This window comes from Populus nigra, chromosome 9, assembly GCF_951802175.1.
Source record: "Populus nigra chromosome 9, ddPopNigr1.1, whole genome shotgun sequence".
Taxonomy (NCBI): Eukaryota; Viridiplantae; Streptophyta; class Magnoliopsida; order Malpighiales; family Salicaceae; genus Populus; species Populus nigra.
This window is the reverse complement of record NC_084860.1, coordinates 10,913,217-10,975,962: the sequence shown is the minus strand read 5'-3', so window position 1 is coordinate 10,975,962 and position 62,746 is coordinate 10,913,217. Positions and strand designations below refer to the sequence as shown.

General features: G+C 33.2%; 7 protein-coding genes, 1 non-coding gene and 1 pseudogene across 14 annotated transcripts in view; 3 read left to right on the top strand and 6 right to left on the bottom strand.

Annotated features, from left to right (window-relative positions):
* The window catches only part of LOC133702748 (transcription factor TCP4-like), a 1,068-nt gene extending 584 nt beyond the window's left edge, over positions 1-484 (top strand). Inside the window, exon 2 of the mRNA XM_062127073.1 lies at positions 402-484. Within this exon, the coding sequence (XP_061983057.1) occupies positions 402-484 (83 nt within the window). The remainder of the gene's footprint in view (positions 1-401) is intronic.
* A 1,786-nt stretch (positions 485-2,270) lies between these two features.
* Positions 2,271-5,807, bottom strand: LOC133703085 (protein IQ-DOMAIN 10-like). 2 transcript variants are annotated; one of them, XM_062127501.1, is made up of 6 exons: positions 5,693-5,807; positions 4,968-5,059; positions 4,707-4,874; positions 3,994-4,221; positions 2,917-3,030; positions 2,271-2,821 (listed from the first exon to the last, which is right to left on the bottom strand). In XM_062127501.1, exons 2-6 carry the CDS (start codon positions 5,040-5,042, stop codon positions 2,495-2,497), a joined length of 912 nt encoding a protein of 303 aa, XP_061983485.1. In that variant the 5' UTR covers positions 5,043-5,059; positions 5,693-5,807; the 3' UTR covers positions 2,271-2,494. The 2 variants fall into 2 exon arrangements, with proteins under 2 accessions (XP_061983485.1, XP_061983486.1); XM_062127502.1 differs by having other exon boundaries at positions 4,968-5,062; positions 5,693-5,796.
* A 215-nt stretch (positions 5,808-6,022) lies between these two features.
* Positions 6,023-6,096, bottom strand: TRNAI-UAU (transfer RNA isoleucine (anticodon UAU)). Its single transcript has one exon. It is a non-coding gene; the product is annotated as a tRNA-Ile (tRNA).
* A 2,268-nt stretch (positions 6,097-8,364) lies between these two features.
* LOC133703141 (transcription factor GTE4) lies at positions 8,365-15,020 on the top strand. Of its 5 annotated transcripts, XR_009843832.1 has the most exons (6): positions 8,365-9,973; positions 10,068-10,113; positions 10,237-10,350; positions 10,466-10,559; positions 11,599-12,486; positions 12,770-12,983. XR_009843832.1 is itself a non-coding variant. In XM_062127579.1 (5 exons), exons 1-4 carry the CDS (start codon positions 8,711-8,713, stop codon positions 10,513-10,515), a joined length of 1,473 nt encoding a protein of 490 aa, XP_061983563.1. In that variant the 5' UTR covers positions 8,365-8,710; the 3' UTR covers positions 10,516-10,559; positions 13,238-15,020. The 5 variants fall into 5 exon arrangements, 4 of the variants coding, with proteins under 4 accessions (XP_061983563.1, XP_061983562.1, XP_061983561.1 ...); XM_062127579.1 differs by lacking the exons at positions 11,599-12,486; positions 12,770-12,983 and adding an exon at positions 13,238-15,020; XM_062127578.1 differs by lacking the exon at positions 11,599-12,486.
* Positions 15,021-22,750: 7,730 nt separating this feature from the next.
* Positions 22,751-27,079, bottom strand: LOC133703142 (malate dehydrogenase, mitochondrial). The gene is made up of 7 exons (XM_062127581.1): positions 26,741-27,079; positions 26,280-26,453; positions 25,788-25,956; positions 25,447-25,508; positions 25,182-25,303; positions 24,342-24,459; positions 22,751-23,187 (listed from the first exon to the last, which is right to left on the bottom strand). Exons 1-7 carry the CDS (start codon positions 26,981-26,983, stop codon positions 23,050-23,052), a joined length of 1,026 nt encoding a protein of 341 aa, XP_061983565.1. The 5' UTR covers positions 26,984-27,079; the 3' UTR covers positions 22,751-23,049.
* Positions 27,080-30,758: 3,679 nt separating this feature from the next.
* Positions 30,759-31,292, bottom strand: LOC133702747 (uncharacterized). Its single transcript, XM_062127072.1, has 2 exons — positions 31,054-31,292; positions 30,759-30,873 (listed from the first exon to the last, which is right to left on the bottom strand). Exons 1-2 carry the CDS (start codon positions 31,290-31,292, stop codon positions 30,759-30,761), a joined length of 354 nt encoding a protein of 117 aa, XP_061983056.1.
* Positions 31,293-38,242: 6,950 nt separating this feature from the next.
* Positions 38,243-40,948, bottom strand: LOC133702746 (uncharacterized). The gene is made up of 3 exons (XM_062127071.1): positions 40,084-40,948; positions 39,043-39,981; positions 38,243-38,367 (listed from the first exon to the last, which is right to left on the bottom strand). The coding sequence occupies exons 1-3, from the start codon at positions 40,946-40,948 to the stop codon at positions 38,243-38,245; spliced, it is 1,929 nt and encodes a 642-aa protein (XP_061983055.1).
* A 5,476-nt stretch (positions 40,949-46,424) lies between these two features.
* Positions 46,425-50,025, bottom strand: LOC133703342 (uncharacterized). Of its 2 annotated transcripts, none has more exons than XM_062127813.1 (4): positions 49,807-50,025; positions 48,627-49,618; positions 47,473-47,630; positions 46,425-46,862 (listed from the first exon to the last, which is right to left on the bottom strand). In XM_062127813.1, exons 2-4 carry the CDS (start codon positions 49,585-49,587, stop codon positions 46,674-46,676), a joined length of 1,308 nt encoding a protein of 435 aa, XP_061983797.1. In that variant the 5' UTR covers positions 49,588-49,618; positions 49,807-50,025; the 3' UTR covers positions 46,425-46,673. The 2 variants fall into 2 exon arrangements, with proteins under 2 accessions (XP_061983797.1, XP_061983798.1); XM_062127814.1 differs by having other exon boundaries at positions 48,627-49,499.
* Positions 50,026-57,683: 7,658 nt separating this feature from the next.
* On the top strand, positions 57,684-62,615 carry LOC133702745 (uncharacterized; annotated as a pseudogene).
* Positions 62,616-62,746: the final 131 nt, after the last annotated feature.

The window sequence follows — 62,746 nt, the reverse complement described above, 5'->3', positions numbered from 1 at the left end:
CCTCAGATTTTCGGGGAGTCAATTTTCCATCAATAATTGAAGCTCTTTTGCAATGGAATAGAATAGGAAACTGGAAAAGAAATGGAGACTTTATGACCTTTTGAGTGGAGAATTGTGTTTTATAGTCTCATTTACTCCGTAGTGTCGTCTTTCTGTTTTGCTAGCTTCTTTAGTGTGATGTGACTAAGCTTGTGTGTAAAAGTAACTAGAGAGCTCCATATATAAGGGAAAGCAAAACGAGGATGGATACCTACTTTCTCCATAGCAGAAAATATTTACCAACAAAACCACAGTTACCAAAATTGGTAGAATCTGAATTCTTTCATCTAGCTAGTGTGAAAGCGATCAAAGTGTTGTTTTGGGGCCTATGTGCACCTGGATTGTGGATGTGGGATTTGAAGTACAAGCTCTCCTGGATTTTACATTTGCATTTAGATCAGGTTGTGAGGAATCCGAAGGTCATGGTCTGTCATTCTTGGCGTAATCGATGAGTGCTAAGCTTAATAAATTCAAAGGGTAGAACAAGCGGGGCTAAGTGGAGTACACTGCTGGAGGAACCATGTCCATGAAAGTAGAATGGGATGAACACATTAAAACTCAATTATGGAAGAATACACAGATGGATACCACTAAAATTTTGATACTTTGCCATGTCTTTGCTCCCCAACCCTGTAAATTCTCAGTCCCCTCAGCCTAGCTGGAATTTTTTGCCCTGGGAAAAAGCTAAAAACATACAAAAATGAAACACTTGGATTCATTGGAGATGGTGACATTTTGCTATAGTCTTGTTTATTCCGGGATTGATAATTACTACTGCAAATACAACTCTTAAGTTTAACTGCACATCAAATTCCTTTTGCCACCCTCATTGAAAGCTAATAAAACAGGGTGGCTGGCGGGGATAACTGTACGCATGAGATGAATGTGCTGAATGGTGCATTAGTAAATTAAGATTTACCAGAGAAAAAAAAAAAACAGATTTTATTGGGGCTAGGTATGGAAGATCTTGTTGGGATGTAGTTGTTCTTGCCTAGCAATACAACTAACAATGAATTAGATTTTCACCCTGTCTTTTAATTGTAATTTTTTGTTTTAGATCTTTTTGTATAGTTGATTTTTTTTTTCACTTCAACCATTCAATGTTTGATTTGTTGAGGATAAAAATTAACGTTTGGTATTCTTAGGATTGAGCTTCATGTTTTTTTCATTTATAGTGTTTCAAGTCTAATGACTCGAGTCATGCGCTTAAAAAGTTAATGTAGATCGATAATCTTTTTTTCTACTCCTTTTCTTTTTGATTTCATTAATTGATAATGATTTTTTTAAAAAAAAATAAGATTTTTTTTTAAAAAATAAGGTATAACCTGAGTTGTTTATTTTTCTTATTTCTTTGAAACACGTTTGCAATATCTAGATTATTATTGTTTTTTTTTGTTTTTTTATTGATGCTTTTTATTGATATTTTTTTATTTTATGTTTCGATTAATTTTCATTCTTTATGATTTTTTTTATTTTGCTTATTTAACTTTTTTTATAGTGGTTTTTTCTTAGTTATTTTATACATGTTTATTTTTTAAAGATATTATTTTGATTCATCTATAAATATTTTTTTATGTTTTATTTAGATTAAATTTATTGTTAGATGATATTTCTAATTTACGCAGCTTTGCTTAATGGTTTTTTTCCTCTTGTTTTATTCATTCAATTTCATGGGTATATGTTTCTATTATTGTTTGATTTAATAAAAAAAAATTATAAACACAACCGAGTAAATATTTTTTATTGCAATATCAAATATCTTGATCTATACCTATTTTTTAATTTTTCTAGTTTTTTTTAATTATCATTAATTTTTTATTATTATTTATTTACACATGGTTATTTAGTGTATTTAATACAATGATAATTTTTTTATGTTAAAAAACACATTGGTAAAGCATATATATCCAAATAAATTTATTGAAAAAAAAAAAACAATACAGCATGTGGCATAGCACAAGTTAAGTAACTAGTTGGATATATTTGAAGTGAGTTTTTGTGTTTTGTATTTTATTTTTTTTTATAAAATTATCTTGATTTCTTAATTTAGATAGCAAGTTTAATAGGTTAACCTGAATTTTTTGAATAGTTTTTTTTTATTTTTTTTAATTTAATATTATTTTTTTAATTTTGTCTTTCATTATTAAATTAAAAAATAATTTTAAAAAACAAATGCATCATATTTTAAGTTCATTATTAATTTTTTATTATTATTATTATTACAGAATACATTTGCAACATTTAAATACTTTTTTATATTAAAAAAAATGATTTGACCCGGACACTAAACCAAATCTCACAATAAACATGAAAACATTTTTCTCTGTCTGTTACAATCTTTTCACACACTGCACGCAAATCTCACACCAACCCCACAATAAACAAAACAAAAACACAGGATCAAGGAGTGTACAAGTTTGCAAGTAAATGATTTGCTAAATTGTACTTAATTAACTCAACTTTGAATCAACAAATGAGATGAGCCGGCAGTAGAACTGGCATCCTGGGTTGCTTGATAATCCACGGCTGGGCTGGACAACTTTGTAGCTTTAGCATTCACCTTCCCGTTTGACAGAGCAGGTTTGGTTGACAGTACTGGTATTTTAATCTCCGTTTTGCTCCCTTGTCTGGAATGAACTTTCTTGAGGTTATTAGGCTCAGCATGAACTCGAACCTCCCATGGCCGCGCAGCAACCCAGCGCTCCTTCCAGCTCCAACCCCAGTTTTCTTTGCCAAGAATGTAATAGGCCTGGCCTAGATATCGTGTAGGATTGGCCCTCCACTGAAAATCATATTAACTCACACCATTTATTTACCGTCAACTGAACCAGAAACTATAATAAATTGATGTGTTCATAGTTTTCACAGTTGACGGACCTGATGAGAGAAGGCATATGCCATGGCTCGTTCACGCTTTACTGCTGCTTCTTCTCTTTGTTGGATCCTGGAAAGAATCTCCTCCATGGTATCGGAGCCACCGCACCACTCCACCTGTCAAAACCGAGTTAGAAAACGTGGATGGTAGATCTTGAAATCTTGGCTGTTGCTTCATGCAATAATTACTGGGCAACTGCCTTTCTCTTGGGAGCTAACTACTTTGGATGCATTCAATTTCTCTCGGAGCATGTATATTTCTGTACAAACCTTTAAGCAATATGTTTTGGTAATGGTATCGAACAACACTTGCACTACAAGAAAACTTACGCAAAATTCCAACCATGCTATGACAGTCACGTCATTACATCGAATATTTAGGTTTAAAATAGCTGAGCTTGTATTCATACAAAAAAGGAGGAGAAGAAGAAGCTGTGCTTGTAGCTACTCTCAAGCATGATAAGGTCAGACTAATGCATGATTGAGTTCTGGCACTCAACTAAACTACAAGACATTTCCCCGTTGGCCGAGTTTCATTTATAGCCAAACAGCTCCATCTCAAAGGAAAAGATAAAGGCCAACAACCACCAGTCCACACAGTACGTAGGGCCAAGCTCATTGATTACTCATCAACTCCTCCTTTCTATGGCAGATTCATTGGTTTTTCATAGACCCCATAATTCTTTTGTAGCACAAATAGAAAGAGTCATAAGAATCCCACATAAACAAGAAGACGACAGCTTGCATTTTTTTTGTACAAAACACTAATTTTTCTGTATTTTCACATTAAACTTTTTAAACAGCAAACAATTGCATATTCTCTGGCACATAAGACTCAAACCACGAAAAATGAGGTCATATTTCGGAATTTTGCAGTAAGTTAATTTGGAACATGCAGGAAAGAAAAGAAATTTGTAAAATACATTTTAGAGGTTTTTAATAGTTTTTCATTACAAGATTTTCACTGTTTTTCAAATAAATAAAAAAGATGGTCCAAGTCTTAATTTTTTGGCAACATGATACTGTTTCATTAATTAAGTTACGAAAGCTATAATCCAAATAGGTAATAGTCAGTAGTACCTCTAACTCTTGAAGTTTGGCCTCAAGTTTCAACTGGTTTTCCAATTTCTTTTGCTTAATACGGCCTTCTGTAACCATATGGTGTCGGCGAGCTCTTATCTGGGTCTGTATATTGCTCCATGAATGTATATGGCTCAACGTGCTTGATGCTTGCTTTTGAGTATCTTGACCATGGATTTGTACATTAAATCTCACAGCTCCCTTAAGACGATGCACTGCCTTTCTTGCCTGAAAATGGGAAAAGAAAACCATTGTTTCTTTACTGATCGTACAAATTCTACAACAGTTGGAATGGCTATAAGCCCACGAGAGCAAGCAAATGTCAGAAGTAACTTTCTTAAAAATTCCAACAATGCTAACAAAAGATTTCTTCTTGTTGTGATCGTACAAATGCTAACGATCTGGAAACTCAGTGAAATAAGAAGGCTATTTAGTTGATTCCAATAAATATTCACTCGTTTGATTTCAAAAACATGTTGTGGGTCACTGGACATGGCAAGAAAATCAATGCCGGCTGCCCTAGGAGCTTAAATCATGGCACACATGCATATACCAAATATATGCATGTGTGCCATGATAGCAGAAACGAAATCGGTGGTCTCTGCCAAGCTCTTAATCACACCTATCTAGATTTTCTTCTTTTCCTGACAGAAGGTTTGGTTCATCGGGGAAGAAATGAATGGTCCTTCTATAATCACACTGTTGAAATGTACCTTGTATGCCCGAAAAGCCTTTTGAATCCTGACGGCAGCTATATATTCAGCAGACAATCCAGGAACCGCATGATTGCTCTGCAAATCACCATGGGCAAAACTACTCGATTCTCCATTTGTGGGTGGACTCTCCTTTGACTCATTTGCTTTTTCAATAGCTGAATGTACCTGCCTCACAGAGGTGAAGGAACAAATTAGGAAAAAGAAACAATAACCCTGGTTGTGCCAAAAGGAATCAGCAGAATCCTGAGTATTATTTACCTTTACTTTCTTCGATCTATCTCTCTTCGCTTTTCTCAGGCCTATTATCGACTTTAACCAGTATCCTGAACCCATTGGTGTAGATCAGGTTGCTGCTATATAGTGTAGAAACCAATATAAACATGCCAAAAAAATTCCACACAGATTAGATTATATTGCATTTATAACAGGAAAATCAAAGAAGCAACTTCCTTGAGCAAGAAACCTAAAGGCTTAGCCATGTTCAGTCTCTGTTAAGTTCATAGCTGCTTTCAAATCCAGCTGAGACCACTTGTGACATTAATTATGAGCTTATAGGGTAAAGATTCTTCCATTCTGAAGTAGGTGCATGGTGATAAAGACCAAAGCCAAAACATGTTTAGCTCCATGCTTGATCAAAACGAGAACAGACTTGTCATGATGCAAGGATTTCTTTCATTGCTCAAGCAAAATTGCTGAATCGATCACTATTAAACTTAGAATATAATACTTTACTAAGCTTCAATATTGATTAAAAATTCAAGCCACTATATTAGAGCAAATCAAACATATGGAACAGAATAATAAATATATAATTTAAAAATACATGACAGCAAAATTTGCTTCATGCAACTAGATAGGACAATGCACATCAGCATAATCAGCAACACTCCTCCATATTCTAACCATTATATACAGCAACACCAAGCACAATCAATAGCGTACAGAGCAAAAGATTAAGGATAATAGGAACAGACTAAACATACCAGAGAAGAAACAGCCCACGTTTTTGTTTCTGGTTCAGAAAGAGGAGCAACGCAGGCTTGTTGTGTTGGCTTGTGGTTTGAGAAGATGGAGTGGTGGGAATAAGAAGAAGTTTAAGTGCAGTCCAAGAAATGGGTGAGAGAGAATGTTTTAACTGACCACTCAACAAAACTGAAACTGCTGTTTCATCCTTTGGAAGGCCAACAGTCAAATACATAAAATACATTAAAAACAAAAGACCGACTGCGGCCCACGGAGCACCTAACCTATCTGGACCTCGGCATTCATCACCAGACTAAAGATTTAAAAGAAGGGATAAAATAAGAGAGAGATGGTCCCGGCGGGGCTCGAACCCGCGACCTTCGGCTCATAAGACCAACGCTCTAACCAACTGAGCTACGGGACCTTGTTGTTGCACCTAGATAGTGCACATGAATACCTAACAATTACTCTTTTCATAAATAGTGAATATCACGTTGGAAGATGGAAGAGAAAAGGTAGAGCAGCTGTACTTCAAAACCCTTTTCATTTCCCCACTGGGGATAAGTCAAATTGTCTCTTCCTAACTCAAGCTTCTGCTCTTCCCTCCCTCCTCCCCCCTCTCTCGTTGTTGTCCATGAAAACAAATGTGGCAGAGAAGGGCACATGCCCATGAAGAAAAGGAGATGAAAGATGTTTTCTATCCATTTTGAATACAACCTCTCATGGGATCAAAGAGAGATTCTCACAGAAAACACTGCTTGAAAGCACCCTGGATCTGTAGTGTTCTTCCTGAGCTCCTTCAGTATTTTTGGCAATGCATATAAATATAATTGATGAATAGGTTTCTCGAATAGAAATGGAATTGAGACTGCAACTGGTAAAATTAATAGAAAATCTAGTCAGGCTGGGTGTTTGTCTGGTGGAGAAAGTCCTTCGTTCGACTTGATTCAACTGGGTTGAAAGAAGAGAGAGGAGCAAATGATAGATTTATATGTATTCCAAATCAAGAGCATGTGTAGTAAAATTTGACTCCAATCCAAGTCATTATCATCCTTACCAGCAAACAAACAAAGAACCATTATTGAAACAACTATTAAAATAATATTAAAATAATAAAGATCAATATTGAAATAAAATAAAAATTATATTTCATTGAATTGTGAAAATAAAAGGAAAAATCAATTTAGTAATAGGAACAAAAAAGTTCAAGAAAATAAGAATCAAAATTAACATGAAAAAAATAAAAACAATGTTTTGATTTAAGGATAAAATTGAAAAGAATAATAACTATTACAAAAGAACTAAGAAAAAAAATAGAAATCAACATAGTGAGGACCAAATTGAAAAACATAATAACATCAATTTGAGTTAAAGAATGAAATTGAAAACCAATAAAATTTTTATAAAAAGACGAAGAAAAAAAAATTAAAGATCCAAAAAATAAAGATCAAATTAAAGAATATAATACTTGGTAAATTGGATTTAAATATTGAAATTGAAAACAAATAAAACTTTTACAAAATAACCAAGATTTTAAATTAGAAATGAAAAGAATAAGGATTAAAGTTGGTATTAAAGTTGAAATACCAACAACTAAGAGGATTATGCTATAATTTTCAGTGGAGGAGAGAAAACAAAAGGAGAAAAAAGAAAAGCTTACTCACAACAAACCAACCCACAACACAAAACACGCATCACACCTATAGAAGGAAAACACGAAAGGGTAGAGGGGTATTTCTAAACGTCAAGTGAGGTCGTACACCCCGCTCAAAGGGCATGAGCACCTTCCACGCGTCTCTTGGTGTATGACACACTCATATCTTTTTTTTTATTTGGTCAAATACCAAATTGTTCCTCATCTATTAAGTTAATATCGAAAAAACTTTTAGGAAAAGACATAAAAGCCCCTTGAGGCTAATTTTAATTTTTTAACTTCTAATAGCATTTTGATTGTTTCGCTATGCTTTTTATTTTTTAAAATTTTTTTATATTTATCCAAATACAAAATTGCCTCTTATCTTACATGATAATAACAAAAAAAAACCATTTTGAAAGTACCAAATTGCCCATTAAAGCCAGTATTGAAATCTTTGCATATTGATTGAGACTATAGAAAATAGAAAAAAAAATTATTTGAGGATTTAATTTCTTACGTAGAAAAGTTTTGAAACAATACATATAAATTTAGGTTATAAAAAAAATGTGAATGTAATATAATATAGTTATCTTAATAAATAATTCATATTGATATAAACTATAAAAATATATATATAGTTATTTCACATTAAAATTTTTAAAAATAATTCATGTAAATGTAAGTTATATATAATTATCTCACATTAAAAAATTAAAAAAAAATAACTCATGTTGATGTAGTGTATAAAAAAAATAAAGTGTAATATAATTATTATACATTAAAAAATTTTAAAAAAATACACTTGAATGTATACATATTAGTTATCCCACATTTAAGAAATAATTCATCATATAGAAAAGTTAAAGAAACAATTTAATTTAAGTAATGCAGATTATAAAAAGAAATTATAAAATTAAGTATTTATATATTAATTTTAATTATTTTAAATTTATAAAAAAAATTAAATTTCACTCGGATTTTAAATTAATCTAGCAAGTCATTTTAATTTGACCGGCCAATTATAAGTCTAGGTTTTATGATTTCAAACCTGGTAAAAAAAAAGGAAAAAAAAAAAAGGAAATGCAATAATTAGGGTTTTGATTCAAGAAATTAGGGTTTCGAACCTTCCATGACCGGTTAGAGTGTGAAGAAGAGGACTGTGGAGACAAGAAATAACAAAGGAGACCCACTATCAACAGAAACTTGTATACCCAAAAACACCACAACAAACCGAAGATTACAACAATATCCCTCACCGACAATTGTTTTTTTCAAAATCCTAAAAAACCCGACCACCACCACCACCTCCTCTTCTTTAAAGCAGAACCACCGCGACGGCACCGTGGCGTCAGACGACTCTTCAAGTCTTAATCACGTTCAGCCGGTCCCACAGAATGGGAACATGTCAGTACTACCCGGGTACGTGAGATTTGATGATGGTAGTAGAGTTAAAATCAACTTGAATTCAAGGCCAAAATCTGAAATTAAACATCTAAAGAGGAAATTAGTGAATGAACTTCATCAAGTTAGAAGCTTGCGAAAGAAACTTGATTCCATAGAAAAGTCTCAATCTTCCTTTAATGATAATCTTAATAATAGAATAACAGGTAATAGTGGTGGTCATAGAATTGGAACTCTTGATAGGGTTAATTCTGAAGTTAGTTATGTGGGACACACCAATTCGCGGCCGTTGGATGGTAATGAGAAGAAGAAAACCCCGGTGAATTCGAACAAGAAGTTGAAACAGTGTGGCGGTGGTGGGGGACAAGGGGTGGCGGTGGAGTTCAGTAAGTATTTGGTTAAAGAGTGTGGGGAGTTGTTAGGGAAGTTGATGAAACATCAATATGGATGGGTGTTTAATGTGCCAGTGGATGTGAAAATGTTGAAGTTGCATGATTATTTTAAGATTATTAAGCATCCAATGGATTTAGGGACAGTGAAGAGTAGGCTGAGTAAGAATTGGTATAAGTCGCCAAAGGAGTTTGCTGAGGATGTTAGGTTGACTTTTAATAATGCTATGAAGTATAATGAGAAAGGGCAGGATGTGCATACAATGGCAGATACATTGTTGAAGATTTTCGAGGAGAATTGGGCTAATGTTAAGGCTAAAACTAATTTTGATAAGAGGGGGGAGATGGGGTACGATTCTAGCTTGCAAGCACCTGCGTCAAAGAGAGCTCCAGGTCCTCATGCTTCATCCCCTGCTTGTGGTTCTGCTTCTGCCTGTGCTCCCAGTCCTGCTCCTTTTCAACAGACGATGCCTTTAGAGACGAGAACTTTGGGTGGAACAGATTCTTTGACAGAGCTTGTGCATCCAAATATGAAAGCTGCTGATCAGGTTAGGGTGTCAGTGTCGAAGAAGCCTAAGAAGGACACTGACAAAAGCAAAATGACTTACGAGGAGAAGCAGAAACTGAGTATAAGCCTGCAGAGTTTGCCTTCAGAGAAACTAGAATCAGTTGTCCAGATTATTAGGAAGAGGAATCCTGGGCTTTTTCAACAAGAAGATGAGATTGAAGTGGATATTGATAGTTTTGATAATGAAACACTTTGGGAACTTCATAGTTATGTAACCAATTACCGGAAGAGTATAAGCAAGAATGACAGAGAAGCTAAAGTTGCTCTTCAAGATAGAGAAGAAGCTGGCCACAATATGCTCGGGACTGTAAGACCATAATTTTTATTAGTTCGAATCTTTAGCTGAATTCCCTTCATGAATCTCATGCTAACTGATATGTCATTCTTCTCTCTCTATGTAGAAATTGACATCTGCTACTGCAGAGGCACCAAAGGAACTTGGATCAGGTAATAACCATCTTGAATTCCCTAGGATTTTGTGTTGCCTTCATTCAGGCTGTTCATTTGTTGGATCTTTATGGCATTCTATTCATTATGCATTGAATTCTAAAACCTTTTGGTTTGAAGCAGTACAAATGACTGTTCCCGCCTCTTCACCTATTAAAGAGCATAAGCAAGGCCATTGTATGAGCAGATCACGTTGTTCAAGCAGTTTTGGCAGTGGCTCCAGATCTTCTTCAAGTGGTAATTGAAACACTACAGCTATAGTGTTGTTGAACATATATAATTTTCTGGCGATGATAGTGTCAATTAGAACATAAAATGGATTCATTAATTCATTTTGATACTTCATGTGCAGGCTCTGATATTGATAGTTCATCAGGATCTGGGTCAGATGCAGGTCGGTGACATAGGAGTTAGTAGATTCATTTCAGGCAGGGGCATCATCTTTGGTTAGAATCCTAATCGTCTCTTCTTTATCTATCATTCATGGTAATTGTAAATTTTCCATCAACCTTGACGATATTGGACATTTGCCTGTCAAAATAATCATTACGGAAGCATTAGCCGCTTGTTAATTTTCTCTCTTTCTTTCTCCTTGACCCACATATATGGTTTTAAGTTTCTGGCAACATGCTATGGAGTTGTGTGATATCTGTGATGTCAGTAGTTTGAATGATACTGTGAGTCTTGTGATGGTTCAGTAGAAGCTAATTTTGGTTTAAATGCAGCTGGTGGGGTGACTTAGCACATGCCAATTGTTCTGGCAAAGTACTTAATCAGATATTGTAGGGATGCAATCGCTTTGCTTTTGGCAACCAGAGGTTAATATGGCTAACTTTAGAGTTAGAATTAAGAAACTCATTTTAAAACAATTACTCTTTCTCTTTAAGCCTCTACTTACAAAGTCAATTGGAAGACTTAGTTCACTGTGTTCAAACATTTGCCTTAAACCGTCATTCAATGTCTTTAAAAATGCTGAAAGATAATCTTAGAAGCGTAGCTTGTTACCAGATTAGGCAACATTTTATATATAGCAATAATTTATATTTACAGGATCTTTGTGGTTGGTAGAGCAATGTTAGGGATTTATATGATTGGTGGAGCAATGTTAGAGATTTCAAGTGATTTGATAGAGAAAATCATGCATGTAATTAATAATTAGGCTGTAAATAGGGGGAATTCTAACTATTTAAAGAGAGGCATTCAAATCGAAAACCAATTTCAATCTTTCTAACATGGTATTAGAGCTCCTAGCTTAAATTTCTAGAGTTGTGAGAAATTCTCATCTTGGTTTGTGGGCTGATTCAGTCATTTGTTTTTAGGTTCTTTGGCTTGGGTTGAATTGTATCAGCATCTTGTTTTGTGACATTAGTGTTTTCATTAATCTTGTCTATTTTTTGAGACTGTTGTGGTTTCTTAGTTATATCAGAAGAGAGAACTTCCATTGTTCGCATGAATGATAAGAATTACTCTTTTTGGGAATTTAAGTTTCAGATGTTTGTTAAAGGAAAAGAATTATGGAATCATTTGGATGGATCCTCTATGGTTCCAGCTGATCCCATAGAACTGGGATCTTGGGAAAGCAAGGATGCTAAGGTTGTTTCATGGTTGTTGAGTTCTATTGAACCTCATATGGTCAACAATCTTCGTTCCTTCAATATAGCTAAGAAAATATAGGATTTACTTTGGTGGATGTATCATCAAGATAACTCTCTCGGAAGTTCCAATTAGAGTTGGACATTGGAAATTATCGCCAAAGGAATCAGACAATTTAGCAGTATTATTCGGGTTTCCTAAATTTATGAAGTGATTATTCTAGGTTGGTGCAATCTAAGGTTCCAAAGGAAGCATTGGGAGTAGTACAAGCAGTCCATAACGAGAGCAAACGAGACTAATTTTTAATGAAGCTTCGTCTAGAATTTGAGAGTGTACGCGCTAGGTTGATTAACCGCAAACCTGTTCCAACCTTGGATGAGTGCCTGAGAGAGCTTCTGCGTGAGGAACAACGTCTTGCCTCATAACATGGCATTGCCCAAGACACTGTCAGTACTAAGATATTCAATATGGCATATGCAACTCAAGGAAAAGGTAGATTCAAATCCTTGCCACAAGGCTACAGTTGCAAGGAGTTTGGGCATATAGCAAAGAATTGCAGTAAGAAGTTCTGCAATTATTGTAAAAAGGAAGGTCACATTATTAAGGACTGTCACATACGACCTCAGAATCGATCTGCCCATGCCTTGTATACTGTTGACCAGTCTAACCTTGCGACCACGCCTCTAAATCAACCAGCTGTTCCGGGGTCTTTTTCAGCTCTTACATCAGAGCATGTCCAACAGATGATAGTTTCCGCTCTTTCTGCTCTTGGACTTAAAGGTAAGACACAACTACTCCCCTCTCCTTGGTTAATTGATTCTGCAGCTTTCAATCACATGACTAGCAATTTTGAAGCACTACAGGATGTTTGTAAGTATGATGGTGAGCAGAATATTCAAATAGCTGATGGTCGTACTATTCCTATTACTGCTATTGGCAATCTAGGTTCTGCCTTTACCAATGTTTTTGTGTCTCTTGACTTATCTGCCAATTTAATCTCTCTTGGCCATAGGTAGAAAATGATTATTCCTTTCATTTTGACCATCGTGGTTGTCGTGTGCAGGATTAGGTATCGGGACAAGTAGTAGCAACGGGGCCTAAAGTAGGACGTCTCTTTCCTCTTCAGTCTTTTTTATACCTCGTTCAATATCTTTCAGTTGTTCTTCTATTACCAGTATTAGTCATCTTTGGCATAAGAAATTAGGACATCCTAATTCTGTTAATTTGAAACATGTTAAAAGTGGCTATTTGAATAATATACATGAGTTTTCCTCTTATTTGGCTTTTGATTGTGCTTCTTATAAACTTGATAAAAGCAAATCCTTATCATTTCTTATGAAAGGAAGTTTGGCTTCTGCCTGTTTTGAAATTATTTATACATATGTTTGAGGTGTGAGTCCTATTCTTTCTCATGCGTAGTATGGATATTTTGTAACATTCATTGATGATTATAGTCTATTCACCTGGGTCTATTTCCTTCATTCTAAAGTTGATGTGTTTTCTATTTTCCAAACCTTTGTTGCTCTTGTAGAGACACAATTTTCTACCAAAATTAAGATCTTACGTTCCGATTCTAGAGGAGAATACATGTCTCGTGACTTTCAATCCTTCCTACAGCAAAAGAGTATTATCTCTCTACATTTGTGTCCTTACACTCCTCAACAGAATGGAGTCGCCGAGCGTAGGAATCAACATCTTTTAGAAGTTGTTTGTACCTTACTGCTTGAATCTTTTGTACCTCTTCAATTTTGGGTAGAAGCTTTATCTACAGTTGTCTATTTGATTAATTGTCTGCCTTCTCAAACCTTGAATCTTGATTCTTCATATTTTCGTTTGTTTGGAGTCCTTCCTGACTATAATTCTCTTTATGTTTTTTGTTGCATTTGCTTTGTTCACTTACCTCTCATCGAACGCCACAAGCTTGCTGCTCAAGCTGTTCAATGTGCTTTTCTAGGCTATAGTAATTCCTATAAAGGATTTGTATGTTATGATGCGGATAATAACAAGATTCGCATTTCATGAAATGTGGTTTTATTTGAAAATCAATATTTCTTTCTTTCAATTTCGATTGGTGGCACTCAGAAACTGACAACAATATGGCTTAGATTATGAATTTGCTCCTGTGGCTAAAATGACTATTGTCCATATTGTTATGGCCATTGCTGTCTCGAAAGGATGGTCGTTTCGTCAGATGGATGTGAAGAATGTTTTCTACATGGTGATTTGCAGGAAGAGATTTACATGACTCGTTTGTTTTCTTCCCTTTTTACTAAGGTTTATCACTTGAAGCGATCACTATATGGTTTGAAGCAAGTACCACGGGCATGGTTTGAGAAATTTCGTACTACTGTTTTGGATTTCACCTTCATGCAGAGCTAGTTTCACTACTCTCTCTTCTTTTGTAAGACTGATATGGGGATCGTGCTACTTCTTATGTATGTCGATGATAATGTGATTACAAGATCTGATTCCCAGTTGATTGAGCAGCTTCAGCAGCAACTCAAATCTTTCTTTCATATGAAAGATCTTGGTCCGTTGCAGTATTTTCTTGGTCTTGAGGCCCAACATTGTCCAACTGGCATATTTTTGCATCAATATAAGTATACCCAGGAGCTTCTTTTCTTAGTTGGACTTTCAGACGCTAACTCAGTTCTTACACCTATGGAGGTCAACTTGAAGCTACATCATGAGAATGGTGATCTATTGCCTGATCCCTCCATGTATCAGCAGCTGGTAGGAAGTTTGAATTATTTTCTTCAGGGACTTCTTTACAATTGAAGGCTTATAGTGATGCTGATTGGGCTGGTTGTCCAAATACTCGTTGTTCTGTTTTGGGTTGGTGTATGTTTCTTGGCAGTTCTCTTATTTCTTGGAAGAGTAAAAAGCAAGTATGTGTCTCAAAGTCATCTACCAGGTCTGAATATAGAGCCATGTCATCTGCCTATTATGAAATTACATGGCTTCGAGGGCTATTAGGTGAACTTGGTGTTCCACAGCTTATTCCAACTCCTCTTTATGCTGATAACACTAATGCTATTCAAATTGTTGTCAATCCTGTTTTCCATGAGCGAACCAAGCATATTGAGGTGGATTGTCATTCCATTCATGAAGCACTTGTTCGTTAGGAGATTACTCTTCCTCACATTTCCACCGAACATCAAACTGTTGACATCTTTACCAAGGCTCTCTCTCGTCACCACCATAAATTCATGATTGACAAATTGATGCTTCTTGATCCACCAACATCAATTTGAGGGGGAATGTTACTAGATTAGACAATATTTTATATATAACAATAATTTATATTTATAGGATCTTTGTGGTTGGTAGAGCAATGTTAGGGATTTATATGGTTGGTGGAGCAATGTGAGGGATTTCAAATGATTTGATAGAGAAAATCATGCATATAATTAATAACTAGGCTGTAAATAGGAGGGATTTTAACTATTTAAAGAGAGGCAAACCTCTATTGAGAGACATTCAAATCGAAAACCAATTTCAATCTTTCTAACATAGCTAACTTGCATTTCGATATGTGTTTTCCACATATCCTATTAAATCTTGTTGAGTAACCACAAGTCCCACTTTTCAATGGTGATATATTATCAAATGCTTTCTTTTAATAATTTTTCTAGATTTTCCATTTAAGTGTTTTTATAGGTTTTGATCTTGAATCATTCACCATTTTCAGTGATATTTCCAACATTGTTTATGATGTTTGTTGTTCATTGTGACAGATATTTGGCTCTTATATGCTAATGTTGTTTTCAGTCATTTATTTTGTTGCAGCGATTTTTAAAAACTAGAAAAAATAACAAATATCTGGCATCTTGTTCTTAGAGAGGAAATATCTTGTTTAATGAGTCGTCATCTAGTATTATTTCACTAGGAACCCTAACTAATCTTCAGAACTTCTATGGCAAGAGACTAGTTATACTAGAGGAAAGATATTATTGCCTCTAAAATATCTTACCTTAGACACTGTATTGCTAGTTTTATCTTAAATTGCTATAAGTTGTGTTATGTTATTAATGATTTGTTTTTAATATTTCTGACTTAAGCGTGAGTAAATATTGAGATTAATATTTTTGACTCTGGCATCAATAAATACCGGAGTTAATATTTCTGACTTTGACGTCAATAAATACCGGGATTAATAATCGTCTTGAATCCACTTACCTTGAACACTTCTAGATTGAGTTTTAAAGTGATCATTGAACTCGCGAGAATGATAGAAGTGGGCTTTGGATACTTTCAAATAGATGAGTTTTTGGTATTTTGTAGGTAGGTCCAATGAGCCATTTTATTTGGGTCAAGTTTTAATGAGCTTTATAAACTTGTTATAAAGTCCATATGCAAACAAAATATAATTTTTTTTTATCAAAAAGTGATAAAACAACAATTTTATAAAAATACTAAAACTTACAAAAATATTTTTGAGCTTTTTTTTATGCTGTTAAGAAATCACAAGTTAATGCAAAATGCATTTTTCATAATTTTTTTTTAGGACTTGGCCATACTTCAAATTTTAGAAATAGTTAATAAAAATGCTTTATGATATTTTTTTGTTTTGTTTTAAGATAAGTGAGGAAGGAACGATGCTCCAATGACTTTAGCTTGGGCAAAACTCGTGAAATCATCCAACTCTCGTTTGATTGTTTACTTGGAAGTGGTTGATATGTCGATCTAATATTATGTAGGGTCTTCACATGAGAATTTTACAAGAATCTGAGTTGTTACAATTGACAAAAAAAAACTTCCCTGAATTGAAAGCCGAAGGGCTAACAAAAGCTCGAACTTAGGCAAGATTAAACAAGAATCCTCTCGTTGACATGATAATGACATCGAGTTCTTAAAATCCATGAATAACTATTATTAATACTCCATGAAAGGCGAGTCCACATTTAATATACATTTATCTTATTGATAACATCATCACTTTTGCATCTGATATTTACTTTGTATAGTTATATGATTTTTATTTAGCAGATTGACATATAGGTCCTCCATTAAGTTGCACAAGTTAATTCTCTATTGAAAAAAAAGATGATCAGTATATTTTCTAACACCTTTAAAGCCTTATACTTTGAATACTTGATTGAAAATTTTGCACAATATTTCAATGACTTGGTTATTATAGCTGAGAGGATTGAACAAGCCATTTGGTTGAGTAGAATTGCTAACTTGAATGAGGAGAAATGCTTCACTGGAAAAAGGAAGGAAATTGAGGTTCACAATGTCGAAGGTGGCTATAAATATAAGAAAAAAAGCTACCAAGATAAAAATACCTACAACTTCCAAATACCTACCCCTTCTATAGCTAACTTTTCCACAATGGTCATTAGAAATCAATCATCCTGAAGATAAAGCTACAATGTCATTATGATGAGAATGGTCTATATATGACTGCAACAAACTGTCAGGAAAATGCCCATTTAATGAGCTATAGGAGTTGAATGATTGAGAAAAACTCAATCAATGGTTGGTAAGTGTTGTGTGCTTTCCTTTGTTATTATGTTTTACCTTGCTAGCAATAATAGCTCAAGATGTTAGTGTAAAGTTTTTTTTATTGTTGAGCCTCTTTTTCAAAATTCAATGAAATAATGAGTTCTACCTTCAATTGTATCTTTTTCTTTGATTTACAACCAAATATTATTCATTATCAGAAATTCTAAAAAAGAATCGCCGTAATAACCCACCTTTGCAAACTTGCATGATCCATAATTCAAAATTTGTTTTGCAAAAATTTTATTCCTAGTGAAATTTTAAAAAATTGAACTTGCTTCTGATTTAAAAAATAATTCGATGTTTGTTTAAAACAACATTTTAAGATTCTATTTATAGGATGGCAAATTAATTAATGAATCGAGAAACTCCCGCACTAAAGTGACCAAACTCTAAACTAGAATATATGAATAGAAAAACAAACAATCACCCTCACACTATGTCTTTTGAGCCATGTTTTAGATGTATGCATAATGACATGTAGTAGATTTTTTGTTCATTGATTTTTGAAATGCATTTCTTTGCAAAAATGAATATATTCATTATGGTCCTCTTTTGAGCCTAAATAGATTTTCCTTCATAAGAAAACCTCACACCCCACACTAAGAGCAAATGATATTTCAATGATCAATAATTGATGGAAAAACTATGAGAAAGCTAAAAAACAAGAGCTTAAGAAACTGAAATGTTAGAGAGCATGCCTAAATCAAAAGAAAAGGTGATAGTCAAAACAAAATGAGGATGCCTAATCAAAACAATAAAAAAAGACAAATAAAAGAAAAGCAGTAAAAGAAAAGGATTGAAAGACACAATAAGTAAAACTGATGATAATGATTCTAAGTCTTTGAAACCTTGAAATATTTTTTGAGCTTTATGAATTTTTTTCATAGCCTACATTATGTATCTTTAAAAGTCCTTTCTAATTAAGCAAACAAACAACCTCGACCAATAAATGGTGCTCTCGAAATGCAAAAAACTTTTTCATAAGATTCATGACATTTTAAATAAACTACTCATTATTATTCATGCTGATAAAATAAATTTGTTTTAAAAAGAGACTTTTCTCAAACAAAACCTTGAGCTTTTACTTGAGTCTCTTATTTTTACTCAAGCCTCTTGCTTTGAAACCTACAAAAACAAGTCATATCATCATGTACTTCACCAATTTTAATATTGATGACACAAGAACAAATCATTTTTTTTTCAAAAAAACCCTAGAGAGTTGCAAGATCTCAAAAGCAAATTGTTTTAAACTCATATTAAAACAATTTTTGTTTTGAAAATACAAGATCAAGATTTCAAAATTCATTATGAATAAAGATTTCTTCATTGAAACCAAGCCAAAAAAAAAAAAGAGGGGTTGCTCAAAGCCATTGTTTGTCTGAGTTACTGACGAAGCGCATTAAGGGGTAATGGTCAAAACAAAGGGCTAACGTTATATTTAGAAGGCAATTTGATCCCTTCAAAGTAACAGTGAAAAGAGAATGTTTCTGGTAGTGAGACAATGGGGCATCGTTGTTTACAAGAAGTTGTTTGAATCTTTCAAGACAATAAGTGGCACTGATTTTTTTTAGTAGTAAGACAACGAAGTAATGAATGATCCCCTCAAATTAATCAACAAAACATAGAATTTCCTGTAAGTAAATGGGTCGTGACGAGCACCATAAATGCTAAGCCATGTAAAATTATAAATACTCTGAAAAAAGACTTATAGGCCAACTCGAATGGGTTAGAAGTCAAATGACCAAAATGAGTTGGATCAGAAATAACAAACCTCACCAATCAAGCAAGAAAGGGATTGTGAAGAAAGGGGGGCATATATTTCAAACCAGGAAATATGCATGCATATCATCTAATTCCAAAGCATTGAACGTGTTTTGCGAATAAAATCACAAGAAAAATCCCTGATGGAATCAATCAAAAGGTAGGTAATCTTAAAACGGCTAAATTTCAAAATACTTTTGAAAATGTTCCTTTTTTTTCACATCAATAGGCAGGGTCGCCTAGAACAATTAAATTTTTTTTTTCAAAAAACATCTTTGTATTTTTCTTTTGGATAGGTCACCCATTACAATGAGATCAATCTTGAAAAATTTAATGTTTTTCACGAACAGGGAGGTCACTTGAAAAAAAGAGACAAATCCTAAAAAATCTTCGTATTTTTCACTTGGATAGATCATCCATGAAAATGAGATTAATGCTGAAATCACTTTCATATATTTTACAAACAAATAGGTTGCCTTAAGCAATTAGATTCGAAAAATCTCAGAATTTTTCACCAACATGCAAGTCGCCCAGAACAATTAAATCACTTTTGAAAAATACCAGAATTTTTCACTAATGGGCAAGTTGTCTGAAATAATTAGACCACTTTAAAAAAATCATAGAATTTTTCATACCAATGAGCAAGTCGTCTGGAACAATTAGATTATTTTTAAAAAATCTCCGAATTTTTCAACAATGAACAGGTCATCTATAACAATTAGACCTCTTTAAAAAAAATCTTTGAATTTTTCATTTGCAAGATAGGTCGCCTTTCAAATAACCAATTTTAAGATTTAACTGTTTCTCAAGGAAAGTTGCCTCTCAAATGACCACTTTCAAAGTTTTGCAAGATTTGAAAGAAAAATCGCTTTCATGCTTATTTTTTCTTTACAAACTTACTATAAAAAACCAAAAGAAAATAAATTTTTCAATGTCTTTGCACTGGAAGTATTGTAAAGAGAAGGCAACTGTCATAACTCAATTTTAACCCATTGGCTTTTAATTTAATTTAATTTTTAAGGGGGGTTAACATTTGGAATTAAAATATTGGGGGACTAATTTAAATTAAGAGAGTGATTTGTCAACTTGTGAAAAAACTAGAGACTATAATGTGTATTTTTCATTCTCTCATTATCTTCAGTTTGAAAATGATGATCATGATATCTTACTTATTCATTTTCAAATTTGACTTTAAACTCTAATCAAGTTTAAATTTTAAAAAAGATGATGAGATTGTTTTGGACTTTGAATTTCATATGCTTTGGGACTCCTGTATTATGAATACAGATACCAATATATAGAAAATAAAGAGGGGAGCATATCAAAATCTCTACATTAAGGAGAGATCAAAAACATTCTACTTCGAGAGTAAAACTAAAATATAAAAATAAAGTAAGATGCTAGAACTCCTATATAGAACCTAAAAATATTTCATTGATGATCTAGCTAACACTTTCTCCCCTCTTTCTCTCTCATTCTCTTTCTCCCGTCATTCTCTTTTAAAACAAAAGAAGAAAAAACCAACCGCCGACCACCTACCATACCAACAGCTCCACTGATTCTAGCACTCCAGCACACCAACAGCTCCACTGATTCCAGCACACCCACGATAAATCCAACTCTTTCCTTTAATTGCTAGCCAACCTCATAACAACTGTCTCTACCTCCCTTTGTAAAACCTAAGCTTTTATTGATAGTAAACCCATGTTGCTCTCTCTCTCTCTCTCTCTTTCTCTCTCTCTCTCTCTCTCTCTCTCTCTCTCTCTCTCTCTCTCTCTCTCTCTCACTGTCATAAACCCATAAACCCAAGACAACAATTAACAACCCTTAAACACCACCACTTACAGCGGACCCATTATCATGCGAAACCCATAACCTTTCTCTCATAAAACCTTTCTTCACTTAATTGTTTCATCCGAACCAACCTTCAAAATAGTCAACTTACACCAGTACCATGAGTCACACGACTAACAACTCTTCTTACTCCAACTCACATGCCACCATCGTTTCCTCTCAAAACGATAACAAATCTGTGAAGATAGAAGGGATTAAATCGATTTTGCTGTGTGATTTTTTTTTTTTTGCAGGTAATATGATTATATCCACAAGCACAAACATGAAAAGGAAAGGGGAAGCTACCCAATCTGTTGTGCCATGCTCGTTTTAGGACTACACTCGATCCAGGACTTTGGAGCGTCATTCCATGCATCGTCATTTATAGCGGCATATGAAAAGCACACACAGTAGGAAACCCACTGTTTTAAAGCATCTGGTTTCATTTCAGCAATCTCATCCTACTTAGCAACATTATTAAGGTTGATTTAGAAGCTAAGATTTGTTTTTTGCAAATTAATTGTATATTTGTTGTGAGTATTTTTAAGAATTGTAAAAGTAGAGGTGTGTGATGCATGATTTTATTTTTTTTAGCTTGTGTTAGAACAATAACATAAAACATATATATCATAAAAACATTTTTATTTACCATTTCTAAAATTTGCATCATGGTTAAATCCAAAAAAATAAATGAAAAATGCATTTGTATTAACTTGTGATTTCTTAACATAAAAAAGAGCTCAAAAATATTTTTGCAAGTTTTATTATTTTTATAAAATTATTGTTTTATCACTTTTTGATATATATATATAAAAAAAAAATTTGTTTGCATATGCATTTTATAATGTTTATAAAGCCCATTAGAATTTGTCCTAAATAAAATGGCATGTCGGGCCTATATATAAAATACCAAAAACTCATTCCTTTGAAAACATCCAAAGCCCACTTTTCTTTTGTCATTCTCGCAGTTCAATGATCATTTTAAAACTCAATTCAGAAGTATTCAAAGTAAGTGGATTCATGACGAGTATCAATTCTAGTATTTATTGACGCATAGTTAGAAATATCAACTCCGGTATTTATTGATATCAGAGTAAAAAAATATCAATTTCAATAAATATAATAGACAAATCATTAATAATGAAGCACAACAACCCATAAAAATTTAAGATAACTAGCAATGCAATCCGACTAAAACATGACGTGCCTAAAGCATGATGCTTTATAGGTGATAATATAATTTTTTTTTGCGTAATCAATTCATTGTCATAAAATCTTTGAAAACCAGTTAGGGTTTATAGCGAGTATAATTTTTTCAAATTCCTGTGTAATTGTGATTTGGTGTATTACTATTACCAATGCATAATTTTACCTCTGGAAACTGCCGACAGCAGTTTTAAAACGAACTCTGATTTTTGTCTTGTATTATAATTCAATTCAATGCAACTTACCAATCATTAGAAAAAAAAAATCTCCAAAAAGTAGAAAACATAAAACGTGTGGAAATGTATGACTTCAATTTATAGCACTGACCTTTTGGCTGAACTGCTTTAGATGGAAGCCCTCTGATGCTTTCCATTTCAGTATAAGCAAAATATGGGATGCTCTGGGGATACGAGGAACTTATTTCACGAGTGGAGTTCTGTTGATTGAGCATGGAAACTAGTGTTTTAAGATTTTAGATGGAAATACTAAAGCAAGCTAATGAGAGAAGGCATGGTTTTGGAAAGGATTAATTAACCAGATCGCTACTTCGCAATCTTGTGCTGTCACTGATGTTGTGGGGTAGCTTCCTGGGCATATAAAATGACATTATCCATGAAGGGAATTTGTAATTCAGCATAGACACCTTGTACTTGAGATATCTTGTGTTTGTTTTTCTTCCTTCTGCTGCTTTCTTTTTGGTTTTTTTCACATTTTTGTAGTCGGGTGATACCCAGCATGCAAGTCAGATGGATATATCGATCCACCAGATAGGTTCTGATTTATAAATATCATCCCTGTGAATAAGAATAAAATCTTACAAGCATTTTGCACTTGGCATAAACTAGATTTCCAATTCTCTCCAGAGTATCAACTACCACCTCAAGTCACAGGGTATTTTATTGATAAAACCTGGTTTTATGTGCCTACTCTACATGAAAAAGCAATGCTGGAGCTGCTGGCAGCCGCAAATACAACACTGAAAAATGCAAAACTTGCGTGCGTTTGTGATGGAAGGAGCAAGTAACATTACTTGAATTACTGGTTGGCAAATTTGATTCCCTTCTCAATAGATGATTGGAGTTCAGGCTTCAACTTTTCTAAACCTTCCTTTTCATAGTCAGAGAGAGGACCTAGCCCCAAAACTTCCTCCACGCCATTCTTTCCGAGCCTCACCTGCAAACACAAAAAAACAAATTCCCATGTTTACTATCTGACCACCCCAGCACGCATAAAAATACAAAACTTCCACAGAAAAATGCACGTGTACAGCAATGCTGCACTAGAAAAGCACCAGATACCAGAGTGCTACATCTGATAAAGGTGCAAAGCATCACGGAACCTTCACAAAGTAATGAACCTTTTGTCATCAGAGATATCTGCACAGCAGTTGCTAAAAACAGGGCGTGACAGATATTATAACAGTTTCATTTTCCCACTAAGTCCCCATTTGTTTTTTCCTTTTCCTTTTTTTTTTCTTTTTGAACTAAAAGCATCAAGTTATTTGACAGTGAGTGATCGCATTGTTACAAAATTAGTATAACCTAGAAAAAAATGCTAAGATCCATGCATGGAAAGACAATAACCAAATTAAGAAAGGCATCTGCAGAGAGGAGATGCAACTCTTGCAGCAAAATTAAGGAAAGGTCATAAAAATAATTCAATCATATTCAGCATGTATGGGAAGAAATCCTTGGATACACCAGTGAGAAATATTGATGAGATTGGAGGTAATGAGGTGGTGAAAAAAAAATGACACGAATTAAACTAGTATGTTTTAGTATGACAACATCATTCAGAAGCACAGCCCAACACAACCGGATAAGACAACCATATAGCTAAATATAACCCAGTTATTTCGAGTTTGGGGCTTAATAGAGTTAAATTCAATTGATATCATTCTTTCTTTTCCAACTAAGCAGACAGGACAGCCCAGAAGAGATTCCAAAAGGTACAAAACATTAATTTTACGAGCATGTTTAAATGACAACATCATTCAGAAGCACAACCCAACACAACCGGATAAGACAACCATATAGCTAAATATAACCCAGTTATTTCGAGTTTGGGGCTTAATAGAGTTAAATTCAATTGATATCATTCTTTCTTTTCCAACTAAGCAAACAGGACAGCCCGGAAGAGATTCCCAAAGGTAATTAATTTAAACTGATATATTGTGACGAGCAATAATCAGTTACAGATGGTATTCTTTAACTTGCAAACAATGTGCAATTAAGTAAATTAAAAGAATGAATTCACATCAGAGGATATTTGACATCAACATAATCTAACAAAGAGATTTTATGTTCAAACAAAGTTGATCAAATTACCTTAGAAGCGAAGAAAGGAAGTTCAGTGATAGTTGATTGCACATATGAACATTCAACCACATCTGGAGCTCCATTGAGCCCCTTCAAGCACGCATCAGCAAAAATGGCTCCAGCATAGCTGCGAATGGCCAATCAAATAAATTAAAAATATACAGTTCCTTTTCTTTTATAATTACAGCAGGTGCAAGGACATGAAGAGACTTGTAAAAAGGTGAAGAGAAAGTCACAGAACCATAAGCGGTTGAAAAAGAAATCCATTCACATTTTCTACAACTTTTGAACAGAAGCAGACAAAAAAAATGAAGTCAGGAAAATGGGTGGAAAACAGGCCAACAATGAGTAAGAGTGGCCAAAGAATTACAAAATCAGAATTCAACGGCGTACTTTGAATCTATCAATATTTTTTCAAGTACATGTTAGCTTTTACTGGAACAGCTTAAAAAGTCTTGTAATTATTAAAATTAAGGAGTTCAACTTCATGGTTTAATCATTGTACCTAAGAAATCTAGCCCCAAAAGAGTCCAAAAATCCAAACAAGTCTGCTAAATGTTGGCTCATCCAACACTGCTTGAAAAAGAAGCAGAAACAGGATTAGTCCTTGACCATCCTAGTGTCACTTACACATCGTACTTCTTACCTTGATAGAAAAAAGAAAAGAAAAGAAAAGATATCTGACAGGTAAATCTAATCCTTCAGAAAAATCAATATTACACGTGAATTGACTAGGATGAAAACTTTTATAAGCCAAAGATTTTCACAATGAAATGCTAATTTAGTGTCCATAAACAAAGGATTCAAAACACATTCATGTGTATAACTATGCTCAGGATATAAACTTACGCCATTGACAAAGTTGCAGAGCCCTTTCCAGCCTTTGCTTCCACAACTTCTGTCCCTCCATCTTGAGTTCTCTTTGTAAGAGCAGTAATCTCTGCATCAGATAAATTGGCTTTTGGTGTGGCCTATAAAATAAATCAAACAAGTAGAACAAAATTAGAAAAGTTGATCACAAACAATCAGACAAGAATTTGAATAGAAACAGTATTAATATACATTGCATATAGAGTTATTTAGGAGACAAAGTGGAAGGGGAGTGAATAAATACTTGTGAAAATAGTGGGAGAATGGTTATGCCTGCATGGCCACCAACAACTGGTACATTAACCTCTGAACCAAAGAAGAACAACATGTCAGCATCAGAGAAGAATTACAGAAGATAATGAGTCAAAAAGTTCTAAAACACAGAACTGCACAATAAAAGACTGAAAAAACATGCTAATACAAGAATGACATCTACTTAAGCTGAGCTCTTTCATTTACACCAAAAAAAAGACAAGTAACATTTTATGTCATTTATACACTTTTCTTTCAATTTGGCCTTCGGTGGGGAAATAAAGGTGGGACATAAGAAGCACAAGTGTCTCGTAAATGAGTAATTGGGCAAACCTGCAACTGGCACCTTGGCCTTTCCAGCATAGAATGTCTTGGCCCTAACAACATCAAGGGTAGTCACACCAAACAACCTTTTCGGGTCATAGGTTCCTGCTTTCTTAAAAACCTCAGCAGCAATAGGGACTGTTGAGTTCACTGGGTTGCTGATCATATTAACAAGTGCCTGATCCCACAATATTTGTCAGCCAACATGAAATTAAAACAACAAAAACATAAAAGCAAAATAACGCCGAAGGCATGTTTGGTTGCCTTCCAACAAATGACTCCATTGGGTTCCAAATAGGACTGTGGGAAGTCCACATAAACCAAAAAATAAGGAAGCCAAAAAACAATTCAGTTTCTACACTTTCACATGTCCATTTTCTTTAGTGTACTTGCTGAAAGAAACATATTTTAAAGTCCAAACACCAGATAGAGCTCAACCAAACCATCGAACTTAACTGTGGCATACAAACAAACTTGCTTTAACAGAATCTCAATACTCACGTGAGGGCAGTACTTGGCAATTGCTTGACAGAGACCCTTTACAATCCCAGCATTGATGTTGAAGAGATCGTCACGGGTCATTCCAGGCTTCCTTGGCACACCAGCTGGAATGATTACAACATCAGCTCCCTCCAAGGCTTTCCCCAATTCAGCTTCACCTGAATACCCAGAAACCTAAACTCAAACAAAGAAAGAAGTAAAAAACGAGTCTAAAAAGAAAAACCACTAAAAGAAATCAAAGCAGCAGAAACATAAAGAGCAAAATGAGTCTAACAACATTATACAACTGATGGATTAAGCTCTAAGTGAGACCAAAAAACAAGTGATTGACAGGTGAATCAAATATAGATCCATTAAATAAATTTTATTAGAAATGCAAAATAAATAAATAAATAATGTATAAAATGAGGAAAATAAATGTGAAAGCATCAAAAGAAAGAGATAGATTGAAGGACATAAACCTCAGATCTGGTGTTGATGTGGCTGACATCGGCGGCGACACCGGGAGTGTTAGCAATATCGTAGAGAGCGAGGCTGGAGACGAGAGGATTAAGCTTCATGAGAAGGGCAAGTGGTTGACCGATACCTCCAGCAGCACCGAGGACGGCAACCTTGCGGTCGGGAACGGCCTCAGAGGCATAGCCACGGCGGAGGATGTGGGATGATGGAGAGGTCGCTAGGGATTTGATGGATCTCAACATCATTTTGATTTGAAAAGAAAAGAGAGGAGAGAGTGTGGAAATGGGGATGCCAGCAAAGGAAAGAGGGTCCTTGAGTTGGGTGCGGCAATGCTGATAGGATTATAATTTATACGTGTTGAGAGTATCGAGGACGAGTTTTGGTTTTTTACCGGTATTAGGTGCTGTTTGTAATAATATTGTTTTTTTAAATATATTTTTATTTAAAAATATATTAAAAAAATTAAAAAAATATATTATTTTTTATATTAGAATAATTCAAAAACACTAAGAAAATTTAATTTTAAAAAAATGAAATTTCAAGAAAAACACAAACTTAATATGCATAATTTTCTTTAAAATATTTTTAAATAATATTCAATGAGAATAAAATATTTATTTTTTTTATTTTTTATTTTAAATTTTCTTATATATTTTTATCAAATTAATTATTTTGTATTTCTTATTTAGTAAAAACTATAATGATATGTATTTTTAAAAAAAACTTGATTTTTATATCATGATAATTTTTTGTTTTCAAAACCATGTTTCTGAAGAAAAATTTTTCAAAACAATAGATAAATAGATAAATAAGAAAATAAAGTTTTGATTAAAGGAATACAACTTTTTCTCCTTAATCCAAGTCATTGGAATTCTTAAAAATAATTATTTTAATTATTTTAAATTTTTATTCAAAAAAACCATGTTACTTATAAGAATAATATGTTTTTTTAATAAATAAAAATATATATATATATAAGAATATATTGAGTAAATAAACATATTTTTTATTTAAAATTTAAATGGTTTTATTTTTTTATTTAAGAATATTTAATGTAATTACCATATAATTTAATAAAATAAAATTCAAAAAATTCCCTGCAATAGGCTAAGGGGTATTTGTTATTGCGATATAATGTTTTACAAAATAATTATTAATATTATCATAAAAATATCTAATTTTATTTGAAAATTATATAATATCCAAAATCTTACTATCTTATCTCATTATACAGGAGTTAAAACGTAAAAAAGAATAAAACTTTACAATAAAAATATAAACATCTAAAATTATAAGGACCAAATATATAAAAAATAAAAAATATTATATATATATATATATATATATATATATATATATATATATATATATATATATATGCATATGCGCACAGGAGATGGGTGTATAGTAAAACACCCACTTTAAGTTTATTAGTAATATTTTATTTATTTATTTATTTATTTTAGCCATGATTTATTTTCTTCCCTTCTCTAATTGTATAAAAGACAAATTATCCATGAGAGATTAAGATTGCATATACTTGTGAGTTTTCTTCTTCTTTTTTTTCATAAACAAATCTATAAAAAGAAAAATAAAAAGAATTCGTTTACCAATTAAGAATTAAAATGTTTGCTTGAAAAATTGCGAAACACTAGAATTGTTGTTTTACTTTTATTGACAATGGCTAAACTTAAATTTTATTAGTTTTGACCCTAAAATTTTAAATTATTCAAGAAAAAGTCAAGAATTTTTTATTTGTTTTCAGATCTGGCCCTCTGCCAGCCTCCCCTTCCCCTGGCTACACCCTTACTTGTATAGTTGACTTAATATTTTATGATAACTCTTTTGAATATTTTCAATTAAAGTCAAACAAGATGGTTGTTTTTAGTATTAGAAAATTTATAATAAACATATTTCCTTAATTTTTTATTAAAAAAGACTCATTAGAATGAATAAAAACTAATATAAAATGAAAAAAAACTAGTTTTTTCTCTCTCTCTTGTCTCTTTAGAAAAATCTCTCATCCTAAAAATATATTTTTCGTTGCTACCACCCATGTATATCACGGGTGGCAACCACTTATTTTGCTTTCTTTTCCTTCTTCATGTTTTTTTTTTAAAAAAAATAAAAAGTTGATTTTAGATTGGATCGTTTTCATAGTCATAGATAGATCTAAATTGTTATTTTCATCTTTAATATATGGTTTTTATTATTATTTATGCATGTCTTTTGTTAAAGTTTTCAGTTGAAGTAAGGATTTTGATGATTACTTCCAATGGAAAGATCTTAATACTAATTGGTGGATTTGAATCTTCCATCAATGGAACTTTCAATTCATTATAGTTTCAACTCATACGTGAGAATGTGTTCCAATAAAGGCAACTAGGCAACCCAAGTTTGAGAGTTTCATTAAGTATTTGGTATTATGGTAACTTTTGTGATTTGAGCAAAATTATTTTATAATTGATTTGGTTTTATATATATTTACTTAAAACTGTGATTGAAGTTGAGGTTGAATAAAAAGTAATTTAATATATTTGGTATCTGTTTGGGAACGCAATACAAACCGCGTTCCAAAAAATTTTGAATTTCTTTTTTTTTCCTAAAAATATTTTTTTATGTTTTCAGATCAATTTCATATGCTGATGTCAAAAATAATTTTAAAAAAATAAAAAAATATTTTTTTCTTTTTTCCTAAAAATAATTTTTTTTATGTTTTGAGATTGTTTTCATATGTTGATGTCAAAAATAATTTAAAAAATAAATAAATAATTATTTTGATGCATTTCTAAGCGAAAAACACTTTGAACCGCCACCGTTACCATAATCCCATAAGCACTTTTCAAATTGAGATTATAAAATAACTAAAAAAGATATATATATATATATATATATATATATATATATATATATATTGATGGTTTTTAATTGAAATATTATAGATTTAACTACTACTATTACATCATGAAATAATCAATGCTTTTTATAAAGTATTTTGTATTGTTCCATTAAACTATCTGCAATTCCATCACATACGAAATTTATCTTAGAAGGACTATAGTTTCCATGGCTTCCTGAGCATACAACAACATCAGGTAAAATCTCATCAGGAACAAAATTAGGATTGCGATCAAATTCTGTAAATGCTACATCATTATATGATCCCCTCCTAATGTAAATATATAGTACCATTAATGCCACTACAATTTCAACTTGGGTTTTATATGGATAAACAGTCATGTTTTGTAAAATCCTCCACCTCTGTTTCTATACTCCAAAAGAACGTTCTATTACATTACGTAGCGATGAGGGTGCACGATTAAAAACTTGTTGCTGATTTCTTGGTTGTTCACGTCGTCTAAAATCTTGTAAGTGATATCTCTCACCTTTATATGAACCTAAATACCCATACTCATTGGGATATCCAGCATCAACCAAAAAGTATTTACTTGTAATTACAAACAATATTCAAATTTTCTCATTAATTAGTAAATAATAAACAAATTATTATACTTGTAATTACATAACTACTTTCTGGTGGTGTAGGAAATTTTATATTTCTATTGTCAACAACCTCAAGAAAAATACGTGTATCGTAGGCACTGCCTTCCCATCCTACCCACACAAACGTGAACTGCATGTTAAAACTACAAGTAGCCATTATGTTTTGAGTTGGTACACCTTTTCTTCCGATAAATGGAAATTGATTTTCAGTTGATAGGCAAGCTCGCACATGTGTTCCATCAATTGCACCAATATATTTCTACATGAAAACCATTGATAATATAATGTCATACTTACTAACATGCAGAAAACAATTTAATGTTGAATACTGACAACATTAACAAACATTTTTCTTACCTTAAAATTAGGCATGTATCTTGGATTCATTGCAATTTCTCGTGGAGTGCTTGTAAAATTTAGGTCATCTGGTTTTATGACATCTACTACAAATAAACATATTGCTGCAAGGATTTCTTTAATGCATCTACTAATAATTTCACCCGAATGTTGAAATTGCTATTGAACCTCCCTATTTGATGCTCCTAGTGCTATTGTATATAGAAATATAACCATTTTTTCAACCACACTCATCCTTCTTGAAGGCTTTAACTTATACTTTGTTTCTAAATCACTGCACAGACTCAACAAAGTTGATGTGTTCATTCTAAACATGTTGAGACATCATTTCCAATGTCCTCGTAAAACTTTAGTTAGCCAACGTATGCCTGTGTTGTATGAAATCATGCACGGTTCTTTATGCATATAATTAATATAATATATGTTTATTGCCTCAGTTGTGCACACAACTAACTTTTTCATATCAAAATCTCGACTCCAAAATGATTCACCATCCTTATCACTATCATCGTCGTTATCGTCGTCGTCGTCATTGTTGTCGTCATCATTTTCCCCATCATCACCATCCCCTCTTAAGCCATCGTTGTCATCATCACCCCAATAATTAATGTGATCAACAACGCGATCCATTATGTTTTTATAATCATCATTAAGATCTTCATTGAATATTACATTAAAATGCGCATCTTCCATGTGTATAATGCTAAACAAATAAACAAATGAATAATATTAAACACTAGTCAACATACAAGTATTCAAACAATCAACAAAGTAGGCAAAAATGAAATGAAATGAAAAGGACTTTCATTCTCAAAAATAAACTTAGAGCATATATATATATATACACGAGGCATATGAATAATAGTCTATCATTGAAATTTCAATTTCCATAACTAAAAAACAACAGACCTTAGAATATATTCATTATTCTCAGTTTGTACAAATGAAATTTTTGTTCTTTATTTACTTTGTTTGAGTTGAACATAATCCATAAGGGGAAAATAAACTTTGATAGTAGCTAAATGCCTTATATTTTTCCTGCCCGTAATATTTCCTGTTTATATTCTATGTTTCTAAACATGTACTAAACATCAAAGTTGATTTTTGAATTACCATGAGCCATAAGATATCATCAACAACTGAACATCATTGTTCAATACCCAACAAACTAAAAACTAAGAATGATAAGGCAGAGGAAAATTCTAAACATTTTTTTCTGGGAAAGTATTAATGGGTGCATAGTATGTGTATTCAGTGGGGATGAAGAAGGTATGTATAAGATGAGATGGTAGATTCGAGACAAGGGGAGGTTTTTAAAATTTTTAACATAATCAACACACACAAGACAATCAATAGAAAATGCAGCTCTAAAAACAGGGGTTTGCAGTGAATGGAACATTGAACAACTTGACTTCACACCAATTACTCATTATATGTTAGGCCAAGAAAATGTATGAAAAATTCCTAATAAAATCTCATTGATAATTCTCAAATCTCAAAAGAAACTAGTGATCTAAGCATTTTATATCATAAAATCCTAAAAGAATTAAAATGAAACAAATAATTTATGCCTAAAATGGCAATAATAGCATTAAAATTAACAGATTGTTAATAAGAACAATCAACAAAGTTTACAATATTGTAAAGCCACAAATGTAGATGACTTAAAAATACAGATGGGTAATTTCAACAACTACTAAAAGTTTTCTTTTCATTTCAGCATGCAAACCCAATAATGGTTGTGGTTAATTAACATAACTCAGAACACCATATGTTCACAATATTGTAAACAAGAACAATACATAACACCCAAAGTTTTATTCCAGCACCAACAAACAGGTAAGTAGTTATATAATTGTAAAAACAAAAACACACTCAATTTTATAGCTTCTCTTTTTTGTTCCTGGACAAGTTTTCAGGATCTCCTTGTTCTTGTGGCTCTAAAACCAACACAGATCTGCACATAAATTCATCAACAATAAATACACAATTGTGAGAAATAATTGAATAAACAAGCAGCCATTTACGATAATGGAGTTGAAATAAGCTCCACAAGGCCTGTTTGATACCTCCTAATAAAGAAGTTACAGAATTGTTATACAGTCCAATATTAAAATGGTTGAAGGAAGCAGTGTGCAGTAAAGAAAAACTTGTTATTGACGAGTTGAATACTTAATTTCAAGAAAAATTGGAAAAACTTGTTACATAATTTTTTTTTATCCTAACTCACTTTAGATTTTATATGAACTTCAGATCAAACTCAGCATTGGCCTAGGATTGATAGTATTATTTAGCATAAACTGCATATTTAAGTAAACCTTTGATGATAGTTGAAGGCGCACAACCCAGGGAGTAATAAATATTTCTTCTCTAGATCTCGGGAACCATAAAAGACTACCTAAAACGCAAAAATTATTGTCACCAAATTGATTCTTATTTCGGCAACTACAATATAAAGAGATATCAGATCATGTATTAATTTTGAAAAAGTGTAGAAGATAGAAAAAATTATTCACAATGAAAGCAACAACAAAAATGAGAAAAAATGCCTTTTTCAGAGATCTACAAGTTCAAAAACATGGAAACACGTATCGAGTAGAAAAAAGAAAGGGAAATTAGTTTCGACAATAGAAGAGAGAAGATGGTTGGAGGAGACATATCTTGAATTTTTTTTAGAGAGATGAGACAAATCTGACCGGCCAACAAACTACTTCATTATTGGTATTTTTGCTTTGATTTTTTAGAGGAATTAGGGAGGAATTGGGAAGTTTGATTTTCCTCCAATGGCTTTTTTTCTCTCTTCAACTTGTGTTTTATGGTTGGTATATAATGGAAGAAAAATTGAGGTTGAGCTACGGGCAAAACATATTTTTTGTGTTTTTGTTAAACCTTAGATTCAGACACAATTTATGGTGGGTCCCACCAAAACAAAACCAAGTTTCAACTTAACCGAACATTAATATATGTGGCTGGCCCTCAACCTCACACGCATGTCAAACAACCACTTAGTAATTGTAATGTGTGTGTGTGTATTAACAAAATACTATTTTCCATCTAAAAAAATTAGAGATGGAAATACATCTATACTATTTTATGAAAGTAAACATAACCTAAAGATTTTTTTGTGAGAATTTCTAATATTCATAGCTCAAGTAAGCAACACATCTATTGAAAATAAACTTTTTGAAATTGGGATATGAGTTCATTATAACATAGCTTATAGTTTATTAAAAGTAATTAATTAGTTACTTCTTATAGTATTAAAAAACAATTAAATAGTATTTTATTGATGATGATCATCCTCAATTTAGTAATTATTTAATTCCAAAAATATCTTATATTCATAGTCAAATTTCTCATTTTACATAGTTATATATTCTTTATTTTATTTTGAAAGATAGAAAATGGACAAAATAAATTGAAAAGGCATAAAAAAATAACAAAAGAGCTAAATTAATGATAAATTTATAAATGGAGGGATTACATATATTGTTTTAAATACTACAAGGATTAATTAATTAGTTTGTTAAACTATAAAAAGTGTTATAATTTACTCTATGATATTTAATCTAACGAGCCTTATGATAATAAGTTTATTGTGTCATGTGATCAGGGATTTTTTTATAAAAAAAATATATATGTGCGTGACAATATTTTTTTTAAAATTTTAAACCACAAACACTTTATTTTGTTTAAAAGTTTCTTAAAGATATTCCTTTTTTCTAAATGGAGTTAATTAAATGTTATTTAACTTTAAAGGGATTGAATCTAAATATTAATTGTGTCAATTCTTGGCATGTTTAATCCAATTTTTATTATTTATGTTAAAAGTGCAACAATATTGTATTTATTCCCTTTTAAAGCAGAAAGAAAATCATCATTTAACAAGTATTTGTTACTAACTTAATGCGTAACAACTAATTGGAAGCTCCATTCCCTTCTTATACATATGTAGAATGATCTAATTATTTATAAATATTAAGTTTTTTTATTAATATTTCATACAATTATTTTTTTAAACACTTTGCTAATTTATATAAATATTTTTATTTGTATTATTCTAAATGCGAAAAGTATTGAATTCGATGATTTTGAAATATACTTAATACAAACATGTTTGAGAGAGAGTTATCGTCCATGTTTATGTTAGAATATTGATTCAAAATTATAATTAATGATAGCATTTCTTTAATTGGTAAATTTTATTGACTTAACCATTTAGATTTTAATGTTAGTGTGTAAAATTTAAATGGTTAATGTTAATATAATTAATGGAATGACATGTATGACTAAATTAATTTATTATATTTAATTATTTCAAATATATTTGGTAACGGATATGTTTATTAAGTGTGTGCGCGCATGCATAATTTATGATCTTCCTTTTTTATATTCCTTTAAAATTTTACTATACTTTCTTTCTCATGCTTTATTAACTTAAATGAGAAAAAGGGTGATTTAAAGATTTGGGGAATTTTTGTTTTATCCAAAAATTATAACAGATTATTGTATCTTGAGAGAGAAGAGTATTATATGCTAAATTGTCTTTATGCAAAGAGAGAATTTTCTCTTTAAAGATAGCACCATTGCGTGCCACAATCCTGGGTTTCTTTAAAACCCTTATTCTTTTCATTTATACTTTTAGTTATTATTTTTATTATTGATTTGAATTGCTAATTTAATATTGAAAAGGGAAACAATATCTTGGTTGCATTTATTTACCTAATTCTTTCAATTATATATCTTTAAATTTCCTAACAATATTAAAGAGAAAAATAAGTTGTCTAAACCTGTTAATGAAAGTCCTTATTCTAAAATAGACATTGTTAATAATCATGCTTTTAGTGAAATTAGAAAGAGTAAAAGAAATAGAAGAGAAAATGATTTTGGTGCTAATTTTTATACATTTTTACTTGAAAATAAACCTAAAATATATAATACAAGTATGTCATTTATTGAAGCTCCTTTTTGGAAAGCAATGGTAAAATATAAGATGGTGTTGTGTTCCAGGTAACACCTGAGATTTATTAGAGGTTCTAGTTGGTCTACTGATAAGATTTAAGGTTAGGAGGTTTAAAGAGGGTTTCAATGGATATCTTCAAAACATATGGACCAAAGTGAACTTCAAGAACATATTTAATAATAAAGGACAATTCTTAATTAATTTAATTTATGTTCAACATAGACTTATTGGTGGGCATTCAAATATTACAAAAAGATTGGAATAAGAAGATTTAAATATGTTAGTTTGACATTTCACTATTGTTTTGGTCATACTTGGAGATACTTAAAAGAATTTTGATGTTACTCTAGTTGCATTGGAAAGTAGACATCTGTATCTTTTTATTGATATATAGAACTCTTTCTAATTCATTAATACAAGATAGAACTATACATTGAGTTTTGATTCTGCTAGCAAATTATAAAAATAACTTTAGTCTTATTTAAATTAGTTGGGCTATTATTTTATTTGTCTTTTAGTTATTATTAGGCTTTTAGATATATTAGAGCCTTTATTTAAATTTGGATGCATTGGATTATTATTATTTATCAGACTTATCCATATCCATTAGGGATATCTTATTAGAATTAAGATTATTTCTAATATAAATACTCTTTTATAAAATCTTTTAGAGGTTAGACTTTTTATAATAAATAAATCAACATTATTACTATCTTTTGTGTGATTGAGTGATTTTCATACTAAGTTCTTGATTAAACTTATAAACTTTTTAAATGATTGATCAACTTCCTTGTGATTTTATATTACCCGTTTGCGTCTCTTTATAGGTGTAGGTAGGGGTGATTATTGTGTATAACTTTGGTTCTTTAAGGCATGTTCTTATTAGGTCAAGTTATAAACCATTTAAATCTAATTTTAACGTATCTTAAGAGGTGTCCGCATCAAATAGATTCTTTAATTTCTAATAAAACTTAGTTTTAAATTGATTTGCCACAAAGTTGTAAGACAATAGGTTATAAATGGATTCTTAGAAAGAAATTAAGAACTAATGAATTTATAGAAAAATCTAAGTCTAGGTTAGTTGTTAAGGGGTTTAAACAATAACGAGTAGATGTTTATGACACATATACATCAATTTCTAAAATCACTACAATTAGATTATTAGTTGCTTTAGATTCCTTTTACAAATTAGAAATCCATCAAATGCATGCTAAAATAAATTTTTTAAATGGTGATTTAGAAGAAGAAATTTATATGGATCAACTAGAAGGTTTTGTTGTGCCTGGTCAAGAAAAGAAAAGCTTATAAACTTGTAAAATCCCTTTATGGTTTAAAACAAGTTCTAAAATAATAGTGTGAAAAATTTGATCAACTCATTTTATTTGATGATTTTCAGACATATTTTACTAATGAATGTGTTTATAATAAAAAAAACTAAAAAACAATTATGTGATTTTATGTTTGTATGTTGATGATATTATGAATTTTTATAGTAATATTCAAGTTATAAATATTACTATATCTTTTTTGTTTAGAAATTTTGATATGATAGATCGATTAATGTTATTTTAAACGTTAAATTATTGAAAAACAACAATGGTTTTGCTTTAACTCAATCATATTACATTGAAAAAATATAAAAAAGATTTAATTATTTTGATGTGTCTTCTGTATGTAGTTCTTTCGGTCCTTAAACTAAATGAAGAAAAAAATGATGGTGAAAATGTGTCTCGATATAAATATTCACAAATTATTGAATCTTTATTACATCTAAATAATTATACTAGACAAGATATAACATAAGCAGTTGGTACATTAGGTAGATATACATATAATCTTAATACTTCACACTAGAGTGCTTCAGAAAAAAGTTTTTAAATATCTAAAAGGAACAACTAATTATGCACTACATTATATTATTTTTCTATTGTAATAGAGGAATTTAGTGATGCTAATTGGATTTATGATTCAGAAGAAACAAAATCTATTATGGGGGTATGTGTTTACATCATATGGTGGTGTGGTTTGTTGGAAATCTGTTAAACAAACTATAATTACCTTTTACACCATGGAAGTAGAATTGGTTACATTAGATGCTACTCAAAAGCCAAATGACTCTAATTTTTTTAGTTGATATATCATTTGTTTCTAAACCAATATCATCTATATCAATACATCTTGATTGCCAAACTACTATAGCTAAGGTCAAAAGTAAAAAATTTAATGAAAAAAAAAGACATATGACTGTCAAACATAAATTCATTAGACATTAGATATCTCATGGTGTTATTTTTTTAGAATTTACCAAGTTTGAAAATAGCATTACAGATTTGCTCACTAAAGGTTTGACATGCCAATGAGTTATTCAAGCATAAAGGAAAATAGCATAGTTTTAAAAATCGACCCGGTCGAGTGATCGGGTCACAGGTCAGGTAGGTTAACCCGGGTTGACCCGGGCCAACCAAAAAAAAACCTATAAAAAAACACATAACTAGTTACAATATAACACTTACATAAACCAAATTTAAATTATAAACCAACAACATAAATTTAATTCAATATCCAAAACACAAACAAAATATAAATTCTAAAATATTTAAAACAAAACATCCAACCACATAAATTCTAAAATATTTAAAATAAAACATCCAACCACATAAATTCTAAATCAACAACACATTCACTTTTGTTGAATGAACACATTAAGTTCTTCTGTGTCCATAGAAGCAAAATTTGGATCAAATGTCGATGGAATTGAGCCAATCTCGTCAACACCTAATAAATCATCAGCATGCTCCTTTGAAACTTCAATATCATTAACATTCTTCAATATCATTAACATTTATGACATTTACATTTCAAACACAATTAATAAATAAATATTATGTGTTAAACAAAACTTTATTTTAAATAATATTTATCACTAAATAATCAATCATTAATTACCATCATGTAAAGTATCTTGTATGGTCATAGTTGATAGAGCTTGGTGAAAACTCTCTGCTTCTTAGTTGTCAAGATTGACAGGTCATCTTCTACTACCCAATTTTCAATGTCACAAATTGTCTCAACATTAATTGGATCATAATTCCGTCCTTTCCAATAATTCCTATATATTAAAAGTAAAGATAAACACAATATAAGTATTAATAATGTTACTAAACAAGATAAAATAATATTTAAAGAATTAGAGAAAAGAAAAATACTTTTGTTTCAATCTTAGATTGCAGTGGACGTAAACAAGGTCATTAAGCCTTTGGTGCTCCAATCTATTTCTCTTCTTGGAATGAATATGTTCAAACATACTCCAATTTCTCTCACATCCCGAAGAACTACAAGTTTGACTTAACACTCGTATAGCCAACTGTTGTAAATTTGGAGCGCTGGTTCCATATGTCATCCACCATTCATCTATATAAAAAAATAATAAGTAAAAGGAGACTATGTTAAATAATATTTTTAAATATAAAAATTATATACCTGGAGGCATAAGGGTGCGATTATTTATTGCGGACACTCGACCAAAGTCATGATCAACATTCCTAAACAACTTCATCTCACCTGTAATCTTACTTTGCAATGGTAGATTTCCATGTGCATACTTCTCAAGAACATCTAGAAGTCCAGAAATGGTGCTCATATGTTTATCCATTATATTTGCATCATATTGAAATCGAGGATTCAACCAAAATGCCGCTACATAAAGATGTCTATAAAATTGTTCATCCCACCGATTACTGATAATGTTTATGAAAGGTTTCACTCTAGCCTTTCTCTTTTGAAATCTCCTCATCATTTCTTCTTTTGCATGATGAATAACATCATACAAATATCTCATCAAAGGTCTATCATCACCATCAACTATTCGTAGAACTCGAATTAAAGGCTCACTCATTCGCACAATTATTGCACATTTTTCCCAAAACAGAGAGTCTAGCACACTCTCAACAAACTTTTTTCCTTTGCTATCTTTAGCATAAGCAGATGAGACCCATTCCCTAGATGTCACCATAGCTCTCAACTCATCTTCATGAGCTAAAATGCTTTGCAATGCAATAAAATTGGTAGCAAAACGAGTAGGAGCTGGACGAAGTATTTCTTTTCCTCCAGTGAACTTCCTCATCAAATACAATGGATAACAATGATTATAAATGTAGTTTGTGATACCAGAAGCATGCTCAACAACACAACAAACCGACTGCAATTTACCAATGTCCTGGAGTATGAGGTTAATGCAATAAGCAGCACAAGGAGACCAAAATATTGAAGGAAATTCTTCCATCAATAACTTGCCAGCAGCAACATAATTTGCAGCATTATCAGTCACCATATACACAATGTTTTCTACCCCAACATACAAAACAACCTCTCTAAACAACTGATACAACAATCTAGCAGTATTTGAGACATCTGATACATCTACGGTTTTCAAAAAAACTGTTCCTTTAGGACAATATACTAAGAAGTTAATTAAAGTCCTCCTCTTCTAATCTGTCCATCCATCAGCCATTAATGTGCAACCAGTCTTCTTCCAAATCTCTCGATAAGTCTCAACATAAATCTTGACTTCATCAACCGCTTTTGCCAAGTAATAACCACGAATAGCATGCAAGTTTGGTCCTTTATAACCAGAACCCATGGCTGTTACCGCATCTATGGCATGCTGATAATACACAGAATTAACAGCATTAAATGGCACACATGCATCAATCATCCACTTCGCTAAAGCAAGATCACACCGTTCAACTGCTTCCTTCCTTTGCCAACAATTCTGAATAGACTTTTGAGCACCAGGAGTTGTTCTCGGCATGAAATATATCCCTAATGTTGCAGATTTCTTCTGCTTTCCACAACTTGTAGTCGATTGTTTTACAGTGCTGGTGCTTTGAATCTTTTTCTTTTTTGCAACCTTCAGTGGTAACATATGTTTTTTAGTACTGACATCCTCATCATCCTCATCATCACCATCATCATCTTCTAATTGCCTAATCATCATCTCTTCATGCTTCCTTTGTCGTGCATTAAATGGATTGAATTCTGCTTGCATTTCTCTAACTCTTTTTTTTGTTTCAGCATTTCCTTTAAGATTCAAAAGCATTTGATGTCGAACATCAGGAGGACATTTACGACATTGTTCAACTTCTCCTTTAGCTCTAGCTAAATGTTGCTTAAATCGATTAATGCCACCACCCGCAAATACTTTAGCACAATATAAACAAACTAATTTTGTTTTTTTACACCCAACACTAAGTTCAAGAGCTTCTCTACAATGACCCCATGCCAAATCCATTCTTCCTCTACTACCACTTGACATGGAAATTGAAGGTTGAGATGATTGGGCCGTTGAAGGATCACTACCTGGAGTACTACCATCATGTGAAGACATCTTCAAAACCTAACATAATTTACAAGAGGGAATATAATTTCAAGCCAAATCACTTGCAATCCATTAATTAAATTATAGAATTAGGAGAATTTAGTATATAAATATATTGGGAAAGGAGAGGCAATGATACTGATAAAATCTCCCAATTCTTTAATGCTATTCGTACACAACTAATATTCTCTCCTGTTTGGACAAGAAAAGGCAAATTCAAGAGGAGGGAGGGCGCCATCTATATTTAAATCACGCAACAGTGTGGATCCATACTACAAGATCATTTATGGTTAATCATCTAGTTATCCATCACACGTTGTTGCCCAAAAGGAAAAACAAAAAACAAAATCATAGCAATTCATGATTTAGCAGAAGACAGATTTAGCAATTCATCATTTATGGTTAATTATCTAGTTATCCATCACACGTTTGCTTTCGTTCATGAATAAAGACAGATTAATCAAAACAACAATTCAATCACCAACCCCTATCCATGCACTGGCTGGTAGATGCATGGAATTTAGCAGAAGCAAAGGCAGAATGAACAAACACACCAACAATTACTAGCCGAAATATTTTAACCATAATCAATAATTCTTACAACAATTTCAATCTCTGGTTATAATAGTTCTTAGAACAAAATAGTTTCAAACTATGGTTATAACAGTTCCAAAAGCAAATGCACCGAACAAAACTAGTTTCCTCATTCATTTTCAACACTTCCTAATAGCAGAGGAAGTTATTACGCTGCAGAAAAGAAAGAACAGAGAAACATACCTGAGGTTGAGATGACTGGGCTGCGACTGAATCAACGAGACTGAATCAACGAACAACAAAATGATGCCCAGAACTACAAGTTCAAAACACGGCCAAGAATAAAGAAAAGAGAGAGTGAAAGAAGAAGATTTGTGAACAGAAACAAGAAATTAACCTTTTTCATAGTGAAACAACAATGATCAAGACGTCTTCGGTCTTCTGCTCTCCTCTGCTCCTCAACTCATCGATTGAAATTGATTTGTTTGTTAATTAGGTTTGCTCTGTAATCAAAATGCCCAATTCTGCTTCATTGTTCTTCGTCGTTTTGGCCTTTAAAACAAAGGCCAAAACGACGTCGTTTAACATCAATCAGTCTAAAAAAAAAATAGACCGGGTCTCAGTCGGGTTTGACCGGGTGGCCTGGGTCCCGGGTCGACCGGGTTCGACCGGGCCAACTCCCGAGCGGGTTTTTGCCTCCACCCGGACCGGTCCCAGGCCCGGGTCGGCCGGGTCCCGGGTCGACCCGCCGGGCTGGTCCGGGTTTTAAAACACTGGAAAATAGGACTAAAGCCCTTAAATTAATCACCAATAATGGAAACTTGTCTAGCATAATTATGTCTGCTGTCCAGTTTTACAACAACAATCATAATTCTCAATTCGCCTGTTGGATCAAGCTGAAATTTACCCAGAGTTTCCCAGGATATTTTTCTATATTGGGGTAAAATTTTAGGTCAATTGGAGTTCAGATAGGCCTTGCGATATATGTCACAATAGGATGTATGAATTTTGTTAATTACTTTCTTTTGACTTTTGTACTTTCTATTTGGCAAGGATCCTTTTCCTACAAGGATGCAATATCTTGTTTTGAGAATTTTCTAGTTTTACAAGGATCTTTAATGGCCTGCAACATAATCTCTAAGTATGGCAAATATTCATTAATGTTCCAAATTCATTTCTTACAAGAATTCCTTATTCATCCTAGCTACACAAGAAAAGAGAGGATGGTGGTATTTAATGACATATTGATTAGCTTATTTTGGGGAGTTTTCTAATTCTACAAGAAAGGTTAAAGGAAGACAATAAGGATTTTCGTGTTTTGAGAGGATTCTTTAAAGTTAGAATTAATTATCCTAGATAAACAAAAAAACAAAAGGGGAAGCCATCGACTTCCTAACTTATTTTGGATATCTAAAGGTAGTAATAAAGACCTTAGTGTTTATAGGATGAAAATTTTGCTCATGATATTATTTAAACTAGGAAAACTATTTATTTTAGGTTATTTTGTTTAATTACGTGCAACAACTTTAGTTTATGTGTTAGATTTGTTATTTTTATTATTTACTTCATGTTTGGACTTAGTTAACATATTTTGAGTTTATTATAAATGAGTAAATATTAGCCCACAAGTTTTGGGTTCATTAGGGTTACTAGTTGAACAATTATATACGGTTTTGTAAGCTGAAATTTTTAGCAACCATAAATTTATGAAATAAGCTTGTATTTTGTGTGATGCAATACATTTTCTTTGTTATGACAAAGAACAAATTTGACTTATTAAGGTATAAGTTACCTTGTGGCGTCTTTCTTATACTTCTCATTCACAAATTGATATTTGTTGGGTAGGAGTTTCTTATTTCAATAGTGTTGGTGCCTTGTAACAAGTTTTCATTGTATCACATTCCTATCAAACCTGATTTCTTGGCTTTTCGGGAGTTGTATCATCTTTGTTGTGGGTTGTTTAACCACGTGATGAAGAGGTTCACTTCACAAATATGACATATATATTTTTCAGGGTGGTCTTAGGTCTTATTTATATGATAATGTACTATATATTGTGATGATTAGGAAGAGTTAATCTTTGAATGAATCCAAAAGCAAAAAACAATTACGGGATGTTGAGCACAAAACATCTTTGGAGGATTCACGTGAGTGTGGGAGCACAGTCACCACTGTAAGGGCTTAGAGTTAGACTACTCTTTAAAGACACTTATGAGATAAGATACGTGCGCATAACCAAAAAAAGTACAACCCTGATAAAACCTTAAAATCACCCATATATTGTGTGTGTAATAAGTTTAAATTTAATCCAAAAAACTTAGATCAAAACATTCTAATTACTATAGCTCTTCAAGTTAAGAATTACTTACATCAAGTATAGATTCAAACCCTAAAGATACCTAGTACCTTTTACACTTATATTTTATTTATTATTCGTATGAATAATTTTAAATCATGTAAAAGAATGCTAGAATATTAATTTAAAATTATAATTAATTATAACTGTTTTTTGTAATCAGTATACTTTATTGATTTAGCTGTTTAAGTTTTAATGTTAATGTATAAAATGTAAATGGTTAACATTGATATAATTAATGTAATGACGTCTATGATTAAATTAATTTATTATATTTAATAGTTTTAAATATATTTGGTAATTGATAAGTGTGTTTGTGACATGTGTTTAGAAAAAAAAAATAATTTTTTTTTATCATAAAAACTTATAAAAATACTTTTCTATTTTAATCTCTCATGCATCTTTGCACATAATTTGAGACCTTTCTTTTCTTTTTCTTTTTTCCTCTCAAATTTTACTTTCTTATACTTTATTAACTTTAGTGAGAAAAGGGGTGACTTAAGGATTTAGAGAATTTTTGTTGCATCCATTATGCATTCTTAGTAAATGCATCGTGTATTTCAATAGTGTTGTTTTTTCTTGATCATTTTTTTTTACTCCTATCATCATTTTTTTTAATTCATCCTTTTATATATTGTATTTTTTTTAGAATTAAATTTTAGAATTTATGTTTTATATATAATTATTGTGGCGTTGAAGAAATTTTTCGATATTGTATTGATGCTTAATATTACAAAAGGAGCTTCGGTTTTAGTGGAAGAGAAAAAATTTGAAAGACTGGATCTAAGAATGATTTTTTTAAAAGGCACTGTTGTCCAACACCTTTTTTGTCTTTTTTTTCTTCTTTTTTTTGCACTTTAAGAAATTGGCAAATTTTGTTTTTGGACCATGTTATTTTCAACTATTTTTTATTTTGATTTATAATTTTATTTTGTTTATTTTCAATTCTTATAATTAGAAAAGAGAAAAATTTAATAGAAAACAACGAATAAAAAAGATAACCATTATTTGGCTACATTTAAATGAGAAGTAAATTGGACTTCGAGAAATTTTTAAAATCCGATTAATTTTTTTTATTTTTTAAAATTAATTAAATTCTATTTTAAGACCATAAATAAGTTCATTGAGATCTTTATGATGTTTTTTAGGAGTTTTTAGGTGAAAAATAAGTTTTTTGAGTTCTTGCAATTAGAAGCCCGATTTCTCAACCATGTCAAGTGTCTAAAATCGAGATGATGTGTTGTATGGTTGTTTAAAATAAAAAAGAGAGAGAGAGAAAGAAAGTACCAACTTAACAATAAAAAATTAAAAAAATTGAGTCATGAGAGCTTGGGTCTACTCTTGCAAGTCCACGCTCGCGTACCCTTGTTTTGCTATAAACGATCAACTCATCTTGGACTTTTTTTTATTATTGTTTAGAAAATTATTTAATTGAATACTTTTTAGTTTAATTGTTTTAGGATAAGATTATGATATTTCTTGTGATATTATCAAGCGTTTTTTTTATACAACACTTGATGATTTTTCAAAAATAAATTTCTTGAAATTTGATCAAATTAATTATAATTGAATAAATTAAATTATATTTGAGACATTATTTCATTATATATCAATCAATTTGATATTAATTTTTGAATGGGATTCTTGCCTTTCTTTATGATATGATATTAGCAATAATTTAGTTGATTATTCTATTTGAACCTTATGCATTTTGTATGACCATATAACTTGAATTGAAGATTTAAGGATTTCTCGTCCCGAACTTGCTTTGCCTTTTATTTGTTACCCATTGCTATTTTGCTGTGGAACTTCACTAATGAAGTCAAAATTTTGCATCAAAGCAAACCATTTATTCTTCCACTTCTCTTAATGGTATGATCCAACTCTGTTGATATATCACATTCAAAACAAAGAGAACACCCCTAACAAGGTCAGATAATACTTAAATCAGCCCTCCTATTCTAATTGTAGGAAATAACTGGTATCAGCTAAACTCTGCTTGAATTTCCAACTTTCTAATCAATACTTTTGATGGAGCCTCATTCATTTTGAGGTGACAGAAAGCTCTTGTCCTAGTGAGAGAACACATAACATTCTTTTGAAGGAGTTAGGAATGGAGGCCTGGAAGTGATGAAAACTGCTTCAATGGATCTTACCCAATTGAAGGTCCATACTGGGGCACAGGTTCACGTCTCCAGATCATGAAGAAAGTTGACAACGTCTTGCGAGAATTAAAAATCAGTATCACCCAATTGTCAGAGTATAGATATGACGGTCATACAACTATTTATGGTGGAAGCAAGGGCAAGCTCGTGACGAAGGAACAAAGATCTGATCCAAGAAAAATTGCAGACTGCATCCACTGGCGTTTACCAGGGGTTCTTGATACTTGAAATGAGATTCTGTGTGCATATTTGTTACAGAATCATCAAAAACACTTGAAGCCAGAGGTACATTCGTGTGTTGACAATTAAATTAACAATCCAATTATTTTTTTGTGGATTGTTGAAAATTCTTTCCCCTAAGAAGCAAGCATATGCAACAAAGCTCAAACATGAAGATACTAAGATCAATATGAAAAGTGAAAAGTAGTAGTGCAAGAACTACAATGATATTGCAACTTCATAGCAACTTGATCAGAAAAGAAACATCATCAGCAGTTGAACAGATCAAATTCGATAATCATTATCTTCCACTTTATAACTCTATATTTTTCTATACAAAACGTTAGACCCTTCAACTATTATTCACAGACCGTGGCATTATCTTCATCTTATTTACCTGTACAAGGGGCAGGCTGGCCAATTAGCCCAGTTATGCTTATCCACAGTTTTGGGAATTTGTTTACAGGAGCTCCCATTCAGAGTCTTGTGTCGAATTTGATTGTGGATCGGGATCCAAGGTGATGGTGGTACTAGATGACAACTCCCGCTGCGTTGTATCATGACCATCAAGGTCCCCAAACCAAATTGCTAGCTGCTCATACTCCTTGGTTAACCTCTTTTTCGAAAAGAAAGCATCTTGGATTTTTTTCTTAAAAAAGAAGAAACCGAAAGGGGTCAGTAGGTTTTATTATCTACAAGATTATAAAATTAATGGAAACACACAGGATCATAATGGAGTTCCATTTATTATGAATAACAAGATTTTCAACTTAAATTGTCTTAAATTTATTCTATCTGTGCTGTGTGGCTTCGCAGTATCTATCGAGTTCCTTGATCTAGTCTCCTACTCACCCTCAAAAGATAGTGGAATTTAATAAGAGATAATAGAAAGATTGCCAACCTAGAAAGTTAAAGTAACAAAGATATAGCTAATATTTGCAAACTAAATACAGTAGAAAACGAGTCCATGTTTTACCAGCCAAGTAAAAATTATCTATCATTATTTTTTGAAGCACTTCACATTTTGAAATATAGTGGGCTCCTTTTGTTTTATTCATCATTCATGTTTAGAAAAATATCAATTGCATAACTGCGAATAAATTCTTTTCACACATACCATTAACATGGAGCATATATGCATAGCCCCAAACACATTCTCCGCACACACAGAGACCCACAGCCGCCAATCCACATGTGTGCTTGGTGCATATACACACAAAACATAAATAATCACACAGTTTCTATGAGAGAGGGAGAACCTTGTATGATCTGAGTTTACGGTTTCTACGAGCAACTTCATAGAGCAGGTTATCATCAACAATGACACAACTTTCCTCAAGCTTTACATTATCAGACAAATCAATGTTTTCCATTTTGGATTCTGTCAAATCATCTACAGCAGAGTCATCCGAACATCCTGAAAATGCTTCCAGAGATTAGTGAAATAAGCAGGGGGGGGGGGGGGGGGGGACAAGCAGGTTACATCATCAAGAAATAAGCAGGGTTGTAACTCACAAGACATGAAAGTATAATTTTATCCTCACCTGAGATATAAATGCATTTTCACGAGAAAGAATAAAGAGCTTCCAGAAAGCCATGTCCAAGAAGTATGATCCATTAACACCTCAATACTAGTGGCATGTACATGCCAAATGCAAAGAGTCATATACATGCAAATCTCACTACGCACAGTACATGCCATACCATCAATACATACTGAACATAAGGAGGTTGTTTGCAATAGCTAAAATAATATTTAGAGATAACTGCATTTTGATAATCAAGATGTTCCAATTAAATGTTAAATAGTTTTCATTTAAACGGTTAGTATGCATATTTCTTTTTGTTGAAACCATCCATTCAAATTATTGCCCAGAAAATACATTCAAATTCAGACAGTACCTCCTTCCCTTATTCAAGAATAGTTTAAAGATGATAATTAGGCTCATATGCTAAATTACTATATGAAGAAAACAGTTCAAAACTAATTCTTTCTAGATATGCCACAAAGCAAATTTTCTGCACATCAACATCCCAAGGGCCAATGATTATAGCTATAACAACTTTTTTTACCAATAACACTACTACAATATAGACATATGTTGATATTGATTTTCTGATGTACTTTTGTTTCATAACTAGATATATCATATGAACTAGACATGTTTCATCAACTTTTATATTTTCAGAATGTTTTTGAAACGCACACCCATGCACATGCACAGAATGTTGTCTAGATTCCAAACCAGACCCATATCTGAAGATATTTAGCCATCAAGATATTACAAGACAGCTTCACATAATTAATTCAAAAGGCATGGCTAAAATGATTCTAGAATCTTTTTCTACCAAAATAGGATTGTTAAAAGTGCATTATAAAAGAAAGACTAAATAAAGTAGAAATTGAGTCAACCTATCGATACCAAAGACAGCACACTGTTGGAGGCAGCCAGCCCCATTTCTGCTGCCTTGATCTTACATGAAACTGTTGGAGCAGATGTAGACGACAAGAGGACAAGGGAACTATCAGATTGAGCTGATGTAGAAGACAGGAGCATGGTGAAACTGTCAGAATCATGGCCCGCTACATTACAAGGATTGCTGCTAGATATTAATTTGGTGGTGATGTTATTGAGTGGGTTCCCAGGCAGACTGTGAGATGCCCTGAATATGGAACTTCTGGGGGATACAAGTTCCATCTCCGCTACTGCTTTTTCAGAAGATACCACCGAAAAGGCCATTTGAGAAGAAGAAACAATAATACCAGTAGAGTAAGAGTCATCTGCAGAGCTATCACATACAGTTCCCACCTCTTGAGGGCACTGGAAGCCCTCACCACGAACTGAAGTAACAGGTGAAACCTCAGCCAGAGACCCGCGTGCATTTTCAGAACTAAAATTAGCAAATTCACTGGATGCTTCAAAAGGTTCTTTATTTCCATGAGTAATAGACTCCAACTCCTCAGGTTCAGAGGAATTCTCCTCTACTGCATTTTCTTCTGTGTTCATGTCAGAAGACTCAGTTGTAACATCAACAATTCCAGGAGCTGACTCAGATTCTTCCCCTTCAAGGAGTTCTTCAGAATTGCTGGTAAAAGCCAATTGATTTGCAACCTGAAGCTCCCAGAATTCCTTGCCTAGCTGCTTTGTCATAGGATCAGAATCACTAAGCTCCACAGGTGATTGCTTTGCTTGAGAAGTATGTCCATGATCATCATCAACGCCAATCATAGATTTAATAATACGGGAACCCATGGCAGCATTTCTTTTTAGAGCTGCTGCTGGAGCTTCACATTTTGCAGGATCCATCAAAGGAGGGATTAAATCGTGCACAATATCAGAAAGAAGTTGAAGTATAAGAAATACCCAAATCATGTTTGTGCTTTGGGTGCATGAAGGGATGCGCCTGCCCAGAGGACTGATCAATTAAAATGTAACAACTAAAAATGTCGATGCATGATGAGAAATTACACCCATCAAAGAAAATATGACTGGTGATTTCACTCAGTGAAAATGACAGAAAATGTGATAAAAGCCTGTTTTAACTCACGATAAAGTGAAGAAAAGGAATAAAACAGAAAGAAAAAACGATACCTTTTTCACACCATTATCCACTTCAGGGCACAGTATTTCAAACTTCTGGTAAATGTCTCCAGCCCATGCCATACCTTTAGATTTTAAATCCATTATGTATTAGGCTCTAGAAGGGAGTGTTTCAAACACCTAGCCACGGTGTAAATTCCTAGTTCAGGACAAGATGGTAGCCTAAACCTGTAGAGTTGGATAAGTCGACATTTGCATGACTTCGATAGATAAAACAATTTAGAGTGAGAAAATGATGGGACACAGACCCACACCACAAATTATATAAGTATATAGACATAGATGGTGTAACCTGTCACGCTTTAGTTGGGAGACTAAGTCCATTTGAACCCATTTCATTATTATTTTATTTATTTAGCCCATTTGAGCCTGCTCATTGTTATTTTATTATTTATGTTAAACAGTTTGATTTAATGGGTCGAGCCCAATAGCGGGATGTTTTAGGGTTTACTATTTATATGTTCTTCTGTCATTTTGAGGGACAATTTTGATAATTAATGAAAATTTGCAGACTTTGCATATCTCCAATCCCCTTTCTTCTCTTCTTCAGCTTCTTTCTTTTCTAAAGCTTCTTTCTGTTCTTGATTTAATTTTATTATTTATTGTTCCGCATCAAATTTGGTATCAGAGCATGTTTTTTAATTGTTCTTACAATTAAAGGATCCACGGGTTTATGTTTAACCCTAGATTGATCTAAAAAAAGTATATTGTTCTGATTACAAAAAAAAAGTTGTTCATCGGCACTGTTCATCGTCGATCCTCAGTAGTGGCGCCCCGCCATCAGCGGCGCCTCAGGCAATCACAACGGCAGACCCACCACCAAGAAGACCTGCACATCAGTCCCACAGAACGATCAGCCATTCTACATCAACGTCGATCACAGCCAACGGTCACAAGTCCACGCTAATTTACTGCATTTAACAACCCGCAGCGCCGCCGCCACAACAGCTCTTTGTCTTCGGTTCCAAATTTGCTAACCATCAGCGCCATCAGCCACACCACAGTAGCAGCACCAGCCGCAACGCCACCATCCACAGTGCCCTCACCTTCAGCAACAACAACGGATCAACAGGCCCCCGTCCAACAGCGACACCATAGACACCACCGCCTTTTCCCTCGCACCGCCGGGCCCAAGCAGAGTCACGAAGCCCTGCTTCATGCGTCATCACCGATAGTAGCGGCAACAGGTCACAGAAGCTAGGGAAGCAAGAAAACAGAAGCTGCAAACATAATTAACCTAGCCACGCCAGAGCATCCGTGGCATCTACCACGTCATCAGTTCTTGCCACGTCGCCTGCCATGTCATCAGTTCTTGCCACGTCAGTGCCCCACCACATCATCTGTCTCATCAGCATATCCTGCCATGTCAGCTGCCATGTAATCCTTCATTGCCACATTATACGGTCAGAATTTTTATCCATTGAAAATCATCATTCCTAGTATGTTTTTACACTTGTTAACCAATATTTAGCATTAATATTATTTTTTTTATGCTTGCCCATAACCAAATTACATAGCTCGCCTTTACATTGAATTACCTTAATTTTGAGCTTGTTTAGCATTGAAAATCTGATCCTCTGAATTAATTGTGGAGCTTGGTTAAATTAGTGGGAAAACTGAAACATTATGTTTGGATTACTTGTGTGCATTTAGAGGACTTACATTGCTTGCTTGCGTATTTTCCTGGTTTAATATGTCATTACTTAGTCTCCAAGATAATAATAAAAAAAATATAAAAAAAATTAATTTTCTTTATTTTATTTTATTAGCTATAATTTTATTTTGCGTTTTTACTTGCAAGTGTTATTTTGTGATCTCAATCTCAGGATTAGTTTTTGCATGCATTTACGTAGTGGTCGTCTAGTACACAATCTAGAAGTCATAGCTACCATGGACCCGAACTCTAGTAATGTTCTTAGAGATATTCAAGAACAATTACAACTTATGCGAACAGAAATGAGCAACATGTCCAATCAAATGAACAACCTTTTTGGGAGGATGGAGTCCATAGAAACTTTGCAAATAAGACAGTCTAGTGAGAACGAGCATTTTAGTGACAACCATAGGAATCCTCAAAGACCAGTTCCTCATAGGAACCGCCAACATAACCAATACCAGGGTCACAATGACTTTGATGACCCTCATGATAGTGAGCATTCCAATGATTACCGTCAAAGACCAGTTCATCCTAGGCACCGTCAATACAACCGCAATCAGGGCCATCACGACTATGATGACCCTGACGAGCGAGTTATGAGGCATATCAAGGTAGAAGCCCCAACTTTTGAGGGTCAACTTAACCCATGGATTTTTGATAGATGGATCCGTGACATGGATCAATTCTTTGGTTGGTATAATCTATTTGAGAATAGAAGGGTAAGATTTGCAAAGATGAAACTTAGTGGAACTGCTCAGCTCTATTGGGAAAGTGTAGAAGAGTCTTTGATTAGGAGAGGTCAACCCCTTATTATTGACTGGGTTGAAATGAAGACTAAGTTAGAAGAAAAGTACTTGCCTCGTTCTTATAGAGGAAATCTTTTGGACCAGTGGAATAACTTGAGGCAAGGAGGCAAGTCTGCCAATGAATATGTGGCATAATTTGATAAGTATAGGATGAGGTGTGCAGTTATGGAGGATGAAGTGATGACCCTAAGTAGATTTCAAAAAGGCTTAAACGATGACCTTAGAAGAGAGGTTGTGCTTAGGGGTGTTTCCACCCTTGATGAAGCTTATACCCTAGTACAAAATTATGACTTGGTCATAAAAAGCCAGTGGACAAGATGCCAGGACACTCGTAATACCCTTTCTAGATCTCAACCTAGTAGTAATAACTCCATATTAGGTGCCCCACCTTGTAAACCCAATCCTTTGATTTCCCAGATACCTAGAGAAGACAAGGGTAAGGGTATTTTTCATGAAGCACCTAAAACTTCAAGAATTCAATGTTTTAAGTGTCAGGGTTTTAGTCATATCTCCTCTAGCTACCCTAATAAAGCTTTGTTCATCAAAGGGCAAGAGGATATGGATGAAGAAGATAATTGTGATGATAAGGTATATGAACCCAATCCTGATAATTTTCAAGATCTAAATGACGAGGATGATGAGTCTAACTTGCTAGGATGTGTTAGGTCTATATCCACTCAAATCAAGACAACCAGGTTAGGTGTGGTTAGATGTGCTTTAAACCTAAAGGAACTGAGGATTGGAGAAGAATTGCTATTTTTTACACTTACATTAAATGTGGAGATAAAGGGTGTAAGATCATCATAGACAGTGGTAGTTGTATCAATGTAGTTTTCTCAGGTAGTGTATCCCGTTTAAGCTTAAAGTCTGTTTCACATCCTAAACCTTATAATGTATCTTAGGTTAATGATACATCTATAGCGGTCAAAGAGAGATGTCTTTTTTCCATTAAGATTTTTGACTATCATGATGAAATTTGGTGTGATGTCATTCTCATGGATGTAGGACACGTCATTTTGGGTATGCCTTGGTTATATGATTTGGACGTTACAATCTTTGGATGATCAAATTCTTGTTCATTCACTTTTCAAGGTAAAAAAATCCAACTTATTGGATTACCCCCAAGGTCTAATGATAATAGTCAGAAGAAGAATAAAGTGAAAGATGGAGGGCTTAACAAAATAAGTCCTAGGGAGTTTGATAAGGAGATTTGTGAGGAGTCTGTTGTGTTTGCTGTAGTGGCTAAGGAGATTGTAGAAGACTTTTTAGAGAAGCCACCTGAAGAGGTAAGAGAAGTGTTGAGAGAATTTCTAGATGTTTTCCCTTCTGAACTACCTAATGCTTTACCCCCTATGCGTGATGTTCAACATGCCATAGATTTTATCCCTGGGGCTACATTACCAAACTTGCCTCACTATAGGATGAACTTGAGTGAACATGTTGAATTACAAAGACAAGTATGTGAGTTGTTACAAAAGGGATTTATACGAGAGAGTTTGAGCCCTTGTGTAGTACCTGCACTGTTAACACCCAAAAAAGATGAATCATGGAGAATGTGTGTCGACAGTCGAGCTATCAATAGAATTACAATCAAGTATAGTTTTCCAATTCCTCGATTGGATGACATGCTAGATATGATGGCAGGAGCCCAGATCTTCTCTAAGATTGACTTGAAGAGTGGATATCATCAGATTAGGATCTGTCCGGGAGATGAGTGGAAGACAACATTTAAGACTCAGAATGGTTTATATGAATGGTTAGTCATGCCTTTTGGCCTTTCCAATGCACCAAGCACTTTTATGAGAGTAATGACACAAGTGCTTCGGCCATTTATGAGAAAGTTCTTGGTGGTATACTTTGATGATATTCTTATTTATAACAAAACCAAGAAAGAGCATTTTGATCATCTTATTCAAGTTTGTACCACCCTAAGAAAGGCAAGTTTGTTTGCAAATGTCAAAAAGTGTTCCTTCTTTACAGATCAAGTGGTCTTTTTAGGGTTTATAGTGTCATGGAAAGGAGTCTCTACTGACCCCTAGAAAGTCCAAGCGATAGTAGATTGGCCTTAACCTAAGACTATTCATGAGTTTCGTAGTTTTCATGGGCTTGCGACTTTCTATCATCGTTTTATTAAGGGATTTAGCACCATCATGTCACCTATTACAGATTGTTTGAAACAAGGTGAGTTTAGGTGGAGTAAAGAAGCTAATAGGGCATTTGAGGAGGTTAAGAAGAAAATGATGGAGGCCCTAGTAATGTGACCACCTGATTTTACTAAAGTGTTTAAAGTAGAATGTGATGCTTCGGGAGTCAGTATAGGTGGAGTACTTAGTCAGGAACATCACCCTGTAGCCTACTTTAGTGAGAAACTTAATGAGGCAAAACAAAAGTACTCAACTTATGATAATGAGTTTTATGCGGTGGTTCAAGCCTTGCATTATTGGCGTCATTACTTGTTACCACATGAGTTTGTTCTTTACTCCGACCATGAAGCCCTCCGCTATCTTAACTCCCAAAAGAAGCTTAATCATAGGCATGGTTATTGGGTTGAATATTGGCAAGCATACTCATTTGTTTTGAAACATAAATCTGGAATAGAGAATAAAGCTGCAGATGCTTTGAGTCGTCGGGTAACGCTGTTATCTGTAATGAGTGTTGAAGTCATAGGATTTAAGAGACTTAAAGAGGAGTATGAATCTTGCTCAGAATTTGGAGAAATATACTTGACATTGAAGGATGAGAATCACTATGTTATAAATGGTTATCACCTCCAAGATGGATACTTATTTCGGGATAATAAACTTTGTATCCCAAAAACATCCGTGCGTGATTTTTTGATATGGGATATTCATGCTGGAGGTCTCTCAGGACATTTTGCAAGGAATAAAACCATCGAAGAAGTGGAACGCCAGTTTTTTTGGTCTAGTTTGAAAAGAGATGTCGCTAAATTGGTAGGTCAATGTCGAACTTGGCAACTAGCTAAGCATAGAAAACAAAATACTAGTCTTTACACCCCATTGCACGTTCCTACTTGCCCTTGGCAAGATGTGAGCATGGATTTTATGCTTGGGCTTCCACATACTGCAAAGAAACATGATTCTATTTTTGCGGTTGTCGACCGCTTCTATAAGATGACCCATTTTATTCCTTGTACTAAGACCACATATGCTTTCAAAGTTCCAAAACTCTATTTTGATGGGATTGTCAAGTTGTATGGTCTTCCCCAAACCATAGTTTCGGATAGGGATGTTAGATTCACAAGTTATTTCTGGAAAACCCTTTGGCATATGGTGGGAACCAAATTGAAGTTTTTTACTGCTTATCACTCCCAAACTAATGGTCAAACTAAGGTGGTTAACAGGAGTTTGGGCAACCTTTTGAGGTGTCTAGTGAGTGATCATAATCGGAATTGGGATCTGATTCTTCCTACGGCCCAGTTTGCCTATAATAGCTCTATCAATAGGTCAATAGGCATGAGTCCCTTCGAAGTTGTACATGGTTACAAGCCTAGGAAACCTTTAGACCTTTTTTCCATGTCCCTTCATGCTAGAGTGTTTGAGTCAGCCGAGTCTTTTGCACGTAGAATTCAAGATTTGCATATTGAGATCACTAAACAGATTCAAGCAAGTAATGCGCAATATAAACTTCAAGCTGATTTACATAGACGACATAATGAGTTTAATGTGGGAGACTATGTTATGATACGGATTAGACCCGAGCGGTTTCCTTCGGGAGCTAATCGAAAATTACATGCATGTAGTGCCAGACCTTTCAAAGTGCTACAACGGGTTGGTCCAAATGCTTATGTTCTTGATTTACCACATGATTTTGGTATTAGCTCTACATTTAATGTTGAGGATCTAGTTGCATACCACAAATCACTTCCTATTCCAAATGATCCATTTGAAATACCACTTAACTCCCCTTCTGATGATCCTATTGAAACCTCTATCCCTTTCACCTTGACATCAGCACAAAAGGATAATATTGATGTTATTCTAGATGAATAAGTTGTTTTTAAAAGGAATGGTGAGGTTCAATGGTTTCTAGTTTGTTGGGTGGGTCGACCTGACTCAGATTGCACTTGGATTACTAGAGATATTATGCAGCAGCTTGACCTAGATCTTTGGGAATACTATCAGAGTCGGTCAGTACTACACTCGACGGGGTCGAGTTTCTCTAACCCCAAGAGAGTTGGTGGGGACACTAGACCCACACCACAAACTATACAAGTACATGGACGGAGACGACGTAGGATGACCCAGCCTGTCATGCTTTGGTTGGGAGACTAAGCCCATTTGGGCCTATTTCATTGTTATTTTATTTATTTAGCCCATTTGAGCCTGCTCATTGTTATTTTATTATTTATGTTAAACAGTTTGATTTGATGGGTCGAGCCCAATAGCGGGATGTTTTAGGGTTTACTATTTATATGTTCTTCTGTCATTTTGAGGGACAGTTTTGATGATTAATGAAAATTTGCAGACTTTGCATATCTCCAATCCCCTTTCTTCTCTTCTTCAGCTTCTTTCTTTTCTAAAGCTTCTTTCTGTTCTTGATTTAATTTTATTATTTATTGTTCCGTATCAGAAAATTAATATCATGAATAAGAGAAACTCTCTGAAAGCTAAGGATAACATAAAAAACCCAACAATGGATAATTATGTTGACAATATTGGGCTTCATGAATGATGATGCCAGTTTATTTCTGGTCTTAATAAGCTATACTACTGCTGGATTTGTGCTCTTTATTTATATGGCAAATTCTTATTCAAATCTTTGATATTTATCTCTAATGAAACTTTAATCTTGCCTCAGGTTGTCGACCAAGTCAAAATTCCTCCTACAAGTATACAATATTGTTTTATTATAATGTTATTTGTTGTTTTTTCTTTAAGCCCTTTGAAGGCATTGGTTTCTAATTTGGATTAATTTGGATTTTAACTTATTGATGTGTGACTGTGTGCTATTTAAATTTGTTTGAAGCAGGAGAAAAAAATTAGGAAGGTAAAAAATATATTGAACACAAGATTGACAATAACAACTTAATATAAATGAATATGTAGTGGCAAAAAAATTAAATATACTTTGGAATTTTTTGAGAAAATTAGATATTATTAACATTATTTATAAGCCTATCAGAAATCCACTAAAATCCCATTACGAAGCCCACTAAAAGCCCATTACGAAGCCAGAAAAATAACCATAGGTTTTTCCGGTTTTGGACCTAAAAACTAGACCCAAACCGAACCGAAACCGGTCAGTTTGGACCGGTTCCGGTTCGGTTTGGGTCCCTTTTTTTGCCTTCCGGTTTGGTTGTTTTTTAAAGGTAAAAACCGAACCGAACCGAAAATGATCACCCCTAATTTTGATGCGTAAACTCTTTTTTTTTCTGTAATTTGCAGTGAAAATGGCAAAAACTAAGGGTTCTTCCAAGAAGCAGCAAAAGCGTGGAATTGACTTCAAAGTGAGTAATAACAGTTTCTTTCTTTTCCCTCCTTTTTCTAAATTTCATGTATTGTGAACTTGAATTGTTTGCTCTCTTTTTTTTCTTGTCAATTTTGTAGAAAATAAAACGAAAGATCAGCAAGAAATTGCCACCTCCTAAGAATACTACCAACACATAAATTAAATCCAAAGGTAAAAAAAATATTTCCATTTAGTTTCTTCTTAAAACTTTGTGCTTTTTATGAAGTAATGTTACTAATGGAAGTTTCTTTTTGTGTGTGTGTTATGAGCAGCAATTGTTCTTCTGGAGCAGATTGTGGCATCAGAGAAAGCAGGTTTAGCTGTGAGCAAGAAGGCTTAACTTTGAAAGAGCTTCTTCAACATACATCCCATCACAATGCGAAAGTCCGTAAAGGTACTTTCTTTAAATATCTTCATATCTTGTTAGAGTAAAAGGTTGTCCTTAAGAGTTTTGGGTTTGTAATTGAAAGAGAAAGAAACTATTTATTCATAAAAATGCTTTTGTTGAGTTTATCTGGTAGCTACTTGACTGTTTATTGCTTTGATGATTATTATTACGGTATATATTTTAGCCTCTGCATTTATTATCTTGCGTTTGTTGGAAATGTTGATGTTGACCAGAGCCTCGTTTTCTTTTCCTTTTGAAGATGCCTTGATGGGCATGAATGATTTATTCCTCAATCATCCAGAAGAGCTTAAATTGCACAAATATGCTGTTATAGAAAAATTACATGAACGGATGAGTGATGATGAGAAAACTGTTTGAGAAAACCTATATCAACTTCTTAAGTCAGTGATTTTACCAGGCTGCAAAGAGGTAATTTATCATTTCTTTCTAGCATGTTTGTGCAGGGTGGTTGCTTGGACACTTTTAAATCTATAAGGACATGTATCATCAATAAGTAATATTCTATAAACATTCAAAATTATGTTTATTTTTTGTATGACTTTTCTTTTGTAAAGTTTTTTTTTCAATTTGTGTTTCTTGTTCTTCTTGGTTATTGCAAGAGCACGAAACTATCATCATTATGATGTTAATGGTTTTTTTTGTTAGACAATGATAGGGGGGAATAGGAAGATTTTCGGCTTATCATTGTATATCCTAATGACAATTGGTAAAGCACAAGCCCTGTTGTTTGAATCTTGAGAGCAAACCCTACATGTAAAGCGGTTAAAGGGAAGAACCATATCAAACATCAATGCCATGACTATGCACTTATATTAATCAGTTATTAGTATTAATGGCAGTGTCTTTCAAAGACTTGATACAGACAATGGAAATTTCATCTAAAGATTGACATACTCAAAATGCCTAAATTAAACTGTCATGGTTCTTGGATATAGCTGTAGTAATTGTTTACAATGAGAAAGAAGGATTCTTCTAAAAGTATTCAATTTAAAAAATAACAAGGGGTCTATTTTTTTCTCTCAATCTTCTAATAGTGAGCTTTGAGATATTAATAGATTGATCTAGTGGTATAGTTGCTTGTATGATTCAATAACTAGCAGAATACTGCTTATAGGAGTGGTGGTATCGGTTTCTGTTGGAGGGTGGACTGGCAAATGGAGTTTGAGACTAGGGGATAATAAAAATTTACTATTTTTTAACAGAAGATGTTAGTTTTACTTTTGATGAGATTAGATATTTATGATTTTCTTTTCAATCAGATGTATCCTGTACAACAACTAAGTCACAAGGCTGTAATGGTTTGTTATTTCCAATTACTTTTCTGTTTTTTGATGGTCATTTTTCATCTTTATGAGGCATTCTGTCAGTTTCATTGCTATTTTATCACTCTTTATCATCATTAGTTTATCCCCTCCTTTGACATTATTTCTCTATCCTTGTATGTCCAGGATAATCAGGGACCTGTCATTTCGTTAATGATGGCTTCCATCTTTAATGCAATGACACATTTAGCAATTGACATTCGACTTATGGCATTCAAATTTTTTGATCTTGTTGTTGAATATCATCCTCCTTCATTTTTCTTGTATGCTGAAAAGGTATCTTTATTTGTTCATGATATTCAAATGTTTGGAGTGCATTTCTTTATTATTGGTGTTTGAGAACCCACTTGTTTTGTATTTGTTCTACCCTTTGTTTGTTCATGATGGCTAGTGCAATGTGAATAAGGGTCCGAATGCCATTGTTAAAGTTCTGCAGTCATCTTTTCATTGTGAAAGACTTGAACCATAGTGTTATTTGAAACCAAACTGTAATGGAGAGATTTTCATGTGGCACACAAGTGCATGATAATATCATGAGCTTCTAATATGGTGTTGCAGTTGCTTATTGGATCGGGTCTTATTGGATATCCTTCTTTTCATCAAACCTTTGATGGGTTACTTGCTTTTTGAATATTCTTGATTCCCTCCATTTATGGTTTGGTAGATGCTGTCATTTTAGGTTCACGCAAAATATACGCTTCTGAGCTATCAAAATAACCTTATATTAAATTTGATAAGAATTAAGATAATGTTATTCCCAAATGCTTTCTTGCCATTAAAATGATACCTCATGAACTTTAGTTGATATGGTTATCATTCTTTTCTATTTGCATTTTGATGCTTTTTTTGCTGGATGTGTCGTTAATAGATACTTCAAAATTATGATATTCTTCGGAAGAACCAGTTCTATTTAGAAGACAAAGTCAAGCTGAAGAATGCTCTTGCTGGTTTGGTGCGATGCTTGTTGTTGTTGCCATCTAGTAAAGAAGTTAACCTGCCTGCGTAGGTGCTCCCTGAGAATCACTTGCAAAACTCGTTTGTTTTCCTTTTAACATCCTAATGATTTTGGTAAAATTTCTATCAGGTACAAACTGTTAGGTCATATTTTACACTCAGTTATGCATGATTGTACCATCATTCTCTAGAAGATAGTTCTGTAATTTTCCAGTTGTTATTGTGGTCATAGTAGCAGAAGTTTTAAGCATTAGTGGTCTATGACAGATAGATGATTTAGTTCATTGTAACAGTCGTATGGATCTTTTGTTTGTATAAGCAGTTTAAACTGCATTTTTATGTTAGAGGTCTTACATGAATCAGTTGACAATTTATGAAAACATGAGCTCTAGGGAAGTTTATTATGAAATCTGTAGTTGGTTTTCAGATCGCATATAAATACATGATTAGATAGACATGGATAATTTATTACTTTTGCAAACATGGAAGATCTCAGCCAATGACCCTCTTAATGAGTCTCCATTGGCACAAGAGATTTCTTATTTTGCACAATAGCATGTTCAATACAATACGCATCTCATAGAACTGGTGGCTCATTGATATGGTTCAGGAGCTTTGGTTAATTTGTTATTCTGCGACATGCCTATAGCATGCATTGAAGATGAAATGAACTCGACAATATATGAATTATCTTCTTCATATTGAAAAGTAAACTTATAGTTTTAAAGTACAACTTCAAGGATGGATTATTCTTCTGTCTAATTGTGTTATGAGGTTTGTTATACTTATGTCCTTTTGCTAAGCCTCTTGCCTTTGATTTGCCTAACGATTTCTGATAACACTTTTTTCAATTTCACAAAATATTCCTGAGAAAAAAATAATGCAGGCTTTTGAGCCTAATGTGCCTACAGTATTTGCAGGTATGTCTAAACACCTCGCCCTCACTTTTCTTTATGGGTTTGTAGAGTGACAGGCTCATTGCTACCAGCATTCAACTTTTGCTGCATGGAAATATGTTTATGTTACTGTACAAACAATATGCTTAATCTTGCACTAGAAGATTTTATGTTCAATTTTACTTAGTATTTAGCAATGGTAGCTATTTTTTGTTTTGCTTACTTGTTAGCTCCACTTTGGTAGTTCTCGCTGCCATGCTATAGGAGAAATCCATTCATTTCTGATAATAAATAATCGTGGCTGAGTAGCATATTTTAAACATTCAATGCACAACTGTGTGACCTTTTATGCCCTTTGTTTGTGCTGTAACTGTAATTTAAAATAGTAAAATGTGGCAAGCCTTTACCTTCTTTTGTTTTGTTTTTGTTTGTGTAGAATATTCCGTCATCATCAAGAAGCTGAAAGACCTTGTACCAGTTTTAGTCAATTGCTTCCAAGATTTCTCCTTGTACTTCACGACTCACTAGATGCACAGTCATTTGATTGCATGCTTAACATACTTCGGAGCATAGATCTTGCAGTCACATTCTTTATCCATGGGATTCAGCAAGGTCATCCCAAATCACCACCTCTTGATCAAAGCTTCTCATCAGTACTGTTGAAGAAGTTACTAGTTGTGTTTCCCCTCAGTCCAATGCATCACCTTTCAGAAAAGGTATGACTTTGTTTCCAAGTACATCTCCTATGTTTGGTTGAAAAAAAGGGAAAGGGATGCAAAACAAAAGGTCCATATTTTATATAAGGATAATATATCCGCCATCAAAAACTTTATTGCCTCTTATTGATGGATAAGATATGGGGAAGCCTTCAGAAAAGTTTATTGCCTCTTTCTACATCCTCACTTCTGTTTCTTCTCAACCAAACAAGTGGAGATATAACTCAAAATGTTTTTCCATCCCATGATTTCCTCGCTTTCAAACACTTTTTACTGTGCATATTTCTCTGAGTAACTTCATGTTTGCTTCCTTTCACAAGGAAGCTTTTGTCTCAAAAATGTCTTTGTAACTGTAGTTGTTGTTATAGTAGCTCGTGTGCCTTAATTTTTTCTTTTTGCTTGCTTGCAGGATGATGACAGATATGTTATCTTGAACATTGTAATTACAGAAACATTTATGCACTTAAGTGAATGGATCTGCCCACCTGCTGTCTTATTTGAGAAATTTCTAACATTTATGGAGTACGTGTTGCTTGAAAAGGTGTTCTTCCTGTGTGTCAATACTTCTTGAATTAGCAGAAAAGATGTTAATCTAGGAAACCTACACTAAACTAATTAAAAAAAAGTTCGAAGTCAATAACGCAAATGAATGATAGCTAAAACATTATAAAAAGAAAGGAAAAAGGGATAAATTACAAACCA

Coding starts and splice junctions, on each gene's coding strand:
- LOC133702746 (XM_062127071.1), bottom strand. CDS start 40,948: ATGTCTTCACATGATGGTAGTACTCCAGGTAGTGATCCTTCAACGGCC. Junction 39,982..40,083: donor AGAGATTTGGAAGAAGACTG/GTTGCACATTAA, acceptor TGAAAACCGTAG/ATGTATCAGATGTCTCAAAT. Junction 38,368..39,042: donor TCGCACCCTTATGCCTCCAG/GTATATAATTTT, acceptor ATGATATTGAAG/TTTCAAAGGAGCATGCTGAT.
- LOC133702747 (XM_062127072.1), bottom strand. CDS start 31,292: ATGGAAGATGCGCATTTTAATGTAATATTCAATGAAGATCTTAATGAT. Junction 30,874..31,053: donor CGAGATTTTGATATGAAAAA/GTTAGTTGTGTG, acceptor GAGTCTGTGCAG/TGATTTAGAAACAAAGTATA.
- LOC133703141 (XM_062127579.1), top strand. CDS start 8,711: ATGTCAGTACTACCCGGGTACGTGAGATTTGATGATGGTAGTAGAGTT. Junction 9,974..10,067: donor GCCACAATATGCTCGGGACT/GTAAGACCATAA, acceptor CTCTCTATGTAG/AAATTGACATCTGCTACTGC. Junction 10,114..10,236: donor ACCAAAGGAACTTGGATCAG/GTAATAACCATC, acceptor GGTTTGAAGCAG/TACAAATGACTGTTCCCGCC.
- LOC133703085 (XM_062127501.1), bottom strand. CDS start 5,042: ATGGGTTCAGGATACTGGTTAAAGTCGATAATAGGCCTGAGAAAAGCG. Junction 3,031..3,993: donor CCAAACTTCAAGAGTTAGAG/GTACTACTGACT, acceptor CGGTTTTGACAG/GTGGAGTGGTGCGGTGGCTC. Junction 2,822..2,916: donor CATATGCCTTCTCTCATCAG/GTCCGTCAACTG, acceptor TATGATTTTCAG/TGGAGGGCCAATCCTACACG.
- LOC133703342 (XM_062127813.1), bottom strand. CDS start 49,587: ATGATTTGGGTATTTCTTATACTTCAACTTCTTTCTGATATTGTGCAC. Junction 47,631..48,626: donor GCTGTCTTTGGTATCGATAG/GTTGACTCAATT, acceptor AAGCATTTTCAG/GATGTTCGGATGACTCTGCT. Junction 46,863..47,472: donor GTAAACTCAGATCATACAAG/GTTCTCCCTCTC, acceptor TTCTTTTTTAAG/AAAAAAATCCAAGATGCTTT.
- LOC133703142 (XM_062127581.1), bottom strand. CDS start 26,983: ATGATGTTGAGATCCATCAAATCCCTAGCGACCTCTCCATCATCCCAC. Junction 25,304..25,446: donor TTCTCCCACTATTTTCACAA/GTATTTATTCAC, acceptor TTTATTTTATAG/GCCACACCAAAAGCCAATTT. Junction 23,188..24,341: donor TTCCTTTCTTCGCTTCTAAG/GTAATTTGATCA, acceptor TTGTGTTTGCAG/GTGAGGCTCGGAAAGAATGG.